This window comes from Mustela putorius, unplaced genomic scaffold, assembly GCF_011764305.1.
Source record: "Mustela putorius furo isolate JIRA1106 unplaced genomic scaffold, ASM1176430v1.1 tig00000580_pilon_pilon_pilon, whole genome shotgun sequence".
In the NCBI taxonomy this organism is placed as follows: domain Eukaryota; kingdom Metazoa; phylum Chordata; class Mammalia; order Carnivora; family Mustelidae; genus Mustela; species Mustela putorius.
In genome coordinates this window covers 2,006,040-2,066,987 of record NW_025421423.1, presented here as the reverse complement: position 1 = coordinate 2,066,987, position 60,948 = coordinate 2,006,040, and the positions used below count along the sequence as shown (strand labels likewise).

General features: G+C 48.5%; 2 protein-coding genes across 5 annotated transcripts; one reads left to right on the top strand and one right to left on the bottom strand.

Moving 5' to 3' along the window:
* Nucleotides 1-5,984: 5,984 nt before the first annotated feature.
* ZBTB5 (zinc finger and BTB domain containing 5) lies at nucleotides 5,985-19,510 on the top strand. Of its 4 annotated transcripts, none has more exons than XM_004747615.3 (2): nucleotides 5,985-6,113; nucleotides 15,048-19,510. In XM_004747615.3, exon 2 carries the CDS (start codon nucleotides 15,052-15,054, stop codon nucleotides 17,083-17,085), a length of 2,034 nt encoding a protein of 677 aa, XP_004747672.2. In that variant the 5' UTR covers nucleotides 5,985-6,113; nucleotides 15,048-15,051; the 3' UTR covers nucleotides 17,086-19,510. The 4 variants fall into 4 exon arrangements, with proteins under 4 accessions (XP_004747672.2, XP_012909237.2, XP_004747674.2 ...); XM_013053783.2 differs by lacking the exon at nucleotides 5,985-6,113 and adding an exon at nucleotides 6,130-6,180; XM_004747617.3 differs by lacking the exon at nucleotides 5,985-6,113 and adding an exon at nucleotides 6,215-6,288.
* Nucleotides 19,511-20,378: 868 nt separating this feature from the next.
* Nucleotides 20,379-29,908, bottom strand: GRHPR (glyoxylate and hydroxypyruvate reductase). The gene is made up of 9 exons (XM_013053784.2): nucleotides 29,749-29,908; nucleotides 28,039-28,169; nucleotides 26,997-27,069; nucleotides 26,328-26,444; nucleotides 24,982-25,070; nucleotides 23,718-23,822; nucleotides 22,902-23,037; nucleotides 21,492-21,622; nucleotides 20,379-20,713 (listed from the first exon to the last, which is right to left on the bottom strand). The coding sequence occupies exons 1-9, from the start codon at nucleotides 29,829-29,831 to the stop codon at nucleotides 20,592-20,594; spliced, it is 987 nt and encodes a 328-aa protein (XP_012909238.1). The 5' UTR covers nucleotides 29,832-29,908; the 3' UTR covers nucleotides 20,379-20,591.
* Nucleotides 29,909-60,948: the final 31,040 nt, after the last annotated feature.

The window sequence follows — 60,948 nt, the reverse complement described above, 5'->3', positions numbered from 1 at the left end:
AGTGGGAGAAACAGATTTCCTGCTGAGCAGGGAGTCCGATGCGGGGCTTGATCCCAGGACTCTGGGATCATGACCTGAGCCAAAGGCAGATGCTTAACGACTGAGCCACGCAGGCACCCCAAATTAACCCTTTTATCATTTGAATTGTCCTGCTTTATCTCTTATATCTTGTCCTAGAGTCCACTATAGCTGCATTAATATAATCATTCCAGCTTTAATATATTTAAAATCATTTATATAATCACTCAAAAATCATTAATATAATCCCTATAAATATATAAATATTTATAAATATATTCATAATATAAATCACATTTAAATTATATTTAAATATCATTAGTATAATTTAAAATCATTAATATAATCACTCCAAAAAGATTTAAAATCTATTTTATTTTTTATTTTATTTATTTATTTTTTAAAGATTTTATTTATTTATTTGACAGAGAGAGAGAGGTCACAAGTAGGCAGAGAGGCAGGCAGAGAGAGAGGAGGAAGCAGGCTCCCCGCCGAGCAGAGAGCCCGATGTGGGGCTCGATCTCAGGACACTGGGATCATGACCCGAGCCGAAGGCAGAGGCCCAACCCACTGAGCCACCCAGGTGCCCCTAAAATCTTTTTTAAAAAAGATTTTATTTATTTGAGAGAGAGAGAGCATGAGCTGGGGGAAGGGCAAAGAGAGGGAGAAACAGGACTCCCCACTGAGCATGGAGACCCATGTGGGGCCTGATATCAGGACCTGAGCTGAAGTCAGACACTTAACAGACTGAGCCACCCAGGCGCTGCCATTATAAACATTTCTAAGTGCACAGTTCAGTGGTATTAAACAGTCATTACGGTGTGCAACCATCACCACCATCCACCTCCATAGCTCTTTTCATCTTGAAAAACTTAAACTCTATACCCATTGAACAGTAATTCTCCAACTGACTTTCCTCCCAAATCCTGGCAAACACCATTCTAACTTTCCATTTCTATGATTTTGACCATTCTAATTACCCCATATAAGTGGAATCAATCATACAGTATTTGTCTTTATTTTTTTTAAGATGTTTATTTATTTGACACAGAGAGAGAGATCACAAGTAGGCAAAGAGGCAGGCAGAGAGAGAGGGGGAAGCAGGCTCCCAGCTGAGCAGAGAGCCTGATGTGGGGCTCGATCTCAGTACCCTGAGATCAGGACCCAAGCCGAAGGCAGAGGCTCAACCCACTGAGCAACCCAGGTGCCCCAGTATTTGTCTTCTTGTAACTGTTTTATTTTGCTTAGCATAATGTTCTCCAGGCTCATCCATGTTGTAGCACAAGTCAGAATTTCCTTCCTTTTCAAAGCCAGATAATATTCTATTGCATGTATATACCACATTTTGCTTATCTATTCATCCACTGGGCTCCTCTCATGATTTAGCTATTATGAATAATGCTGCTATGAATATGGGTGTACAAATATCTCTGTAAGACAGTTTTCAGTTCTTTGGGGGTATATATCCAGAAGCAGAATTTCTGGAACATATGGTAATTCTATTTTTAATTTTCCAAGAACTGCACTACTGTTTTCCATATTGGCTGCAGCAATTTACCTTCTTACCAGTAGGGTGCAAGGATTCCAGTTTTCCACATCCTCACATGTTATTTTTTATTTTTTGGACGGTAGCCAATGGGTATGGGTATGAAGTGGTATCTCATAGCATTGTTTTTGCATTTCTCTAATAAGCAGAGATATTGAGCATCTTTTCATGTGCTTATTGGCCATTTGTGTATCTTCTTTGGAGAAATGTATATTGAAGTCTTTTGCCCACTTTTGAATTGTGTTTTTTGTTTTATTTTGTTTTGGGGTTGTTGAGTTTTACTTCTCTGTATTCCAGACATTAGTCCTTTATCAGATATATGATTTGCAAATATTTTCTCCCATTCTGTGGGTTGCCTGTATATTGTTGATAGAGTGTTCAGTGCACCACATTTTTAAAATTTTCATTAAGATCAATTGTCTAATATTTTGTTTTGTGGTCTGGGCCCCCGGTGTTATATCCAAAATATTGTTGACAAAATCCAAGGTCATGAAGCTTTTGTCCTATTCCTACGTTTTTCTATTGGTAGTTTTATAGTTTTAGGTCTTATATTTAAGTCTTAGATCAATTTTGAGTTAATTTTTTTAAAGGCTTTATTTATTTATTTGACAGAGAGAAAGAGCACAAGCAGGGGGAGCGGCAGGCAGAGGGAGAGGGAGAAGAAGGCTCCCTGCAGGAACCCCAAAGCGGGTCTCTCCCCAGAACCCTGGGGTCATGACCTGAACAGATAGAGCCACAAAGGCATCCCACTAGTTATAGGTCTACTCAGACTTTTCTATTTCTTTTTCTTTTTTAAAAGATTTTACTTATTTATCTGCCACAGAGAGAGAGATCACAAGTAGGCAGAAAGGCAGGCAGAGAGGGGGGAAACAGGCTCCCCGCTGAGCAGGAAGCCCAATGAAGGGCTCAATCCCAGGACCCTGAGATCATGACCGAGCTGAAGGCAGAGGCTTAATCCTCTGAGCCACCCAGGTGCCCCTGGACTTTTCTATTTCTTTGTGATTTAGTCTTGGCAGGTTTTGTATTTCTAGGAATTTGTCCATTTCATCTAGGTTATCTCTCTCTGTTGCTCTCGCTCTATCTTGGATAAATAAAATCTTTAAAAATAATAATAAAATCTACTGAGACTTAACTTGTAGCCTAACAAATGTTCTATCCTGGAAAATGTCCCAGGTGCACTTGAGAAGAATGTGTGTGTGTGTTTGTTGGGTAGAGTGTTCTCTATTAGAGAACATGTCTATTAGACATGGTTGGTTAATTGTGTTAAGTCTTCTATTTCCTTACTTCTGTCTCACTGTCCTATCCATTATTGAGAAAGGGATACTGTAATCTTTAACTATTATTGTAGAACTGTTTCTCCCTCCAATTTTGTCAGTTTTTGCTTCAAATCCCCTGGAAGTTGCTCCAGCTGGAGGGCTTGCAACAATGGAGAAGGGGGGTTATGGTACAACAACGGGTGCCCGTCTCTTCTTCTGCTCCTCTGTATCAAAAGCAGCAATTAGTGATGCCAAAGATTTGGAGGACAGAGTCCTCTTTTGCCCATCTTGGTTCCCACAAGCTGATGCAAGGGTCTCCAGGAACCAATGCACAGTGCCTGACATGTGACTGAGGGGAGAGGGATGGGTAGCTTCTACTGTGCTAAGAGCCAAAACTGACCAAAATTGACTGCAATTTATCATCCAAGCCTTACCCTAGAGGTTGCCTTCAATAGATTCCAGAGTTCCAAAATAGTTACATCAGACAGATTCTGCAGTGCAATTACTGTCTGGGTGAGGAAACAGATTCTTGGTGCTTCCTTCCCTGTCATCTTCTCAGAATCCATTCTTCAAGTTCCTTTTTTTTTTCTTATAAAATAATGCATTATGAAATATATTTGTAATTGTTAGGGCTATACCTGTCTTATAAATTTTTTTCCAGAATTTTCATAGCTAATCTTCCTTATGAGTCTTCCCTTATGATCTCAGAATCAAGTGTCTACTTTCAAAAAGAATCTTGATACTTCCATTGAAAAAATTGTATCTTAATTTAAAAAATATATTGTCAATGATTTAAAAACCAGAACAACCTGAAATTCCTGGATTTCATAAATACTATTAAAATAATAAAGATTATTATAAAAAGTAAATTAATACAGGGTGCCTGGGTCACTCAGTCAGTTAAGCATCTGACTCTTGATTTCAGCTCAGGTCTTGATCTCAGGCTTGTGAGTTCAAGCCCACCACAGACCCCACTTAAAAAAAAAATTAAATCAGGGCCCATGGGTAGTGTCAGCCTGGGGCTCAGGTCTTGATCTAGGGGTCCTGGGATCAAGTCCTGCTCCCTGCTCAGCAGGGAGCCTGCTTCTCCCTCTCCCTCTGCAGCTCTCCCTGCCTGTGCTCTCTCATTTTCTCTGTGTGTGTCTAAAAAAATAAATAAATAAATCTTTAAAAAAATAAATTAATACAGAAGTACATAAGGACTAAGAATTAAACACAAACATTTCCTTATCACTTCCTCCTTCGCTGAGGTAACTACTGTGAACAGTTTGATTGAATCCTTGATACTTAGCCGTATCTTTACAAACTTTTATGTGTACCTCCACAGGCAGGTTTTTATTAATTTTGTTTTATATGTATTGGGATCATTAGAGATGAAGGAGCAATATTATGTATAGATCAATTTTCTGTAATCCTCTGTAGATGCATACTCAGATTGTTTTCTTTTTCCTTCTACCAGCAGCTGTGATCAAAAACCTCTTGTATATATTTCCACATTTGTATATTTCAGAATACATTTCTAGGAGGAATTGCTAGCTAAAAGGGAATGAACGCGTATTTTAAATTTTGAGAGATACTACCAATTTTCAATTAGAACATCAATGATACTCCCACCAACAACATAGCAGGGGCCTTTTCACGCTTTCCTAAATTATAAATACATAGATCTTTTTAATTTTTTCCAGTTTGTAAATCCGAGGTACCTAGCTCACAGCATTTTTATAAGAATCCTGTATATGAAAAGACCTCTCACATGGCCTAGGTTATTGTCAGAATTCCATACATATAATTTTACTGCTCAATCTGCAGTAAAATACGTGTGGAGGCTCTAAAACGTCAAGCAATTTATCATCAGACTTCATTGAGGCCTTAAAGAAATAAATCCAAAGGGCAACTTTTCCAACCCATAAGGCCCGAATGGATGGATCGGCCATAATGGTACTTAGGTATTAAGTTCTTAAGAAATGGGGTGCTCCATTTTTAAAAGTCTCCCCCTACCCCCGCCCCACCCCACCCCAAAAAGAACCCAGCGGCGATCGCCAGCCTGCCTTTGTCTCCCGAGCCACGCACAGCTCCCGCCGGAAGGCCCCTCACGGGCTTGCTTCTCTCTTCACAGAGGAAGGAGGGCTTCCTCCCCGCCCAGGGCCCGGCGACCCCGGGACGCTGCTCGGGCTCTGCATCCGAGCTTGCCGGGGAGCTCGGGAGCCGCCCCGGAGCTGGCTCTCTTCTGACAGCGTCCCGCGTAAGTCCGCGCGAGCCTTGCACATCGGTTCTGGAGCCGGCAGGCGGATCCCACCTGCAGCACGGACTGCGGAGTGAAGGGACCCCCGCCGGACTCCTCGGGCACCCGCGGTGGGAGACGCCGCCGCCGGGACCGGACGTGGGGCGGGATCGCACCCAAGTGCTGTCAGACGGACCGTATTTTTGGGTCAGCGATTTTAGCCTGGATTTTGGCCTAATTCCACCACACAGCGTCTCGGGATTTTGTTTTTCCCAAAGCCTGCGAGATGGGAGGGTATCGAGCCCCGGCCCGCTGCGGCTGCGGGCTTCGGGGAGCGAGCGGGTGGTCACGGAGCGGCCAGCCGCCGAGAGGGTGGGGAAATCCTTCAGGTCCAGCCAATGGTGGGACACACTACACTCCCCGGCGGCCTGGCCTCCCGGCTCGCGCAGACCGCTGGCAGCCGCGACTGCGATTGGCACAATGAGGCGGAAAACCCGCTTACCTCAACCATAACGGCTCTCGATTGGCTGCAGCCCACGGTCTCTTTTCCACAGTCCAAACCTAGAGCCGCTTAGTGATAAATCCCGCCTTAAAAGGCGTTTGATAACAGTTTTACGTGTTGTAAGGCAAATGGTGATTGGTCACAGCGCTCACGGATTCGGTCGGTAGTAAACACAGCGAGCTCCTGGGGCCGTCGATTGGTCGGCGTTCCGGGGGGCCGAGTAAATTCCTCCGGATTCCGCGCGCCGGCTGGCTGCCCTTCTGCCCCGGCCCCGCCCCCGCCCCTTCTCATTGGCTGCAGCTCGGCCGGGGGCTGGAGGAATGGAGCGGAGTAGGCTCTTTCGCGGGCGTCACTTCCGTTTACTGTCGGCCGCCGCCGCGGTGTTCTCAGAGTGCGGCGGCGAACGGGCTGAAGGAGCTGAGGGACGAGAGGCGGGGTGGGCGGAAGGGGGAGGAAATCCCATCGCGGAGACGCCGGCCTGGACGTTCCCGCCTCCTCCGACTCTGTCAGGCCGGATCGGAGAAGGGTCACCGCCTCCTCCAGCGAGCAGGGGGGCGGAGCCCGGCTCAGGTGAGGCGACCCTGTCAGCACCGGCGGCGGTGGAGCGCGCGGGCGCGCTCACGTGGAGACCGTTGAGGTCCGGGAGAGCTAGGCGGGCGGCGCGAGCCGGCTCGCTCCTAGGCGTCGGGGCGCGCGCAGACGCGGACCGGTGACCCCCGCCTACCCTGCCGGTCTTTCTGAAGGGGTATTGTTACCCCTCGGAGCCGAGGGGCCAGGCGGGTGGGAGGCGGGTTCTTCTGCGCAGGCGTCCCCCAGGTCCCGACGCCAGGCTGTCTGCCGGGTGGGGCGGGGGCTCTTGCCCCCACGGAGACGCGGGCTGGCGGCGTTGGTTGCCGGGATGGGGTGGACAAGGCCCAGGACCTACAGGCCGGCGGGTTAACAGAGGATCTGCCGCCCAGCGGGATGGGGTCGGGTGGCTTCGTTGCCCTCTTCTGGGTCTGTGAGCGTCGAGGTTTTCTTTCACCCGAGCGAGACCAAGGCGGTCTGGAATCGGGACCGGCGGTTGACCCTGCAGGGGTGGAGCCAGCCTTTTGGAATGCCCCAGCTTGTTATCTGAGAACTGAACTGTTTCTGGGCATTTATTGAATGTCCACTTTTTCCAGGCTTCGTGCTAGGAGCTGTGGGGGTTGGAGCGGTAAAAACAGCCGTTCCCCCTCTTCCCCTTGTTTGAAGGACGGATTTGGACGTAAATGTTAACATCGGGCAGTGAATTAAAGGGGAGGGGGGAGGGGGGAAGGTCAGTCTTTTGCCTTACAAAAACAAAAAAACGGGGAAAAAAAGGTTGTTATAAAGTCAGTCTGCATTCTGCCCTGGTGGAGAGTATTGTAAGGAACTAAGTTCTCTATAGGAGACAAATCCTAAGTGTTTATTCGGAGAAAAATGTTTACGGAAAAGAACAGTAAAGTCTTGATCAGTAAGGAATGTGCTTCGGTTCTGGTTAATTTGAATGAATAGAAGGAACCCTTCGCCTTCAAAATTGAAGACAAAACTTTTCCCCTAATACATTCATATACTTTTTGGTTGTAGTACGTAGAAGATACTGGGATCTTTAGAGGTTGAAGAGACTGCTATGCGTTAGTCATTGATGATTTGTTATTCTTGTGCAGACTCTTGAGCCCTAGATCGCTAAAATAGGTGTGCTGGCCGCCTTGTTTGTCCTCCAGGGCTTGCTTTCATTTGCTAATCCTGCGATTTCCGAGAGGAGGGTGGTTGGCAGCAAGCTAAAAGAGCCGAGGTGGGGGAAGAGACCAGTTGCGCAGAAAAAAAAAAGTTTTTAGAGAATGGCTCCTAAACCAAGGGAAGGCCTGCTGCTATTGCTTTAACTCTAGCTGGAAATTCCAGCAAACTTGGGAAGACTGGCCTGGGCACCACTGCCAGCTTGGTGACCTGCCAGGTGAGACTAACTCGTTGGGGACCTGTTCTGGGCCTTTGTGTTTTGCTGAATAAATGAACCCAGACTTTTTAGAGTTCTGAAGTCTTGTTTTTGATGTGCTCCTTTTTGTTCTAAAAATTGTCAAAACGTAGTTAGCTGGGGATGCTGGCAAACTGTATTCTGGTTAATTGAGGTAGGTCTAGCAAAATTCTTAATGTGATAAGATTTGGAAGAAAAGCATCTAAAAATAGGTGTTTTCCTAAATTTAGAGATCAGTGCTCTCAAAAGAGACTTTGTTGAAATATTGTTACAAGAAGGTGAAGTCATTTTAAAAAATCACTTTGATAAAAAGATGCATCCGAATATTTTAATACTTAAAGTACTGAGCACTGAGGTACCTGGGTGGCTCGGATAAGTGCCCAACTTGATTTAGGCTCAGGTCATGATCTCAGACTAGGTGCAGTGAGATTGAGCCTGGGTGGGGTGGAGCCTGCTTAAGATTCTCTCTCTCCCTCTGCCTTTCCCTCCCCTAAAATAATAATAATAAAATTAAAAATACTAAAAAAATAAAGTAGTTAACATAAATTATATTGAATTGGAATTCTTCGGTGGGGGTGCAACTTAAAACTGTATTACGTAGAGTGAGATAAAGCTTGCTGTAGTGCCCACACAGTATCTTGAATTTTCCTGTTTCTCCTTGGAAAGGGAAAAAGAAAATTTAAGATATTGGGTCAGTGTTAGCTTTCAACTTGTATTTTTTAAATGTATATTTGTTGTGAACAAATACTTCTCTCCTCTGTCAGTTTTAAACATATTTCTCTTTTACTGTACTGAACATTTCTCAAATATGGACATTGAACAGTAGGAGCCAAATTTTGTTAGTGTAGCAGGTGGGCTGCAATGTAACACTACACTGCACCTTTTGTCTGAGTATGAAGTGAACTTCTCATATGCTAACAGACCAGCTGTTTCTGAGTGAACTGTGGTTCTTACAGTTGTTTTCATCATTTTCATCACTGAATAGTGGCTTTTCATCTCAAGGTCCAATTTGGGGGGGAGCCTTTCATTTGATTATTTATACATATATATGCTAAAAGCTTTGATTTATCTTTCTGACAGCTCCAACAGATTAGGAATTGTGTTGGAGTACTGATTTTTTTGTACTGTAATAGGCATATTGTGCTGTACCCTGGAAGGAAGGCTCTATGCACGGCTCATATCAAGGAGCTGGGACTTGGGCTCCATCCATCTCTTTGAGGGTAGAGTATTTATGTAATTTACTTGGGATTTTTCTGCACAGGAGATTTGACACTTCTCTCCCATTTATTTTTGTAAGCAGTCTATATCAGTATGGATCTATGGATATTTATATATTGGGGTATAATCCAATGCTATTTTATTTATCTTTTTGCTCATGTTGTTCCAGTTTTGGCCTTTGGGAGCGCTTCTTTTGGGTCCCATGTCCCTTTCAAATACTTCCATTTTCATGTTTGTTTGAAGCATCTCCTGAGTTTTTGACACTGTAAGATACTGCAGGCTTATCTTGTATATTTTCAGCCCCAGTACTAGAATCAGCCATTTCTCCAAAGAGCACTAACTCCTTTTGTTAGAAAATTGTCCAAGATCTGGACACCAGGATTTTCAGTGGTATTGATTTACATTTCTTTGAAAATCTCTTCCATGTCTAGGTTAAAAGAAGACAGGTGGATTCTCTTACCTGCTTTTGTATTCAATTTGTTGTGATACAGTCTTGATTAAAGTATACCAAAAAACACCCAGAGTCACACAGATATGTACTTGGAAAAGGGAAGAGTATTTTCGTAGCTTTTTCAAATAACTCTGGATGTTTTGGTACTGTAACAGAGCGTAGCAAATGGTATTTTCTTAAGTGCTTGGTTAGTAGCAGTGTGTAATCTGAAACCATGTCAACAAACTTTTCATATTCTGTTACATTGAAATACATTCGTTTGTATCTTGCACTTTGAATTTTTTTAATCCATAACTTATTTTTTAACATCACACTTTATAACATTGGTCATTTGGAACATACTCATTCATTGGCTTATGCAGATCTTCCAAATGTTGATGCATTTATAATATTAAAAAAAAATCACCTTCTATTAATATCACCAGTGATCTCACTGGGTTTGAGCACTGGGAAACTGGGAAACTCTCAGTAACATAAATTTCCCAAATTTCCAATTTTTACCTGAAAGCTGAAATTTTATCATAGGCAACAAATACTATAATGTATTATTATATCTATAATAAAATGTAAGTTGTTTTCCTTGAAATGACAAGCTCATTTCATTCCTCCTTAAAGAATGTCTGGCAAATACCCAAGTCTAAATGTCTAAATAACCATAATTTATCGTTCTTCTTCCAAGTTATAATGGTGCTCCATTAAAAAGGCAATTAGTTTAGCTTACAACTCAGAAACTGCACAAGGACTTTTCCCTGCATTGCATTTTAGTGTGCAGCGCAGTTACTTCGCGTGTACTTTCCATTTCATCTCACATAATGTTAAAAAAGACACGTATTCGAGAACTGAAACAATACGAAGGGAAGGGGAGATTTGGTCCCCTGTAGCGTAAGCATTCTTGTAGAAGTGGCTGTGGCCACACGCAAAGACAGCATTCTGGCCAGATTGTTCCTGCTGCGCAGTTCAAGCTCAGGTGTCCAGTCTTGCCATCAGTTCTTTCAGCAGCTTACTGTTATGCTTACTGTTATGCTTAGGTTAGCTAGAAACTGTTGTTGCAACCAAGAACCCTGATTCTTATTGTGCTCAAGCCATCAAAAATGGAATTTAAACAATTTTTTTTTTACAAAAGTTACCTGAAAAGTGATGATAGTCTTCAGTTGAAAGTTATATGCCTCTTTGTTAACTTTTCCGACAACATGTGGTGATCGTTAATATCAGTTATGAGCATTCGCTATCCAATACCTGCCTTTCTAGCCTTACCTGCTCTCCAGCCAGAACAGATGCGCTGCCTCCCCCACCTCAAACCTCTACCCACTTTTGCCTCCGTTTGGAATGTATTTTATAGCTCCTTTTATCCAAGTGCAAACTTGTACCCAGTTCTGTTGTCAGGGCCACCAAGAAGCTGGAAATAACGTCTGCCTTCTCTGAGCCACTGAGCACACTTCAACTTAGGTGGCACTTAGTGCTCTCCACTTGGTAATAGTTATTTGTAGGTGTCGTGTTTCCAGTAAGCACCCGTGACAGGACTATGCTATATCAGTCTCTGTTCCATAGCACTTAACTTTGAGCAAAGCAAGCACTTCCAAACATGGAATGAATGAATTTGTATACCAGTTACACAAGCATCTTCATGGGCTGCTGTGATCTCTAGAGTTGTGTAGCGCCTCCAGTACAGGGCTCCCAAGTTGCTGGGCTTTTCTCCTTTAGTGGGTCAGCTGTCGCCCTTTTTTTGCAGCTGTCAACGCGGAGCCGCCTCTTGCCCTCATTCTGGAATTGCTGTTGCTCATCTTTAATCAGTTAGGAAACTAGAAAAACTTGAATTTTTTTTGTTTCTAAGACAAAAGACTATGTAAACGCTTGAGGGGCTTTCCTATGAGGAACTCTTTATACGTAGACTTTGATCTTTATTTTGGATATTCAGAGACTTTCTGAGTTTTGGCTGATTTTAGAGTAGTTGGGACTCTCAGGAAAATGACTGTTGGGCAATATGGTGGTGTCGTTCATCATTATACAGTCCGTGCTCGTTCAGTAAATAATTTAATGCGCTGTGTATCAGACACTTTGCAGGGGGAGAGAGAAAATGCAATCCCTGCCCTCAAAAAGCTGTTTTAGTAGAAACAGCATTTGAGTTTGCACTAGGAATGTAAGTAGGGCACTAAAACATTTCCTTATTCAAACAGAATCATGAAGTTCTAGGTCAGCTAATCGTCAGGAATTTTGAACTGGAAAACAAGGTGGCAGAGCAGGGAGAGTTGGAGGGTAGGGGAGATGGTAAGGGATCGGGCTCTGGCTTGAGTTCATGCTTTTTAGTCCTTGATACAGTCCCTTTTCCCTAGACCTGATCTGTCCAGTTTCTGAGCCAGCCCTGACAGAGCGGCAACAGAGATGATAAAATGAGCCAATGCTGACAGATCGAGTTCTGGGGTTGACGCTGGCACCTATGTGCCCACCTAGTCCTGGCCATTCCCTACTTACACTTAGTCAAATCAGAACAATGGGCAAACGTGCCAGGACTCCAGGACTTGGAGCTCTGTCAAAAATCCTAGACTGCTTGTCTGGGACCTTGCCTAGTTTTGCTCGCTTACACTTATTTTTGTTTATATCATCTCTAAAAGTGGAGGAAAAGTTCTTTTTGGTTATTCTTTTCTGCTAGGGTCTTATCTAGATTAGGGATATTGAATGTTAAGAATCCCTTAGACTGTTAAGACACTTCCTGCAGGTGGCAACTTTGCAGGGCCTGCCTGGCATACAGGCAGCAAATCACTCGATACGGTATTATATAGATGGTATTTGAGTGTAGGTGTGCTTTTCCTTACCAAGTCAGTATATTATTGAAAAGCATGTGGATAAATCAATATATAAGTCAAATAGTTTAAAATGTGCTATTAATTGGTTTATTCTCCTCAAACACAAATGAACTTTTTTATTAGTCTAAGTAAAGCATTATTAGGAAAGTAAATCTATTGAGAAAACAGTCACCTCTTGATTATTCATGTTAATAAAATGAGAGTGGTATAAGTGTATTTTCTTAATTATATTTAGTTTGGAAATTACTAAAAATCTGTTCCTGCAGATAACAAATATTGTACTGTATATTTGCTATGAGTCAGACATATACAAATTGGCAGATTACTTGCTGTATCTCTTCCAACTCTATAGACTCAGATTGTCACATTTTGAAATCTTTTAGAGAGACCTGAAGCTTTTTTCCTTGGCATGAAGGCTTCAGACAATAGCTCTTGGTAAAGCACATATTTTTCCAGCTCGAGCTCTTTTTTTTATGGCTTTTACACTGGAACTCTGAGTTGGCTACATATGCTTGGGAGTTTTGAATAACCATGATCTTGATTCACGATTCTCTTCCATCAGAGCTGAAAGTAACACATTTTATATCTCCCAAACTAACAGAATTTTTTTTAAAATACCCCTTCTAGATCCACAAAGGTTTTAAGATAGCCATGTTACTTAGGTTTTTCTGAAATTGTGTTAAACCTTATGTTTATCTTGACCAGGTTAAGATAAAAGGGGAATTCACTGGCTCATGAAATAGGAAATCCTAGGGTGATGGCACTTATAGTCATGGCTGGATCCCAGGGTCTTGCTGTCATCAGGACATTGTTTTGGGGGTATTGCTTTCTTTTGTATTGGCTTCCTTTTTAGACAGGCAACAGTGGCCACCATCAGTACTAGACTCACATCTATCTTGTAACTTGCAAGCTGGGTGAAGAGAGTCCCAGGGCAGATGCTAGTTGGCATGGCTGGGGTCACATACCCATCTCTAAAATAATCACCGGAGTCATGGGGCCAGATCTCCCTGGATTATTTGTTCACTCCTGAAACTCAAAGGTTCAGGGCAGTCTGGTCTGCACCACAAGCACTAAAAATGGGTGAGAAGTGATTTCCCCCAAAGACGTAGTAGGCTGACCGTCCCCCACCCACAAGAAAAAGTGTCCTTTGGAGGTAGTATTTAAAGTGTTTGCCTCTTTATCTGTGAGGAAGCATTAACAAGCTTCATGTTACTGTAGTCACTTGGTGCTGTGTAACAGCTCACTTCCATTCAGCGTTCCATGGCTTGAGACAAAAATCATTTTATTACTACCTTGAACAGTTCTAGGGGTTGCCTGGGCTCAGCTAGATGACTCTCTCTTAAGGTCTGTCATGGGGTTGAAGTCAGACCGTGACTGGGGCTGAAGTCACCTTGAAGGCACACTCCTGCCTGGGAGTGAGTGCCAGCTGTCACCTAGGCTTCAGCTAGGCTTCCTCGCGGCATGGGCGGCTGAGTTCCAAGAGCAAGCCAGAAAGAGCAGACAAAAGCTCTGTTGCCTTTTACGACCCAGCTCCCAAGTCAGTGGGAATGGAAGAAAAACACTGTAATTTCTGCCGTGGTCCTAGATTTGTCTGGCTTCAAGGCAAATGAACACGGACCCCACCTCTGGATGAGAGGAGTGCCAGTGTCACACTGCAAGAAAGCATGCTGATGCGTGATCTTAGTATGGCCAGGCCTCTTGGAAAGTACAGTCTGCCTTACACATTGCCTTATTTCAAGCGACTAGTTTTTATAAAGAACATGAAACATGAATTAGGTGTGGGTTGTCCTTTATACTGACCAGATCACTTTGTTGCCTAGTGTCTCATGTAGGCTCTCTGTCTTTTCTCCTTTTCTGATAGCATCTCATTTCCCGTTTGTGAATTATCTCAACCCACTTTATGCATAATCATGTTAGGTGGATAAATCAGCATCTAGCCTGTCAATAGAGAAGAATAGAAAAACAGAAAAAACAAAACAAAATCCTCCTTCTTTGCTTCCCTAAAACAGTCGTGGGGATGCAGGTAGGTCCCTAAGCCCAGCACATAAGAGCTCTCCTAGAGCTTCCAATAGGTTGTTTATTAGATTTCCAGCCAGTCCTTCTGTCTTGGCCCTACCTTTAGTCTGCTTCCCTGGCACCCCTGCAGCCAATTCCTGAGCCTTTGGGTGGGTAGGGGGCTTCTATGTAAGTCAGGTGGTTTTTCTCCACTGCCAGGTTTGCATTTAGCTCTCTGGGTATGCTGAGTCAGTTCGGACTCATTCCTTTACCTGGTCACCTGCTACCAAAATGCTACTGTTGCTCTTCCTTGTGGGATTGTATCTTTGAAAAAACAGCAAATCCAAAAACTTTAGTCCTTTTAATGAGGGCAAATGCATGTGTGCAATCTACCGTCCTCTGTAACTGGAAACCTTACCCACTAATACTGATCTGCCTCTCTCACTCTTAAGGTTGCTAGAAGACTGGAATTTCATGGAGGTTATTCACTGTCCTTAGGGAGTGCAGAATTGTAATTCACGTCCATAGGATAGCCATTCCACCACTTACACTTTGGTCTTTTCTAACATGGGTCCCTAAGTGTTAAAAGTGGGTCCTGCGAAGAGTGAAGGGGAGCCTGTAAATAGCCAGTAGCTGATACCATGTGTCTTCTTGCTTCTGGGCTTGTTAGCTGAATTGGCATTTGTTCCTTATTTGACAGGTTTTTAGTCTGTGTGCCATCATGAGAAATATCAAAAGCTTTAAAAGGCCCAAGCTTGGGCGCCTGGGTGGCTCAGTGGGTTAAGCCTCTGCCTTCGGCTCAGGTCATGATTTCAGGGTCCTGGGATCGAATCCCGCATCGGGCTCTCTGCTTGGCAGGGAGCCTGCTTCCTCCTCTCTCTCTCTGCCTGCCTCTCTGCCTGCTTGTGATCTCGCTCTGTCAAATAAATAAAATCTTTAAAAAAAAAAAAAAAAAAAAAGGTCCAAGCTTGGCTGTCCACGTCTCTTTTCATCACATCCTCTGTGCTCTGACTTTGGCTTCAGCATTTCTAAGGTCTTAATGCTTTCTTTCTTTGTTCTTTCTATAGGATCATGGATTTTCCTGGACACTTTGAACAGATCTTCCAGCAGCTGAACTACCAGAGACTTCACGGGCAGCTCTGTGATTGTGTCATTGTCGTGGGGAACAGACATTTTAAAGCCCACCGCTCGGTACTGGCGGCATGCAGCACGCATTTCCGAGCCCTCTTCTCAGTGGCAGAGGGAGATCAGACCATGAACATGATCCAGCTGGACAGCGAGGTAGTGACAGCGGAGGCCTTTGCCGCACTGATTGACATGATGTACACCTCCACGCTCATGCTGGGGGAGAGCAATGTTATGGATGTCTTATTGGCAGCCTCTCACCTGCATTTGAACTCTGTTGTTAAGGCATGTAAACATTACTTAACGACAAGGACGCTGCCCATGTCTCCCCCCAGCGAGCGCGTCCAGGAGCAGAGTGCCCGCATGCAGCGCTCCTTTATGCTGCAGCAGCTGGGGCTAAGCATCGTGAGCTCAGCCCTCAATTCCAGCCAGAGTGGCGAGGAGCAGCCGGCCCCCATGAGCTCCTCACTGCGCAGTAACCTGGACCAACGGACGCCCTTCCCCATGAGACGCCTTCATAAGCGCAAGCAGTCCGCAGAGGAGCGGGCCAGGCAGCGCCTCCGGCCTGCCATGGATGAGTCTTCCATTGCTGACGTCACGCCAGAGAATGGGCCATCGGGGGTTCACTCTCGGGAGGAGTTCTTTTCACCCGATTCCCTGAAAATCGTGGACAACCCTAAGGCTGACGGAATGGCCGACAACCAGGAAGACAGTGCCATCATGTTTGACCAGTCTTTTGGTGCTCAAGAAGACGCCCAGGTGCCCAGCCAGTCCGACAATACTGCTGGCAACATGGCCCAGTTGTCCATGGCCTCTCGTGCAACTCAGGTTGAGACTAGTTTTGAGCAGGAAGCTGCCGCCGAGAAAAGTGGTTTTCAATGTGAAAATCCCGAGGTTGGCCTTGGAGAGAAGGAGCACATGAGAGTGGTGGTTAAGTCTGAGCCCCTGAGCTCTCCTGAGCCTCAGGATGAAGTGAGCGATGTGACCTCCCAAGCAGAAGGCAGTGAATCCGTGGAAGTGGAAGGGGTTGTGGTCAGTGCTGAGAAGATAGACCTCAGCCCTGAAAGTAGTGATCGGAGTTTTTCAGATCCCCAGTCTAGCACGGACAGGGTAGGTGACATCCATATTTTGGAAGTCACGAATAACCTGGAGCATAAATCCACTTTCAGCATTTCAAATTTTCTTAACAAGAGCAGAGGGAGTAACTTTAGTGCAAGTCAGAACAATGATGATAATATCCCAAACACTACTAGTGACTGTAGGCTGGAGGGGGAGGCCCCTTACCTGTTGAGTCCAGAGGCTGGGCCTGCGGGCGGGCCCTCTTCGGCCCCTGGCTCTCACGTGGAGAACCCGTTCAGCGAGCCTGCAGACTCCCATTTCGTCAGGCCTATGCAAGAAGTGATGGGCCTGCCCTGCGTGCAGACCTCAGGCTACCAAGGAGGAGAACAGTTTGGGATGGACTTTTCCAGGTCTGGTTTGGGTCTTCACTCCTCCTTCTCCAGGGTCATGATGGGCTCCCCGAGAGGAGGAGCCAGTAACTTTCCATACTACCGACGCATAGCTCCCAAAATGCCAGTCGTAACGTCTGTCAGGAGCTCACAGATCCCAGAAAACTCAGCCAGTTCCCAGCTAATGATGAACGCAGCCACGTCCTCCTTTGAAAATGGCCATCCTTCGCAGCCTGGCCCTCCACAGTTGACCAGGGCATCCGCCGATGTCCTGTCTAAGTGCAAGAAGGCCTTGTCAGAGCACAACGTCTTGGTTGTAGAGGGCGCTCGCAAGTACGCCTGCAAAATCTGCTGCAAGACTTTTCTGACCCTGACGGATTGCAAGAAGCACATCCGAGTTCACACAGGGGAAAAGCCCTACGCCTGCCTCAAGTGCGGCAAGAGGTTCAGTCAGTCCAGCCACCTGTATAAACACTCAAAGACCACGTGTCTGCGCTGGCAGAGCAGCAACCTCCCCAGCACTTTGCTCTAACCCCCACCCCTCGATGTCGGGCTGGTGCCTGTTGTCCGACTGAAGCGGACGGCTCTTCTGGTTGGTGGTGAACGCCATTGGGTTTGAGGCTTCCGGCCCCCCCCCCCCCCCCCGACGGCTCGTGCAAATTCCGGTGACTAGTAAGTGGAGAATTCACATGCGGAGCACTTGTGCCGCTGCTGCTTCTCGGAACGAGATGCAGGCTTTTGGAGGGACGTGATCCCTGAAACCGAGTTCTTCCTTAGGGCTGAGTAAAGCAGTCAGAAAGTAGTTTGTAATTCATGGCGTTAAAAGTGGCACATTTAAAAAATTAAAAATGGAAGTGCAAAAAAATTTTTTTAGCAATTTTTGTAAAACTCTGAAGCATTAAGTAACTTTCCTATATCCTCTGAAGGGAATATTATATACCTGTACAGCGATGCAGAACACACTTACGTGTAACCAGTGGCGAGCTTGTGCCTGTCTGAAAGGAAGGCCCTTAAGGACATGCCTGTCCGCCACGAATGCTTTAAAGTGTATCATGAGCTAGGCCTAGGCCTCAGTACTGTATTTTTAATTTTCGTCTCCACTGCAGTCACAGGCACTGCACTTTGATGGTGCTGACACTGGGTCCAGAGCGAGCATTCTCTGGACTGTTAGGTGTACATACTTTTGAAAACACTACTGCTGGCTAGATGTTTTAATAGTTTTTCCTGGTTTTAAAAACACAGTTGTAAATTGAGTATGGACTGTAGGGAGTGGCAAGTAAGGTGTTGTTTCTGTATGTGCTGTTTTAGCGGTATTTTACCCAACTTGTATTACATATGTTACAGTTCCATGTTTGGAAGTCAGAGAAGAGCTAGTGTTTGTCTTTGTTCTAATAATGTGGAGTCCTGTTTTGTGGGATCTTTTCATGGTGCATTCACCCTTCACTGCGTCCAGGCTTTGGGGTCCCATCCAGCCTGACACATCTCACCTGCGACAGGCCCGCTCTCTGCTTTGCTTCTCCGCGCTCCCTGCCCCACGTGGCATTCTTGTCCAGGCCTGCATTAACTGTTTCTATTGCAAACTAACCAAAAATGATGCTAATCTCTTTCCACCGTGGGTTTATCACTTTTATATACTGTAGTCTTAAAGTCTAGACCCTGAGCTTTTATCATTGTTGCCCCAACCTAAGACCGAGAATGTTTCAAATTGTTTAAAATCCAAACATAGTAGTGTTATTCCCAGATAAATATTTTCCAGACTTTATAAGAAAGTTTGGGAGCCCAGAACATGGAAGTCACCGAGTAGCACCCGAGATGGAGGACACAGTTGGGCCGCTGCCCGGGGCCTCCGTGGGTTCCGCTGCCTCGCTTCTCAGGGCTGCCAGTGGCACCTGTGCAAAGCCCAGCCTGGGCTTGTGTGCATCCGGGGGTCTCTGGAGAGCTCACGGATTCCGCCTAATTCATGCGAACTTGAGTTCATGTTTTACACAGCTCTTTCAGAGACACCAAACCACTGTGCGTAATCAAAAGAAGTCCTTCGGTTCTTACTTAGAACTGTTTAGAAAGCAAAATACGTGTAGCCCAAAACAATCAGCATGCGTTTTCTTCCCTTAATCTAGTGTGTGCATTTACACATCTGTCTGTGGATAAATTCACATTGTTCATAGTCAGGCTTAGCATCTCCTGTGAACGGATTCCCAGGGAGGAAAGCCAAAAAGGAAACTTCTGTGATTCCTCTCCTTTCCAGCAGACGTGGGAAAGAGACTGCTGGAGGCTAATGGGATCACGTGTGAAATGCAGTTGTGCGTGTGGCTGTTGTTAGAGTCGTGTTCTGATTGGATGTGGGGGGGTTCCTTATCCACACCTATACTAGATGTGGGGACCAGCGTCTTATGGGAAGATTAACCTTGGGAGGCAGGTGGGTCAACGTGGAACACAAGAGAGTCCCTGCCTGGGCCTGGGGAGAGGAGCCAGTGGCAGCGGGAAGAGCAGGGGTACTCTCCTTCCTTCCCTTCCATCTTGGCGGGGAGAGGCCAGGCGGCTGCGCCTCACCTCAGTTCAGCCTCAGTGGTCCTGGCTTTCGGGACTGTCTCTGATACAGCGCCTGGAGCCCCGTCTCTCCACTGCTAGATGGATTCTGGAATCTCTCATCTACCTCTTAGTTGATCGGTCTACATGTGAGAAGCAAGCTTTTGGACCAGTGTCCTCATACATGCTATAAAACTTAAAAATAATTCAGAGGTTCCCTGCAAAACCAGTCTCAGGGTTCCTGTGATCCATAGTTTCTACCTGAATTAGAACTGGTTTTGGGTACCTGAATTTTGATTGGTTAGCCTTAATTATAGCCTGGCATGGTCATTTCTGGTGGGCAAGTCACAAGGTTCTATCAGGGCACCCAAGTCAGTGGTGCTATGCTGGTCAAAATTCGAGATTTTGAAATAAAAAATTTGTCACATTCATGCCTCTAACTAACTACGTGTTTTTTCTTTGCTTAGGTTATTAAGGTTGAAAGAAAAAAGGGAAGTATGGCTTTCTCCCCTAACTCTGCTTTGACCAGTACTTTTTTAAAAAAACCAAACCTCCTCCAAAACAGTCTTAATGGTGTCCATCACAATTATTGTCACTGCCCTCAATTCAGTCCCTCTGCTCTCCCTGCACTGTCTTTGGGCCTAAGCCACGGGTGTTCTCAGCACACCCAGTCCTCCTCTTGGACAGCCTGCTTCACCCTGCGCTTTCTGCTGCTCCCATACCTGCCTGCCCGGGGTGAAAGCTCCATCTGCTGGCGGGGCTTGGCCATGGGGAGGAGCCGGAACCTGAATCCCTCGGCAGGAGCAGGGCTCTGGCCATGCAGGAGGCCTGGCCTCAGGAGGAGTAAAGCAGTAAGCCAGGTGGTGATCTGAACAAGGGCATCCACCTGGGGGCAGGGGCGGAAGGGATGGACAAAGAGAGCAAAGTGTGAAGGTGCTAAAACGGGTTTTAAATAAAAATTAAACTCCCCTACTGCCAATTATTCTTGGCCAAAACAGTAAGAGTACTGTGACCTTACCTGGTTCTCTTGGCCATGTATATTAATTGGATGGTCTAGATAGCAAGTGCCATGGTCACCACTGGGCCACGGTTGTCCCATCGCCGGTGAGGGACAAGTGAAGGAGTCGAGGAGGACATGAGGGGTAAGGTGGTTTGGACGGGTTCTGATAGCTCACATGCTGGCAGGGGTTGCGGGGGAGGGTTGGGGGCAGAGCAGAGCCCACACATCACCAGATGCCCTGATTTTAGAAAGGTAAGCAGATGCCCTTGTTAGCTTCTCCCAGTTACGGGCCCACACTGTCTCAGAGAATTATTTAATAGGATCACATACTTTTGGCTCAGATGTTTCCAACCACAAAAGCAGCAAGCCTGTGTATCAGCACCAGTCTTCCTTCTGCAGGATCAGAACAGATCAGACTTTTCCCTTGGCTCCCATCCTGTGGGTCCAGATCAAGCTTCCGCTGACAGACTCCAGGGACACAGTGGGCCTCCTGACCCTCAGCGGCTCCTGTCCTATAGCTTGAGCTCCCTGGGCATCGGCTCCCCTCGCAGGCCAGCCAGCAAGTTGTTAGCTGCCAACAAGGACATGGTATTTCGGGTTCCATAGGTGGCGCTACCAATGTGGGGCAGGATCACTGGAAAGGGGAGGAACAGAGGGAGGTAAGGGTGTTTCCAGAGTCTTAAAGTGGGCCCTGTTTTCCTGACCAGGGGTTGTCAGTGAGAATAAAGAGAACCTGCTTAGTGCTCTTTGATTTGGCCACTGTCCTTATGCGCTCCACTCCTATGGGGCTGAGGGTCAGGGGAATTATACAGGGACTTGGGGCTACTGAAACCCAGATACGAGTGAGGTCACTTGTCCCCAAAGAGCACCTTTCAAAAGCAGTATCCAGGGCACTGAGCTGAAGTGCTGGGCCTGCGGGGATGGGATGGTTTTCCCAGCTGTGGGCAACAGCCCAGACGTGAGCGCCAATGTTCCTCCTTTCAGCCTGGTGAGGACGGTGGGGACAGTGGAATTTCCAAGGGCTACAATAATGGGGGCATTCCCCATGGACAGGCAGCTAAGGACCTCCATCCCAGAGTGTACACAAAAGACAGGGTCTGGCTCAGCCCCTATATGAGTCTGGAGACGGCACACTAGCTCCCTGGGGAGACAAAACTTAATATAAAGAGCTGTTAACCAGGTAGAGTAGCTGGGGAGGCTAAGAAGCATCCAGGTGTGATCCTCAGCCCCACAGCATCAGTGCTTAGGATGCCCCGCCCCGTGTCCGGTGTCACTAACAGCCTCAGTATCTCCCGTCCGCCTGTGTCCCCGTGCTTGGTGCCGCTCACGGCAGCTCTGCACCCAGCACCTCCAGACCACCTCTAACTCCCTCGGGCCCGGGTGACTCCGCATCGGGAAATCACAGTTCTCACCGCAGTTCTTCAGGGTCAGGAGCGGGTGGTCTGTGGGCAGCGGTTCCGGGGTCGTCACATCCAGCCCAGCAGCCGCAATCTGCCCGCTAGTCAAGGCCTCGTACAGGTCGTCCTGGTTCACCACTTCTCCCCTGGGAAGGACAGTGGTGCCTTGGCTGCCCCCAAGCTCCCTCCCCGCAGGCTGCCTCTACGGCAGAACCACCCACGGAATGGATTTCCCCACGGGACCAGGCACTGACTCTTAAAGCAGAAAGTCTGATAAGCTACTTCTTTACAGTAAGTCTGTACAGAAACACTGAGAAGCCCAGCCCTACCACTCGGTAGCTATGTGACCTTGGGCCAGGGTGTAACCTGCCTCTGTAAGACGGGGAGAATACATCCCACTCCTAGGCGTGCTGGGAGGATGAGAGCTTACCGACCCACTAGTGCTGGAACAGGGCCTCCGATCTGCATCAGTGTGGGGCCCTGTCCAGGGGTGTCTGCCTGAGAACGTGCAGGAACCATGGCATCGAGTTGTCCTACATCCGAGTCAGCAGCCCTCCCTCCTGTGACTGAGCCACTGAATTGTCACTAACGATTGGCTCAAGACTTCATGCTGCACCCAAAGTAATATTTGTGCAGTCAGCAACAATGCACAGGACCCCGCCCAGTCCTGGGTTCATGCAGGTGCTCTGCACACGGAGACTGAGACATGCTCAGTCAGCACGAGCCCTGCACCCCTGCATGTTTCACGCCCCCTCCAGGTCACCTCCTTTGTGGCTAGGCATTCATAAATACAGGGGCCTCTGGAGTGACATAAGGGGGACCCCAAGAAATCCCTTCATTTGCCTTTACTTGCCTCCAAACTGACTTAAGCAGGTTCAAAGGGCACTAACCAGGCTGTGTCTGGAGCGGCAGAAAGGGGAGGTCTGCCTCCGTAACATGCCCAGTGGCCTGAAGGCACCCTGGGGACACTGTGGTAAACCGAATTAAGTTGGGTTTGAGTCTATCTTTCCAGAAGCACCAAGGTTCAAGCTGTCACTAACTCAGGCCCAGACTTAGTGTATGGGTGGTTGGCCTCCAAAGGGCTGCTAAGATCGTTACACCCAACTCTTCGCAGTAGAGAACACAGACTGCCCGAGGTTGGCTGGTAACTCGTTGCTATCATGCCTCCACTCCCTGAACCATGTCTGCCACGTGCTACTGCTGGACTGACAAGCCACACCTGCTCTGTGGCCACTCCTCCCAGCCCAGGGCACTCTCTGGTGGCCTTTACTGGACTTCTGAGCTGGGTCTGGCTGATGGGTCGGTTTAGAGAGGGGGAGGCTCCACCCAAGGGGTCACGGACAACCCACGCCGATCACGGCAGCAGGGACAGCCCCCCTCTATGCTTTCTCGGGGCCCCAGGGAGCTTGGGCGGCCGCAGTGAACCTGCTGATGTTGACAAACACGGCTGTGCTCTTCATCTGCTGGAAGAAGTCCTTGTTGCAGAGCCCCTTGGTTGCAGGGGTTAAGGAGCAGGCCACGATGATGAAATCAGACTCAGCAGCCAGCCTGGGGGTGGACACTGGGGAAGGGCAGGGCTCCATGAGACGCCAAGTCCCAGGATGGAGACAGCAAAAGGATGGGAGACCAGACCCTCGCCTCCCCCTGCCAAACTCCCAAGATGCTTCCTGAAGGCCTTGCGTCCCCGCAAAACCTCTGATAACTATCCCTCCTGGTGGGCTCCTGGTATACTGCATCATTTATCCAGCCTTCTGGTCTTACAGATGGGGAAACTAAGGCCAGAGAGGGGCGGGAAGGCCCCAGTGTGCCAAGGGGGTGAGGAATGGCTAAAATCCAGCTGCCCTCTGCTCACAACACTATGCCCCCTGACAGGGGGCTAGATCCATGGGACACAAGGCTGGGGACAGTGCTCACCGGTTTATTAGAGAAACTGGGTGTCAAAGCTCCCAGCAAACCCTTATATCTGTCACCATCCCTGGTGCTCTGCCCAGGCAGGGACAGTGGTGACAAGGAACTCTGAGAGACAGGAAGCCTGGAGAGCCCTCAGGCACAGTGAGAACTCCCTGTGTGGCCTGGGTGTATCCCTGCACTCTCTGACCAGGCCCCAGTTAGCTAGGTTAGCTAGTACCTGAGCGAACCATGGGCCCCAGCTACACTTGCCCAAGATGCTGCCGCTACGGAAACAGACACCCCCCTACTGGGCTCAGATGGGGCTCCTGCGGAAATAAAGGTTTTACTTACCAAACTCGGCCTGGAATTCTGCAGCTTCCTGAGGCCTGGGCTGGCGCCCCGTGTACAGGAATCTTTGGACGCCAAATGGCTTCAGGCGCCGAGCAATGGCCTGGCCTGGAGGCAAAGAGAGTCCTGGCTTGTCCCTAACCCCTCAGAGGGCAGGAGCAGAACTCAGCAGCTCCAGGGACAGAGAGTCCCTGGGGTGGTGGTGGTGGGGGGTGTTCTTCCATCAGCACACTTCTGACTTTAACTGGTCCTGTCCCAGTGTAGCCAGCCCCCCGGAGACCCATGCTGCCCTTGGGGGGCCATGTGACAGCCCTTCAGAGACCTGGAGACAGCACCAGAGCTCCTCTGTGGCTATGACTTGGCCCTGGGTACCATGGGAGCCATTTGCTAACCATCCCTGAGAACTGGACCTGGCACCCCAAGAGTAGTCTGACAAAGCAGTCCCCTCCCTCCTTCTGGACTGTTTGCTTTTATTAACGCAGCCCAGGACTTCTTAGGACTTCTTCTTAGGACTTAGGACTTTCCAGTGGCATGCCAACTCACCCCAAAGCTTTTAAGACATTGTCACATGTCCTGCTCGAAAGACAGGCTTGGGTTGCTGGGTTTCCAGAATCAGAATGTGCCCCAAAGCTGGTGGGTTCCTCCAAGCAACTCTCCAGCGGGAGAGGCACTGCTAGCTGGCCGGACTGTCCATCCTCTCCACCCTCACCCTCGCCTCTGGACCAGGAAGATGCCGGAGAACCACAGACAGCTGCCTGGCTGAGCTCAAGCCTTCAGGCCAGACTTCTCCAAGCAGGGACCCCTGAGAGAAAACTAGCTTTGGCCCGTCTGCAGAATCACAGGTAAGCTCTGCCCCCAGATCCTCTGGTTCCCAAGTTAAAGCTTTACAAGCAAAATGCCTTCCAAAGCAGGCTTGGGGGAGCTCAAGCCTTGAGGAAGCCCTCCTCAAGGCCCCAACCCAGCCATTACTGCTTTCCTCCATTCTGTATGGAGCTGTGACCATAAAGAATCCCGACTCAACATGCTTCCATCACCTAGCAAGTTCTTAAGGAACTCTTGCTTTCATTTCTTTTATTTTTTGCTTTTGCCTGTGTTTTAGGAAGCGGGGTCTGTCCATTAGATGTCCCTACTGCATGCAAAGTGCACTGGGAACAGCCCAGGGTGGCCACTCTTTCCAAAGGATGGTCAACACCCAGACCCCGGGCACCAGAGACACAGGCGACACCAAGGTTGCTGGGGTGGGCCAGCGGGAAGTTGGGGGCCTCACCGATGCGCCCCAGCCCGATGATGCCCACGGTGCTCTGCGTGAGTCCATAGCCACACATCCACAGGGGTTTCCACGAGCTCCAGCCACCGCTGTGGGGAGGGGAGGGGGGAGGTCAGAGCCCGGCCTCGGGCAAAGATGAAGGCTCTCTGTGAACACACAGACCCAGGACCCCCAGGCAGGGGCTGGGGCCCAAGAGGTAGAAGACTCTGTTCTCCACCCCACAGGACAGCCCATAGCACGAGTTACACCACAGCCACTGAGCGCTGTGGATGAGCAGCTCTCGAATGACTCTTCCCTTAATGGCACTGGACGGCACAGCCTCTGAGGGCTGGGAGCGGCCTTTGAAGTTCTCATCCCATTTTGCAGATGGGGAAACTGAGACCAGCAAGGGTGGCCTCCCTGAGGTCACACCCAGCCAGGGCAGAGGTGGGAGCAGCAGGCTGTGAACTCAGGATCTGGGATTCCAAAACCAATATTCCCAGGGCCCCCGGGAAGCAACACAAAGTAAAGCCCCAGGCCCACCCCACGGCCCTGCGTGCACACCAGGGGGACAGAGCTGCCTTAAGCCACCTCTGAGAAGGGTGCCGACTCCTGGGGCAGCAGGGTGAGCAGGATATGATGCTCTCAGTGTCTGCCTCAGCCCCGGCCCCGGCCCGGGGCCTCAAACCCTGGTCCACAAGCCCCGAGGGCCTGCACTGGCCCATCTGCCCACCTCCCAGCAGCTGTAGTGCCTTTCTAAGCCTGGATGCACAGACCCAAACCCCTGATCCGAAACCCTCAGGCCAGGCATTGCAATTTTCCGATTTCAGAAAGGTTTCCTGGTGCATATTATCTGTTCTATCCCATACCCTCGGCAGCATCTAGGGTGCTGCCTGTTATCAAACACATGGGTTTACCGGCGGCAAAGCATGAACATTCACACAGAGGGAGAGAAATAAAGGCCTTCGATGGCCTCCTGTCATTTCTGGCCAGGTCTCACTACCAAAGGATTTGTGAAACCACTGTCAGCTTTCCGAGCTACTGGCATTGAGCGATGATGCCCACCGGCTACTTCTCAGGGGAAGCCTACACTCCATGCTCCTGCCCCTGCCCCTACTTCCTCCCCAACCGGACAAGACTGATCTGTCTCTCCCTATCCTTCTCCCTCACGATTTCCCCTCAAAGCCACCATTCACACACACGTGTCTTTAGCTCAGCTCTGCCCCTCATCAGTCTGGCTGGGTCTGTCCCTGCTCACTAGAAGAGGCCCCCCTGGGGACAGGGATCACATCCAGGCCAGGGGGACGCCAGGGCCTCAGGCACACAGCTGCCAAGCACAGCCAACTTTCCCATTGGGGTTCACTCACTTCTTCACCTCCTCCATGGCTTCTGGCAAGCGGCGACAGGTGGTGAGCAGCAGGGACATGGCAAGTTCTGCCGTGGTGTCTGTCAAGACATCTGGGGTGTAGCCCACACGGATGCCGCTACGAAGCAAAGATCTGGTGGCAACACAGGCCTCAGGCACCTTCACCAGTTTCTACCTCTGGGACCTCTCCATGCCGCCACTCTCCTCCCTCTTTGCACTGCCCACCGGGAAGCTCCAAGCTGTAAAGGAGCACTCAGGAACCGACTGCCCTCCTTCCGGTTCGCTTATCTCCCGCCTGGCGCAGGACACAAAGATGAAAGATCAGGGCCCCAAGTCTGGGGCAAATTACTACTCGCCCTTTCTGAATATCCTCACTTAATGGGAGAATTAATAATAATACGAACCTTTCCTACTTCAAGGGGTTGTGGTCAAGATCAGCCACCAGGCTGAACGGGCAAGGGGGCTACCTGACAGATGTTACCCACAGCGTCCGACTGTTCGCGGCCTGTCGTAACTGCCCTGTGCTCACGCGGACAGAGCGAACGGGCAGGCCCCTCACAGTCTCACTGAGGGGCGGAGGAGGGTACGAGCAAATGAATACTCAGTGCCCTTTCCCACTCTGGGGGCTGGCCCTCTCCCCTGACCCTTCCAGAGCGTAAGCTGCTTTTACCGCTTCTTGATTTCCTCCAAAGCCAAGTGGTCAACGCCGACAGACATGGTGCTGATGACTCTGAGATTGGATCCTGTGGTGCAGAGAGAGCATTGTTTGTATCTCTCCTCCTGGAGTCCAGCCCATACCCCAGGGATATCACAGGGCCATCTGCTTATTTTTATTTTTTGAGAACAAGAGGAAAGGCTGACATCTCTGTTCCTGGGCTAGAATCCTAAGCAACCCTACCTGACAGACTCAACCCTCTGTGGGCAGACTCTGCGGCTCAGGGAGCGGAGGTGGCCGGCCCCCAGTCACAGGCTGCCGAGTGACAGAGCTGCGGTTCGCCTTGAGGCCTCAGACACTCAGACCTCCACGCTCACCCACGGGACTGTCCCTCAGTGAGCCTCCAGCCTCCTATGACCGCCCCCTGGGGCCTTGCTGTGGACACACTGAAGTGTCCACTGAGATTTGGCTGGGGGTGCGACCCTTACACACACTCTCCACAGGGCCGGGCGTGGAAAGCTCCAGGGCCAAGGCTGGGGCATGGACTGGCTCGGCACAGACTCACGCAGGCCCTCCCCATCCAGCAGCCTCGATGTCTGAGCCTTTCCTCCCAAGAGCTTTCTAGGGTGACATTTGCCCTGGCCCAGGGCTGGGCCCCATGGCTGGAGCTAACATTCTGGGTGCCTGCTGGTGCCTGGCCCTAAGCTGGGCCCTCCTGCACGATACAAATGAGCCCAGAAGGGACGGGGACTTTCTCCAGGTCATAAAGCAAGGCTGGGGCAGGGCTGGATGAGGGCCTAGGGACTCACGCGCTCCCTCCACACCACAGTCTTTGCCCTCCTAGCTCCCTCCAGGGCTTTGTGGCCAGGAGGGGAGTAATGCCTGTGCCACACGGAGCTGCACACACTTGCTTCCTCAGGACTAGTTTGGCAGTGAATGCCTTCGGAACTCAGACAGGTCCCTGCAGGGGTGTGTGAGGAGCCAGCTGTAGCGGACTGATATGCCCTATGGGGCCAAGACGCCCTCGGAACCCTCCCCAGCCCTGCCCAGCACATACCTGCAGCATCCAGAAGCCTCTTGTCCACTCGATCAGTGAGGAGGCAAAGCAGGCCATGGGCCCCCGCTACACCTCGCTCCAGCTCCTTGGCGGGGATTGGCTCATCCGAATCCCAGTGCTCTACCTCACAGCTGAAGACACAAGAAAGATCACTCAAAAGCAGGGCAGCGCCACAGATGCCCCCAGACTTCCAGAGACCCCTGGGACTACACTCCCTCTCAGAGTGAGAACCACTGCCTTCTGCTTGCTCCCGCCTCAGGACCCCTGGGTCAAGGTCAGGCACGGGCGGCCTCAGAACTGCCTCAAGAGGGTGGCTATAAAGGGCTGTCACAGAGTGGAGGTCACCAAGGCCTGACAAGAGCCTGGACTAAAAGGAGAAAGTCATGGGGACAGCTCTCAGCTCAAAGCAAGGAAGAACCTGATCTCCCTCACAGGAGGCCTCATGGCCAGAGGGGAGCCCCGGTTTGAGGTGGGCCATTCCTGCACCAGCTGAGGCTTGAATGTCCTGTCCTTGGGAGTCCATGCAACGGGAAAGTCTCCGACTTGCACCCTGCCAGGAAGGCCACTTCTGCCACAGTTCATGAGCCGTGGAGGTGCTTCCAGAGGAGCTGCCCAGCCTCCCAGTCCTTGCCATGTAAATCAGTGCAGCATCACATGTGGCAACACACGGGACGGCGGCTGGTGCCTCCCAGAGGCCCTTGCTGCAGCACCTGGCAGACCAAGCCTGGGCACAGGCCTCCATGTAGCCTCCTTCCCATGGGCACAGCACTCAATGCTACAGCTGCCTTCTGCCCTCTCCCTTCCTCCTCAGTGCCTGCAACTTGGCAGGCCGGCAGCAAAGGTTTCGTTACATTGAACAAAACAAACAAATCTCTTTGCATGGCCCTGGTTTCTGAGCCTGGGTTCTGCCTTCTCGCTGCCGGACACTGGCAGTGCAGACCTGGAGGACACAGTGCTTCCGCCGCGGTCAGACAGAGCTGAGTTTAAATCCCAGCTCGGCCACACTGCAGCTGTGACTCTGGGCAAGGCACTTAACCTCTCCCAGTTTGCTCATCTGTAAAATGGGAATTATAGGACCAACTTCAGAGTGTTGCAAGGATTAAGCATTTATGTCTAAGAAGCACTTGAAAACCTAGCATATGATCTTCAGTTTAAGGGTCACAAGAAGCCCCTGCCAACTGTCCAAAGGGACCAGGCCAGTGACTGCGAAGGTCCCTGACCCTGCCAAAAGTGAGCTCTAGGGTAAAGGATTAACAGTCTGGATCTTGCATCACCCTCCGCCTCCCCTCTCCCCAGGCCTTTCCATTCACCCGCACTGCACTGCACGTGCCCTGCAAAAAGTGCCCGCAAAAAGTTGTGTCACTGCAACAGGATTGGACAAGGCTAGGCCACAGAGAACTTTCTTTAAGCCTTCCCAAACTCCATAACCGTCCAGGCCAGGCACGACTTGGCAAGGCCGGCTAAGACGCAAGCGCAGGATCCGGCTCCCTCCGGTCCTTGCGCCGCCGGGCCCTCCCCACCAAAAATAAGTGGGGTGTAAGGATGCCGCCCCCAGCCCGCCCCGGGCCGCCTGAAGACGCTGAGTCACCCTGTGTGCGGGGTGCGGGCAGCCAGGGAGGGCTCGGGATCCGCAGTCCCTTCCCCGACACCACCCCCGACCCCGGGCCGGGCCCGGGGACTCGGCGTGCCGCGGGGGCGCGGGGCTCTTACTCTGCTGCCCGGGCGAGTGCCGCCCAGCCTTCGGGGGGGATCCTGCGGGTGACGAACACCTTCATGAGTCTCACTGGCCTCATCCACCTGGCAGCCGCGGGACACTGACCCGGAACGCCAGACGCAGGCGGGACGCCACGGAAGACGGGGCGGGGCCTCGGAAGGGGCGGGGCTTGAGCTGGGCGAGCTGGGGAGGGAGAGGCAGCAGGGGCGGGGAGGGGTGAGGAGGGAGGTGAGTGGGGGCGACAGAGAGGGGGAAAGGTTGAGGGGGCGTTGGAGGGCAGGCAGAGGGAGCCTGTTGGCCTCGAGGAGCGGAGGCTGTGTGTGTGCAGGGAGTGGCAGTGGCAGTGTGACTCTATAGGGTGAACTGTGGAGCCCTAAGTGTGTGCCTCGTGATACTGTGTGTGCGTGATCAAGCCCTCATGGAACTGGGACTTGTTCTGGGGGGCCTTGGCCTCTGAGCACTCACTGCCACAGAAGCTCAGGGATTGGCAGGCGTGTCTGGAGTTGGAGTTGGGGTGGGTAAAGGGGCGTCCAGGAGAGTCCTGTGTGAATATGTGTGGACGTCTGTAGGGATGCCTGTAGCTGTGGGAGTGTGTCTGTGTCCCGATTGGGGAGATGCAGTTAGGGACCATCCTAATTCCCAGGACCTAAGCGCCCCCGTGGTCCTTGCTAGGTCTGTTCCCTTATAGTCACACTGTTCCACACAGTGGTCTTTGGTCACAGACTGGGCTCTGAGCCAGGCCTCTGCCTTATATACTCAGGAGGCCGGACCAGGGCAGTCTGAACCCAGGAATGGCCCCTTTAGTAGCTGCCACAATTCTCCCATATGAAACCCACAGTTGTGGGGGGAGTTTAATTGGTTAATTGGTTGCGGGCCGCCCGGTATGAAGACTGCTGCAGGCCGGCCGGAGGGCTGCAGGCTGCAGGGCTGGAGGGCCAGGGCCAGGGTGCTGGAGAGGGCCATGTGGAGTCACAGGCAGACCTGGGCTTTATAGCCCAATAATGTCCCTGGGTCTGATCCCAGCTCTGCCACTTACAAGCTGTGTCCTTCACATCATCTTTCTCAGCCTCAGTTCCTTGGTTACAGAATGGGGTAAGGAGCACGTACCTGTCAGGGTCATTGTGATGATTAAACCAGTAACGTTGGCGGGGCCCTGAGCCATGGCAGGTCCTCACAAGCGCTGAGGCTGTGGAGGGGAGAGGTGAGGAGATCAGGCTCTGGAGCCCTCACTGACCACAGGTCATTAAACTTCTGTGTGCCTCAGTTTCCTCATCTATGAAATGGTGTCATGGTTTGTTGAAAGGATGAACTATGTATGGTCCGGTGTGCTCCCACAGCGTGTAACACATGGAGTCTGTGCCTGACAAATGGTGGACCCACGCCCTGGTGCCCTGAGGTGGCAGTTGGTCAGAAATGGAGAGGCAGAAGTCCAGCTGAAGATAAGTGAGAGGGGCCCAGGCAGAGGAGCACCCAGGGGACAGAAGCCCAGCCTAGCGGTCTCTTCCCTGCCTGTTTTATCTGAATCCATTTCTTCCCCCTCAGGGCCCGCACAGAAACCAGAGACAGGCATGGAGAGGCGACAGGCCCAGCTTGGGTTCACACAGTAAGTCACTGGAGAGGCCAGATCTGGCCCTCTGCGCCATGTGCAGGCCCAGTCAGAGCTGCACCCTGCCATCCCCCTAAGTTAAACATTAATAAATGTCTAACCCACAGATGGTTATCTGCACTGCAGGGCCATCTCAGGGACAATTTCTGAAATAGTTCAAACATTGACACAACGAGGTGTTTTTCTGTCTCCCGCAAGGCCCTTGGGAGAATGACACAGCCAGGTGGCTCCAAACTCTGTTACTCAATGATGATGCCTGCACGCAGCTCCTCCCACACCCCAGGGCACGGGAGGACACTGGGTAAGCCTATCCCTGGGGAGCAGGAGGGGGCATGACCCATTAATGGGCTCGCCCCTAAGGCAGAGCACCCTCTGGTGCTCCAGAAGTCCTACTGGGCCGTAGGTGTGAGCCAGAAAAGAGAGCCGGCTGAAGGTTGGTGAGGAGGGAACCTGTGAAATGGTAGGGAAGGAAAGGATCTGAGCTGGAGAGGGCTTCACTGGGTACAACTCATCAATGGAATGAGTCGCTGATACTGATGAGCTCTTACTAAGTTCCAGGCATTGGACAGGGCAACTCACAAATTTAAACGTCTCAACAACCCTTGAGTAGTGCTGTTTCTGCCCACATCACAGATGAGGAAACTGAGGGCAAGCATGATGAAGTTCAGGGAGTCTGGCTAGCTCGATCAGTGGAGCGTGCGACTCTTGGTCTCAGTGTTGTGGGTTCGAGCCCTACATTGGGTGTAGAGATTACCTAAAAATAATATCTAAAAAAAAAGAGTGCTGAAACTATTTGCTTAAGATCATACAGCTACTAGGGGGCAGGGCTTACATTCAAGCTCCAGCACCCGGACTCCAGACCCAGCACCGGCTCCAGACCTAGGCTCTTAACCACTGTGCAAGCCTGTGCGAGTGGACAGGGAGTCTTAATCTGTTAGGGCTGCTATAACAAAATGTCATATATTGGGTGGCTTTTTTTTTAAGTATTTTTTTTTAAGATTTTATTTATTTATTTGACAGAGAGAGACCACAAGTAGGCAGAGAGGCAGGCAGAGAGAGAGAGGAGGAAGCAGGCTCCCTGCTGAGCAGAGAGCCCAATGCGGGACTCGATCCCAGGACCCTGAGATCATGACCTGAGCCTAAGGCAGCGGCGTAACCCACTGAGCCACCCAGGCGCCCCTAAGTTTTTTTTTTTAATTTGACAGAAAGAGAGAGCAGGGAAAGCAGCAGACAGAGGGAGAGGGAGAAGCAGGCTGCCTGCTGAGCAGGGAGCCTGGTGCAGGACTTGATCCCAGGACGCTGGGATCATGACCCAAGCCAAAGGCAAATGCCCAACCAACTGAGCCACCCTAGTGCCCCATTGGGTGGCTTAAACAAAAATATTTATTTAACATAGTTCTAGAGGCGGAAACTCAAGGTCAGGGCACAGGCAGATTTGGTGTCTGGTGAGGGCTTCCTAATTCATAGACGGTTGTCTTCTTGCTGGTCCTCACAGCATGGAAGAGGCAAAGGAGCTCTCTGGGGTCTTTCTTAAAAGGACACTAATCCCACTCATGAGGGTGCCACTCATGTTCGCGCCTCATAATACCATCACATTGGGCATGAGGATTGCGAAATATGAATGGGCTGGGGGGGACACAAACATTTCAGTCTATAACAGAAGGTAAAGAGAACAAGTGAGGAGCTACAGTTAAGGTATTGGCTTAGAGGGACTCTTGGAGATGGCTGTCACATTGACTGTCACTATCCATCCAGGAAGAGGTACAGTGGTTGGGGCAGGGAAGGGAGAGGTGCCTGAGTTCACCTTGGCAAGGAATGAGTTCAGGATGCCTAGGAGAGTTCTGAGTTTCCAGTGGAAGAGCCCAGGAGGGAGGTGGCGTCCGAAGGTCAGGGGCAGGTGGAGCCATAGTTCCAGAGTCAGCAGCAGGCAATTGGCAGCCCAGGAGACACCTGGGTAACTGAGAGCCAGGGCCCTCGTTCTGGCAGGGAGATCGAGACTCAGAGCACACGGAAGTTCAGAATGACAGTATGAAAAGGAGATTTTGTAGGACTTTTCTAATTTCACTTTTCCATTGAATCCATTTGGAACATTTTGTGTATATGGTTTGAGGAGGTGCTCACCTGGATGTCCCAGATGGTTAACCAGTTATTTAAGTACTATTTTTAAATGAATGTTTTAATTTTGGAGTAATTCATGAACGCACAAGATGCAAACTTCCAAAGGCACACGAGGGTATAAGCTGGAATCTTTTCTCTTCTCCCTGGTCCCCCGACTCAGATCCTCTCCCCAGAAACAGTGACATCTTTCCAGATGGTTTTAACATCTACAAGAATATGCGTATCCTTTCACAGAAATGGCAGTCTGTACCCACAATTGGCATCGCCTGGTTTTTGCCGAATGGTGTATCTTGGTGGCCATTCCACATCAGGACACGTCATTGTTTTTACTGATGCAGAGCACTGCGCTGTATGAGCAAACCATAAGCAATGAACAATTCCCTATCAAAGGACACTTAGCTTGTTTTTCCACCTTTTACTATGATGATGCCCCAGAGAAGAACCTTTGGTAGATGTCATTGTGTGCAGGTGTAACTGCAGATGTAGGAGAAATTCCTAGAAGCAAAATTGCTGGGTCAGAAAATATATGCACTAGAAAATTTGACAGATTCTGGTAAAATGCTTTTCAGGGTTGTTCAGTATATACTCTTACCAGTAACGTATGAAAGCACTTGTTTTTCTATAAACCATCTCCTGGAATGCTTTGCCTATGCTAGGCATCTTCGTCTTAGTGATTTGCAGGCAGTATCTGTGCAATAAGGAAATTAGTCCTCTGTCTGTAATACGAGTGCATACATGGTCTTTTCCACAGTTGGTGTTAATCTTATGATTTTGTTAATTATTTTTAATGCAGACATTTTTTATTCTTTATGGCTTCTACATTTTGTCACATGGAGTGTATCAGGTGTCTATTGCTGTGTAATGAATTATTTCAAAACAGTGGCTTAAAACAACAACCATCATTTTAGTATCATCTCTTATGGTTCTGGACAGAGCTGCTTTTTAGGCTCTCTCATGGAGACCAGTGGTGGCTGGGCTGCACTCACTCCTATGTCTGCTCATCGATGCTGGCTGTCAGCTGGGCCCTCGGCTAGGCTGCTGGTCTGGACATCTACACAGGACCGCTGCCTGTGGCTGGGACTCTCCCCAACCCCCACCCCGGAGCCTGGGCTCCAAGCCTGGGCTATTCCAAGAAACAGAAGGAGAAAGCTCTCAGCCTCTTAAAGTCTGAGCCTGGGAACTGTGCTACGTCCCTTCTGCCATATTCCATTGGTCATGCAGTCACGGGGTCTTTTTCTTTTTCCTTTTTTTAAAGATCTTGTTTATTTGCTTGAGAGACAGAGAGCACAAGCAGGAGAAAGGGACAGAGGAAGAAGAGAAGCAGGGTCCCTGCTGAGCAGGGAGCCCAGTGCGGGGCTTGATCCCAGGACCCTGAGATCAGGACCTGAGCTGAAGTCAGAGGCTAACAGACTGGGTCAGTCAGGCACCCTGCAGGAGTCTTTTTCATATTGGGTTTAGTTTAGTTTATTTATTTATTTTTTAAATATATCTTGTGCTTTCTAGGCCTGATACCTTTATGGTTTAATTTTTTTACTGAAATTTTGATCCGTATTTATTTTCCAATAACTAGCACGTTGTTCAATACTTCTAATGAAGCAAGCCAGGCCCTCCCACTACCCTAGACTAAATTTGCATCTATTCGGGGCTATTTCTGCACTTGATATTCTGCTCTGTTCAGCTCTCTAGCCAGTCTTACGTGACTGGTCATATGTGAGGTAGTAAAGGGCTGTTGCTTTGTGGTTATTTGTTATGCAGGCGTACACTAACAGAGGTGAGGACGCTTCTCAGGGCCCCTTAGGGCCCCTTCAGAAGCAGAGTTCAGTGCCTGCGGCCTGTTTCATTTTCGAGGCTTTGTGAGAATCGGGCTGGCTCAGAATATCTACTTCGCCTTCGAACTAGCCAGGCAAATCACCTCTGATGGATCCTTGGTTTCCAAACCACAAGAATGGGGACCGACCACTGGATGTCATGGTGGTCGGTGCTCACTGAGCCCAGGGCCAGAGCCTGGGAAGTGCATGGGAAATGTTGGCCAAATGGGATTGACTTTGATCCTCACCTCTTTGGTCAGAGGAAGACAATAGGCCCAAATCATGCCCATGTCCATGTCAGGTACTGCCTGCCTCCCCAACTTCACCCCCCCACAGCACTTGCCCCCTACAACCCCCTCCCCTGCTCTAGGCCCTGGACCCCTCCTGCCCTTGGTCAGAGGGGTGTAGAGGACTCAGGGGTCTTGGATTAGGTCAGCCTAGCTGGGGGTCTCCTTGGTCCTCAGGATCTTTTCTAGCTAACTGGGTACCCCATCTCTAAGACTTGTCCCCACTCCAGCCTCTGGAATCTTGAACCCTGAACCTTGAACCTGAGCCAACCCAATAACCCTCCTGAGCCCTGACCAGCTGTCCTGGGGGCCTGCCTGACTCTCTGCTCCTCTGTTACTCCCAGCCCTGGCTAGAGTCCAGCCTTGGTCCCCTGGGTTGGGGGCCCTCTGCAGCAACCCCCTGCCGACCTTGCAACCTAGTCCCCTCCCCCCACCCACTCAGGCATAGAGTGACTCAACCTGGGCAGGCATCCCAGAGACACCTGGAGCTAGAACCGCTGGGGAGCAGCCGCAGGCTGGGAGGCAGGGAGTATGGCTGCCTCCTCAGTGATGGGGAAGGATGGCAAGAGGGAGCAGAAAGAAAAGTGCCCGCAAGTTGGGGGCACAATGCAGGTGCCCATAAATGCTAGTCAGAGCTCTGATTCAGGGTTACGTGCTGCCCAGCTGTTCATGCAACAAATGATTGGTAATATTATTCCAACATGTCATTAGAGCTAACGCTTACTGTGTGCCAGCGGTGTGGCTGTGGCTGTCCTTCATGTCACCGCATGCAGGCCTCACAGCAGTCTCTGCAGAGGGGTGCTCTTAGTATTCCCATTTTGCAGATGAGGAAACTGAGGCCCAGAAAGGTTAAGAAACTTGCCCAAGGTCTCACAGCTAGTAAGTGGCTGAGGTGATACTTAAACCTAAGTACTGAAATTACTCTAGAGCCTGAGGACCATGGCCACCATAGAACGGGCACGAGCAGGCGGAGCCGCTCTGAGGGGCATCCCCAGCCACAGCCCAGGCCTTGACTTCTGTGCTCTCTGGTGGCCCCTCTAGTGCCTGCTCACCTGCCAGTACCAAGACCACCAAACTCATAATGGAGATGACAAGGAAAGACTTGGGGACTTGAGATCGGTGCTCAACTGCCAGCCCAGCTCAAAGCCTCATAGCACCCCCATTGGGTCCAGGAACCCCTCAATTTGTGCATGGGATAGGGGCAGGAAAAACTTCCTGTTTCCTGCACTGACCCCCTCAAAACCCTCTCCTCCCTTCAGGAGCCCTGGGGGCCCCACTTTCTCAGAAAAAGTCCTACTATCAGTCAGGTACACTCTAGAAAAAGGAACCCGGTTCTCCTATGGGTACCCACATCTCATTCTAGACTTCAAACTGGCTTCATTTGAAATGAAAATCTCATTGAAATGTCTTGAGTACATCATAAATCTTAGACAAGAAAGTTTTCAACAAGGCTATCACTGCAAACGCAGAAAAGGTTCAAGGGTCCAAACCAGAGGCTCTGCAAACAGGGCCTTGAGCGGTGAATGGAAGTATGAACAGGGCTCCTAGGAGGCCTCGACAAGCTCCTCTTCTCTCTGAGCCCTGATTTCTCATCTGAAGAGGATGCACTTGACCAGGGATCGGGAAGCTTTTTCTACAAAGGGCCCAGTAGTATATATATGAGGCTTTGTGGGCCCTGTGGTCTCTGTGGCACCACTTGGCTTTGCCGTCATAGCCTGAGAGCAGCCACAGACAGTCTAAACGAATGGGTGAGGCTGTGTTCCAATATAACTTTATCTACAGGTATTGAAATTTGAAGTACATGTAATTTTCCTGTGTCATAAAGTGTATTATTCTTCGGAATAAAAAAAAATTACTTATTTTAGGGGCGCCTAGGTGACTCAGTCAGTTAAGCGTCTGCCTTTGGCTCAGGTCATGATCCCGGGGTCCTGGGATGGAGCCCCACATCGAGCTCCCTGCTCAGCAGGGTAGTCTGCTTCTCCCTCTGCCTACCTCTCCTCCTTGTGCTCTCTCTCTCTCTCTGACAAATAACTAAATAAAACCTTTAAAAAAATTATTTAAGTAATCTCTACACAAAAACATGGGGCTTGAACTCAGGACCCCGAGATCAAGGGTCGCACGCTCCTCTGAGTGAGCCAGCCAGGTGTCCCTGGCTGTCCCTTTTTAAACAAGACCCTTGTTGTATGGGAGTGGGTAGCCGGATTTGGCCCACGGCTGTGGGTCACCCCTACAGCTCTGGACCGGAGCAGAGCTTCTCACTTTCACGTGCGCACGCATTATCTGAGGATCTGGTTAAAATGCAGATTCTAATTCAGGAGACTGGGGCGAGACCTGGGACTCTGCATTTCCTATAAGCTCCCACCTGCCGCTGCTGATCCACAGAGCACACTTTGAGGAGCAAGAGGCTAGGGAAACTTCCAGCTCGGCCCGGCCGTTCTCTGAGCTTCTAAGTGACACTCTGATGACAGATCCTGCTGTTCCCTGAAGAAATGCTCACTTGGTCACTTTCTGTGCAGACTTCGCCTCTGTCCCGTGGTTTTCTTGCTTGCCTTCCTTATTTGCTGTGTCTTTTCTCTACCTCCTGATGTTAGAGCATAAGCTTCTTGAGAGCAGGGCCTTTGTTGCTTTGTTTGCCACTGTCGTCCTGGTCCTGCCGGCTTCCTCAGGCCTCGGGAAACATTTGGTGAGGGAATGCAGAAATGATGCTGGCGGCGGCGCCTCAATAGCCTCCCTGGTTGCTCATCCCCGCGGGGACATCGTCATTGTATCACCACCTAGTGGGCACTTTTGTGTACTGCGGGGTGGGGGAGAGAAAGGCTCCGTGTGTTGGATTCTGACCCAGGCAGAAGGTAGAGGCCACGGTGGGCAGAGAGTTGCCCCTTCGGCTGCCCATATTATCTGTTCTTGTCTGCTGGCACAGAAGGGGAGCCTTCCTGGAGGAGGTGGCATTTGAGCTGAACAATGAAGGCAATAAGCTGCGGGAATGAGAGAGGGAGCAACCGTGTTCCTGGCAGAACGGATGCAGAGACTGGAGGCGGGGAGGCTGGCAAGCATGGGCATCGGTGAAAGGGAAGAGAAGCAGAAGCAGCTGGGATGGGCAGTGTAAGATGAGACAGGGATGATCCAGGAGGAGGTGAAGAGGCCCCAAGGAAAGGGAGCTTCCAGTTAGTGAGTGTTTGACACGTGCCAGGGGCTTCCCGCACACAGGTTTACTTAATCCCTGCAAAGGCCAATGAGGCAGATCTTAGGACCCCCATTTTACAGATGAGGAAACTAAGACATAGATCAGCAAAGTGACTTGCCCAAGGTTGCACAGCTCGTAAGGGGCAGAACCAGGTTCGAATTTAGGTCATCCACTTGTCTTCTCCCAGATGGAGTGCCTTCCTGTGGCTTGTGCTCAGAGGAGGGTACATATTGGTGGGTGCATGCAGGAAGCCAGGGGCTGGGTTCGAAACACCCAAGATGTTTGTTCTTCTTCACGGTCTCAGGACCTGACTGCCCATTACACAGAAGTCTCCCTCTGCTTACCTGCCTGGTCCTAGACCCCCTGGCCTGGGAGGCAGGACACCTGGATTCTGGTCTGTGCTTCCCTCACCTCTCTGGCCCAGAGGACAATAGTTATAATGACTTGGAAGAGGCAGAGATCTCTTGCTCACCCATTATACGGATACGGAAAATAAGGCCCAGAGAAGAAAAAGAACTTCCCTGACAATGTGCACCAAGCTAGGCTCAATGCAGCTTTCATCCTGGCCCTTGCCTGAGATCCTACCTGATGGCCTGAAACCGAGGCTGCCATACAGAGGGCCCGAGCCCTGGCCACAGAGGGTAGCAGAGTCTAGCTGGGCCCCCTTGGCCAGCCCAGGCCTTCGGGAAATGTGTTTGAATTTCATTTCCCAGTGAGGCATATCTCCAGGGAGAGGGTGAGTGTGTGGTCCTGCAGGCTGGAGTGGGGGCTGTGGCCTCTTTGAGGAAGGAAGGGAGGCTTAGCAGGACTTGTCCCACAGGCTTTCAGGAGACCCACCAGGGCCAAGGGAAAAATGAGGGGTCAGCCAGTTCTCAAAGCAGACCTGGCTCACCCTGGACTTTCAACTCTGCTGTAGCTCTCCATCTGGCTCAGGAAGTGACCTGCCCCTTTCTCAGCCCCTGGGCCAGCTCTTCTGGAAAGCAGAGGACCTTGGCCTGGACACCTGTGCACAGGGGAGCCATGTTCACCTAGGAGCCCTACTGAGCCCAGCTCTGTCAGGCTTCAGGCAATGGGATCTTCACCACCAAACAGGCCTGATAGTGGGCATTGTTACTATTCCTCAAAAAAACAGACACAGAGAGACAGAAAGAGTTTCCCAAGTTTACCAGATTTGAGCCAGGCCTCAAATCCAGGAAAGAGTGACACCTAAGCATTTGAGCACAACACCCATGACTGCCTTCACCCAAGCCCCTGGCCAGCCCCAGTGGCTCCTTCCACCACCTCCCCAGGGACCGATTTATCCACAGCCTCAGGGCATCTCTTGGAGCTTCTGCTTCTGCCCAGAGCCCCTCTCTACAGCCTGGGATGCTGGCTGTAAGCCTCTGGTGTGTGTGAGTGACCCGTACCATACACAGCCCTCTCCTCCGGCCCTCACACCTTACCTCATCCACTTGCTCACGAACCAGGAGCTCCATCAGCACCAGCACACACGGGGCGGGGGATGGTGTCCAGTTGGGGTGGATAGTCCATAAACATGTTCTCTGTGAGGGGGCCTCCTGCAATGGTGGACACCCCATTCTTCAAATGGGGAAACAGAGTGTTAGCAGGAAACAGTAACCTGCCTGGGTCACCAGCAGGCTCCAGGCAGAGCAGTGACCTGCCCAGGCCTCTTGGTGTCCAGACTCAGGTTCCCTCCCAGGACGATTTGGCTTAACAAAGCCCTCCCCCTGCACCAGCTGCTGTGCTGCCCCAAGGCTCCATGTGGACCCACAAGCTGGCAACTGGGCCACCATTCTGCCTTCCAGGCAGAGACCTGTCACCCAGCTGCCGGCCACCCCAGCTGGTGCACAGATGCCAGGAATGTGCTTTGGTGGGAACGGAAAAGGAAAAGGTCACTGAACATTAATGTAATCGATTTCTAGGACTCCCTATGGTGGGAACGTGTTATTTCTGCTGGGGATTTTTTTTTTTTTTTTTAAACCAGAGCCATTTCCTTAAACCTTCTCAGGGCATGGCTGGGACTTAGTAAAATAGCTGTAACTGTTGGAGTGTTTGGTTCTGGGAGCAGGGAAGGGAGGTTCATTCTTGAATGCGCTCTCTTGATGGCTGAGCTCAGCTATGGCAAGGACGAGAGGCCAGCACCCCCATTAAACAGATGGAGCCATGGAGGCCTGGGAAGGGTGTGGGGTTGGGGATGGCACAGGTCCATGTGCCATCTGGACTGCGGGTTCAATGGGGTGGAGCCAAGGAGAGGGGGCCATCTCCCCAGAGCCTGGGCTGGCCATCGGGCTCCTCAGGACCTCGGGACAGGGCCAGCCCACTGGAAGGTTCCCTGCAGGAGGAGAGGCGATGTGGGACCTGGCACGCGGCAGTCTACTTTGTAAGGAAGCTGCTGCGGCTGATGGTCTAAGAAAAGGAAACAGCAGGAGTAAAAGCATGGAAGCTTTTTCAATCAGTTTCCCGGGAGCAGGCTCTTAGCTGAGAATCAGATCCCATGCAAGTGGTTTATCCAATAAGTGTTCCCAGAATGAGCCTAGGAAGGAGACAGTCACTGGAGGGGAATGAGAGGAAGGTCAGTGGTGCTATTTCTGGCCTAGTCCCACAGAGGACTTGGGTGGGGTGATTGGTTTCTGGGGTGTAAGTTATATCTCAGGGTTGTTGAAACCCCAGGCCAGGGAGCTGGGTTTCCTTACTCCCTGCATACCATCAGTCAGCCCATCCAAGGAGATCTGGGCTGAATATAGCTTCCTAGAGGAGGAGGTGACATGGCCTCACCATGTGATATAGAATGGGACATGCAGGTTCTGCTGAGGGAAAGGGTTTGAGCAGGACCTGGGAGAGGAGCTCAGGTCCACTGCTGGAAGGCCAAGGTCACCGTGTTCTCTGTGGATGAGCACCAGGGCCCCATCCCTGATTGAAGACAGGCCAAGGGGGAGCATGGAGCTCGGAGGGATGAGTCGGCTCCCTACACGATGCGCATGAAGGTTGCTCAACTGTTTCAGCAAAAGTCCCACAAACTGCTTCTGGAAGTCTCTCGCTCACCTGCTGCTGTTTGGGCTGAAAACCCTGATCTGGGACAAGGAGGGACAAAGAGCTCAGGAGAAGTGGAACTATGATATTTAGCTCAAACTGTTCAGAAATGAGTTATTGGCCTGACTTGGGTCCCAAGAGACTGCGGTCTACACACAGAGAGGAGCCCAGGGCCTGGACGAACTGGGCATCAGGTCCAGACCCAAAGGGCAGAGCCACAGTTGACTAGGAGTAGTTCAGGGAGGTGGGCTCAACTCACCCTCTTGAGTTGACTCCTCTTCCCTCCCTCCCCCCTTCAAGGCCCCACCTGGACCTCCTGACCTCCAGCCTCACCTCCTCCAATCGAATTTCCTAAAGCTGCTAGAGGGTCTCCTCTGGAAAGCAAATCAGGCCCTGCCCCTTCCATGCCTGCCACCTTCCATGGCTCCCCATTGCCCTGAGGAGAAAGACCAAAGCCCCAGTGTTCTCTCATGTTCTCCCTGGTGATGAAGATACTTAACCCGCAGGGGCAGAGAGCACAACCTTCAGCCAGAAATCAGGAGTCCCAGGGGCTCCCAAGCCGCAGGCAGCAGCCCGTGGTCCTGGAAGAGAAAAGAGCTGTCCCAAGGCCTCCCTCCCAGCTTTCCTCTGTAATTAATTTATGGAAAGCATCTAAACTGGAAGTCAACCTGGTCCTACAAATCTCATCTAATCCTGCCTCCGTCCCGGGGGTGGAGCTTTTCATCTGGGGATTACATTTAGTTTAGTTTTATTTGGGGGTAGGAGGGAAAGGGAAGGTTTTAAAGTCTTATTTCTGCAATCACCTGAGGAATGAAGGGACTCCCAGGTACCACTTGGTGAGGTTACAGGAAAGGCTACTGTCCTGTGGCCCCAAGGGAGTTGTGGAGGGCAGAGTCCAGCTCAGCAAAGACTTCTCTTGGCTCTACCTTAATGTGCACCTAGAACCTGACTTCTCCCCTCCGCTGCCTCTACCCTGGTCCAAGCGCCATCTGCAGTGGCCTCTGGACCTGTCCTTGTTTTGCCTGGCCCTGTGGGGGGCCTCTTCCAGGTGGCTTGTCTCCCTGGGGGTCATCCCAGAGCCACACCCCAACCCATACAGCCCGCACTCCCCTCTTCTCCCACTTCCCTGGGGTCCTGGTTGTCTTAGACTCTGTCAGGTCGTGGGCTCCTGCTCGCCCGGGACCTTGGCCTGGAACTCTCTTCTCTGCAGATCTCACTCTCCAGCCAGCCCTTCGGCAGATTTTCCTGATGGCACCCCACCATACACGCCCCACGCCCCTCAGCCTGCTTAATTAGCGCTCCCCTTAGCGCTCACCACGAATCGGATATATCCTGTTTTTTGTTTATTGTCCTGTTTCAGTCTGTTCTCCGCCAGAACATAAACTCTGAGGGCAAAGGATCTGCTTGTTCACTGACACATCTCCAGCTGGGAGAGCGATGCCAGATGCTCAATGCGTATTTATCAAATGAATGAGTGCCAGGCCTCTGTCACTGGGCAGAAAGCATGTGCAGAAAGCACAGGCAGAGCTCCCCAAGATGTGCTGGGCGCCTGGAGCCTGCCGGCTGCTCCCTCCGCCGCTCGTCTCCTGCCCAGCTTCTAAATGGAAGTTCCAGCTGCAGACAGCAGTTCGGATCACTCCGGAAAGCTAGTGCCAACTCTGGCTCTGCTGGTTCCCTCCCAGCACCCTCCGCTTGCAGCCTGATACCCTCTTCCTGCTGGTGTGTTTGGCTGTGGGTGTGAGGCCCAGCTCCCCAGCACGCAGGAGTCACAGCTGGGAGCTCCCGCAGCTCCTCTCTTGCGTGGGGCCTCAGTCCCAGCCTCTCCTAATGGAAGCCTCACAACAACGCGCTCAGCTAGTCACCATCATCCCCACTTTACAGAGGAGGGAACTGCGGTCAGAGGTCAGAGGTCAGAGGCCACAGAGGTGACTTAGCCCAGCCCCAGGCCTGTGTCCCAAGGCAGAGAGCAGCGGGCTCCTGGGCTCCTGGGGATCCAGGGCCAGCAGGGCCCAAGTTCAGTTTATGCTCAAAACGTGTTTGGAGAATGAAGAAAAGGGCAAATCTGAATCCTGGAGCTCCCGAGTGAGTGATGAAACACCGCGTGTACCAACCCACCGCTAGGTGGTCGGGGTGGCCCCCCCATGCTCCGCTGAGCCCCGAGAACGTGACTATCCCAGTGTTCTGTGCCGAGATAGAAAAGCTGGTATCGGTCCTCCCCAGGGGGCCAGGGAGGAACCAAGATGACGGCGCCCATCCTTAGCGCTTGGCTTCTCTTGGACAGAGATGAGGTCCAGAAGGACCAAATGATAACCTAGAGGCGGGGACAGAGCTGGGGGCAGGGCTCCTGCTTCTGGATACCAGTTCTTTGAGCACAACAGCTATGTCCATAGTGACTCAATCCCCATGACTTGCATCTCTGTTTCCTTATAGGTAAAGTGAGGCCATTGTACTAATCTAATAGAATCAACGATTAAACAAAATAACACAAGAAAGTACCTGGCAGAAAGCAAATTCCTAGCAAATGAAGCATTTGGCTATGAGCTGGTTCCTTCCTGTGTTACAGAGGGACCTCACAGGCCTGGAGCTGCAGGCGTGAGAGTTAGAACAACACTTACTTGTTTGGGGGGAGGGGGATAAACAATTAAAAGTGCCTGAATGGTAGAGATGATGGGGCCAAACTAGCCCAGTGTGGGAGCATTTTGTAAGTACTTTAAATGTGCACAGTAAATATGTTATGAAATGTTAAATATTAATAAAGGCTCATTTTGTCTGAATTCTCCCATCTTTAGAAATGTATGTCAGGAAACAAACAATTTCAAGGCTGTCCAGTTACGTGAGCTATAAACTGGATTTACAATATTGCCAAGTAGGGTATTTTTCAAGCAAATGTGTCTTTTTTCATCTTTTGTCAGGATCAGCCTTGAGTTTGGTGCATTCTGAATTACGCGTGGCAGGAGGGACACTTCTTGGCATCAGACGCAGGAGGTCCTGTATACACCTCCAGGTCCGCAGGGCCCCCCACTTGGGAAAGGGCACTTTGACAAACCATCAAGAACCCTAAGGACCCTTTATACATTTCCACTAGTTATTTCCTCTGGGATTTATCCTAACGAACTAATTCCAAAAAAAGCAAAGCAAAACTTAAAGAGCATAAGGATGTTAATTACAGGGTTGTTTATAGTTCAGGGAAATGGTCCCCGCACTCAACTTAGAACAACAGAGGGTGAGTTAGTAAATACACTTGAGTCCTTAATGATTCTTCAGCCAATAAAAATGATCATTTGGGGGACACCTGGGTGGCTCAGTGGGTTAAAGCCTCTGCCTTCGGCTTGGGTCATGATCCCAGGGTCCTGGGATCGAACCCCACATCAGGCTCTCTGCTCAGCAGGGAGCCTGCTTCCCCGTCTCTCTCTGCCTGCCCCTCTCTGCCTATTTGTGATCTCTGTCTGTCGAATAAATAAATAAAATCTTTAAAAAAAAAAAAGGAGAAAATGTGAAATTGCGTTGAGACTCTGGTCTCTGGCTCGGGGAAGTTTTCTTTGCTTAATATTGATCCTCATAGCAGCCCCGAAGGAGACAAAACAGGGTGGTTACTTACTGTCTCGTTATCCTGGGGAGGAGAGGAGACTGAGCAGGGAGAAGTCACAGGGACCCAGATTCAGAGCTGGGACAACTGCCGGGTTTCCTAACACAGAACCCAGGGCTGCCCCAGAGGAGCGTCCCTGACAGGGGCACCCCGCAGCAAGCCTCTGGTCTCTGGGGAGAGGAAGCCAGGCCCCCTTTGCTGTGGCAATCCCCAACTCCCAGGTGAGGACAGGGCAAGACAATGCCCGCTTCTCACGCAGTCTGCCCCCCCCCCCCCCATCCAGGAGCTGTGACCCCTGGGCTGCCCTTTCCTCTGTCTCTGGCTGGGGTTTCCCCCTTGGCAGATCTGGAAGAACCCTCAGTCCCAGGCCCCACCCTGCTCTGAGCTGGCCTAAGGAAACCCCTTCTGTATTCTCAACCCATGAGATCATGTGGGAAAACCCTTAGAAACTCTAAGAACCACTGCAGGTGCTTGTTGTTCCTATTTACTTAAAAAAAAGTTGTAAGGTGAATTTGTTTCCATCATGCAAAAATTGTTAATCATTGTGTAATAAATACTTCCGTCTCCACTGCCCAGCTTAGAAGATAAAGCCATACAGCGACGCTTGAAGTATCCTGGCATCCCTTCCTGATCCAATGCCCTACCTCTGTCCCGGGGGAGGGGAACCAAACCAGAACTGTTTATCTGCAAATATTAAGTAGTATTGTTCTGCATGTTTTTCAACTTTCAGTATGTGGTTTCCTACCATCTAGTATTCACTCAACAAACATTTACTGAGTGCCTGCTGTATGTTAGGTATCGTTTGAAACCCTGGAAATATCAGTGGACAAAATAGACAAACAAAGATCATTGTTCTCATGGCAGGTACAGTCCATGGGATAAACTAAACAGTAAACAAAAATTTATGAATTATAGTTGAAATTTGGTTTTCGATAAATTATGGTATGTTAGAATGCGAGAGGAGCAAAGGAGACAAATAAAGTCAGAGAGGTGGGGGTGGGGTGTTGGAATTTCGAGTAGAATGCTATCCTTCTCTAGCTTCCTTATTTACTCAGTGTTCTGTTTCTCTTTTTTCCGAATGCACCAATTTTACTCATTCTCTTATGAATCAACACTTAAGATTTCTTTGTTATTATAAACAATTTTGCCGTAAGTACTTTTACAAATGTTTCTTTGTACACACTCAGATTTTCTGGAACATGTACATTGGTATAAAACCTCTGGATTCAAGGCATCTTAGACTGAACTTGGCGAGATGGTACCAATGGCTTCCCACGGTGGTTGTAACAGTGACTCTTCCCAGAACCCTATGAGCTTTCTGCTTAATTCAGCTCTTCTCCAGTATTGGCTGTTGTCAGATTTTTAAAAAATATTTGCTAAGCTGGTAAGCATAAAAGGTTATGTTTTTATTTAAAACCGAATTTCCCAGATGACTACAAAGGTGGAACATATTTTCCCAAGTTTATTTACCATTTGTGTTTCTCCTTTATTTTATTTTAAAGATTTTATTTATTTACTTGACAGAAAGAGAGACAGAGAGAGAGGGAGTACAAGCAGGGGGAGTGGGAGAGGGAGAGGCAGGGCTGGATCCCAGGACTCTAGGATCATGACCTGAGCTGAAGGCAGGCGCCTCAAGATTGGGCCACCCAGGCACCCCTGTGTTTCTACTTTAATGACTACGAATTTCATTGACTTTTGCCTATTGATTTTATATCCAGTGATGTTGTTAAGCAATAATTGGTCTGCAGATTCCCTTGGGTTTTCTAGAGAGACAGTCATACCATTTTCAAATAATGAGAGTTTATCTCTTTCTTTCTTTCTTTTTAAAGATTTCATTTATTTACTTGACAGACAGAGATCACAAGGGGGCAGAGAGGTAGGTGGAGAGAGAAGTAGGGAAGCAGGCTCCCTGCCAAGCAGAGAGCCCAATGTGGGGCTCAATCCCAGGACCCCGAGATCATGACCCAAGCCGAAGGCAGAGGCCCAACCCACTGAACCACCCAGGTGCCCCTATCTCTTTCTTTTCAAAGGTATACCATTTACTGGGATGCCTGGGTGACTTAGTCAGTTAAGGGTCTGCCTTTGGCTCAGGCCATGATCCCAGGATCCCGGGATCAAGCCCTACGTGGGGCTCCCTGCTCAGCTAGGAGTCTGCTTCTCCCTCTGCCTGCTGCTCCCCTGCTTTGTGCTCTCTCTCTCTCTCTCTGAAAAATAAATAAATAAAATCTTTTTTTAAAAGTTCATACCATTTTTTTAACTTCTATTAATTTATTTTAAAACTTTTAAAAAAAGAAAATGTATTATATTTTCCCTCCAGCTGCTTTTTTTTTTTTTAAGATTTTATTTATTTATTTGACAGAAAGAGAGATCTCAAGTAGGCAGAGAGGCAGGCAGAGAGAGAGGAGGAAGCAGGCTCCCCACCGAGCAGAGAGCCCAATGCAGGGCTTGATCCCAGGACCCTGAGATCATGAAGGCAGAGTCTTAACCCACTGAGCCACCTGGGCGCCCCTGCTTTTTTTTTTTTTTAAAGATTTTATTTATTTATTTGAACAAGAGAGAACAGAGCTAGAGAGAGAGAGAGAGAGCAAGAGAGAGAGCGCATGAGCAGGGCTAAGGGGGCAGAGGGAGGGGGACAAGAACACTTCCTGCTGAGCCGGGAGCCAATGCAGGGTTAGATTCCAAGACCCGAAGATCACGACCTTAGCCAAAGGCAGATGCTTAACTGACTGAGCCACCCAGGCACCTCTATTTAAAAACGTCTGCCATTAAATGTTTTAATTTATTTGAGAAAAATAAATTCAGAAATACAATGCTGAATAAAAAAGGCAACCAGGAACATCCTTATTTTTTCCTGATTTTTTTTTTCTTTTAAGTAGGCCCCATGCCCAGTGTGGGGCTTGAGCTCATGACCCTGAGATCAAGTTAGATACTTAACAAACTGAGCCACCCAGGAGCCCCTGTCTTTTCTTTATTTTAAAGGAAACATTTTGGGGTGCCTGACTGACTCAGTCGGTGGAGCAGGTGAGCCTTGATCTCAGGGTTATACGTTCCAACCCCTGTTGAGTGTCTAGATAACTTTAAAAATAAAATCTTTAAAAAAAAAAAAAAAAAGGAAGAGGTGCTTGGGTGGTTCCATGGGTTGGGTGGCCAACTCTATTTTTTTTTTTAAAGACTTTATTTATTTATTTGACAGAGATCACAAGTAGGCAGAGAGGCAGGCAGAGAGAGAGGGGGAAGCAGGCTCCCCACTGAGCAGAGAGCCCAATGCAGGGCTCGATCCCAGGACCCTGAGATCATGATCCGAGCTGAAGGCAGAGGTTCAACCCACTGAGCCACCCAAGTGCTCCAGCAATAAAGTATTTTTATTTTTTATTTTTTATTTTTTTTAAAGATTGTATTTATTTGAGAGGGAGCACACTAGAGAGGGAGAGCAAGCATGAGTGGGGGGCAGAGGGAGAGAGAGAAGCAGGCTCCCTGCTGAGCAAGGAGCGCCATGCAGGATTTGACCCCAGGACCCTGGGGTCATGACCTGAGCCAATGGCAAACACTTAACCAACTGAGCCACCCAGGTACCTTGATAAAGTATTTTTAAATTACGTACATTTTTTTTTAGATATAATACTATTGCACACTTAATAGACTGCAGTATAGTATAAACACAACTTTTATACGCACTGGGAAACAAAAGAATTAATATGACTCATTTTATTGTGATATTCACTTCTATTATGGTGGTCTGGAACCAAACCCACAGTATCTCCCAAGTATATCTGTATATACTTTTGTCAAATGCCTTTCTGCATCTACTTAGGTTATCATATGTTTTTTCCTCTTTTATTTATCAATATGGTAATTTGCCATTATAGATGTTCTAATTTTTTAAAAAGAATTTATTTATTTGTGTGAGAGAGAGCACAAGCAGGGGGAGGAACAGGCAGAGTGAGAAGCAGCCTCCCCACTGAGCAAAGAGCCTGATGTGGGACTCAATCTCAGGACCTGGACCCAGGATCCCAGGGTCATAACCTAAGCTGAAGGCAGACACTTAACCAACTGAGCCACCCAGGAATCCCTAGATGTTCTAATATTAACCCATCTTTGTATTCCTAGTATAAATTCAACTTGGTTATGGTAGGTTATCTTTTTCATACACCACTGGATTATTTTAATAATGTTATTTAGGATTATTATCCCTATACTCATGAGTTAAATGGGTCTATAATTTTCCTTTCTCGTGTTTTAAGTTGTCTAATTTTGGTATTTAGATGATACTGACCTCAAAGAATGAATTTGGAGTATTTTTTATTTTTCTGTTTCCTGAAAGAATTCATATATAATTGGGATTATCTATTCCTTGAAATATTGGTAGAATTCACCTCTAAAACCATCTGAGCTTTGAGTTTTCTTTGTGGAAAGTTTTCAATTATTGCTTCAATTTCTTTTGTAGTTTTAGGACTATTGAGAACATTTTCCCCCAGTTTTGGTAGGACTTTATCTATTTCTAAGACTTCAAATTTGTTGGCTTGAAGTGGTTGAGAGCATTCTCTTACTTTTTAAATTTTAATAATAATCTTATTTGCAAATACAGTGACATGCAAAAGCAAAACCTTCAGATATTTGGCTGTCTTAATCTTATCTTTTAAACCTCCATTTTAACTGTAGTTGTGTTTTTCTTTTCATTTATGATGTTACTTACTGTAGCTTTCTTTTCCTTGATCAGTCTTCCCCAAGATGTGGCTGCTTTGTCTATTCATAGAATCAGCTCTTGGCTTTGTTGGTTGCCATTGCATTTCTGTGTTTTATTTTGTTGATTTTGTTTTGTATCATCTCCTTTATATTGTTTTGGGATTTATTGTATTTTTAAAAATTTTCTTAGTTTGGACACTTTAGTCATTATTTTGCTCTGAGAGTATATATGCCTCCCAGCTGAACTCCAGCTGGTTTTGAGAGAATTGTGAGATGGGGACCCCCGACCTGCCCCAAAGCAAGACTCCAAAGACCTAACCTTGGTTCAATTTTACTTTCTCCCCAAACCATAGTAGCATGATTTAAAAAGAAACAAAGAAACACACACAAAGAGGAGGAGAACAATAGAGGAATCATTAGCCACAGTAATTTGGAAGTTGGAAAGTTGATGGACTTAAAAAGCCCAAGAAAGACAAATCTCAAACTTAGAAAAGAAGCTGATGTATAGCACAGAACCATGAAGAGGCCCCAAAAGGCCGGGCTGCCGATTATCTCAAAGCTGGGAACAGGCCTTAATAGAGGGTGGGGGGGCGCCTGGGTTGCTCAGTGGGTTAAGCCGCTGCCTTCCGCTCAGGTCATGATCCCAGGGTCCTGGGATCGAGCCCCACATCGGGTTGTATGCTCTGCAGGGAGCCTGCTTCCTCCTCTCTCTGCCTGCCTCTCTGCCTACTTGTGATCTCTGTCTGTCAAATAAATAAATAAAATCTTAAAAAAAAAATAGAGGGTAGGGGGACAGAGGAAAGATCTTACAGGTTTGCAGAGAAAAAGTAGATTTGACACAAAGGATTATGGCTCAAAATGGCAACAGATATTTCAGATTGCATCAGTGGAAGCCAGAACATGATGGAATAGTAACATGTTCAATATTTTCATTGGAAGAAATTGTGGTTAAATTGGTGATCAATATTAGCAAAATAAGTCAATGAAAAGAATAAGTTAACTGTTAACTTAAACAAAATATTATTGGGAGGGGGAGGCAATATTCTATATGGCTCTTTTGACAACAGATTTATAGTCATAAGAAGGCGAATAATGAATATTGATCTAATCAGAATTACAAACAACTGTACCGAGGCTGATGAAGGAGGCAGGGAGAGGTATGTGCATGTTCTGTGGGGGATGTGTCTAAGGGCAGGGGGTTGGAGAGAGACCAAATCCTCCCTTTCCATGATGGGAAATCATTATATAATGACAAAACTGAGAAATCAAGTAGTAGCAAGTAAACATGTTATTTAGAGAAAACACAGTAAATACCAAAAGGACTGAAAGCAGCAAGTCTGGGACTGAGAAAGAGGGGGTACAGGGTGAGACGGAGGGGGTGGGGTAGGTAGGGTATGGGAGGGGCTTCAAGGAATTGCTAATTTTCCTAATAAACCATGTAGAATTTTTGTACTCTGAAAATTATGTGCATGTATAACTTTAGTAAAAACTAAATTTTAAAAACCTCTGTGATTAACAGCCTCGTATATATATCTTTAAGATATCTTCATTTCTTCCCTTGGGAGAGATTCCAGAAGTGGGGCTGCTGGGTTAACTGGCATGCATGGACTTAAGATCTTATCCACAGCCCTAAACAGCACATCAATCTCATCCTTTTCTGAAGGGTAATGGTCTCTATTTTCCAGGCTTTGCAAACACCATTATCAATTTTCAGATCTCTGTCCACTTAGTGGTTAAAAAAAAAAAAAGGGTAGCATACTGGAATTTCAATTTGCATTTCTTTGACTACCAAATAGTTTTATATTTAACATATTTAACCATTTTTAGTTCTTCTTTAATTTCCTGTTACAGTTCTTTGTCCATTTTTATCTTGGAGTGTTCATCTTTTTCACTATTGATTTGTAAGGGCTCTTAAAATAGTGAGCCTACTAATTCTTTATCACACATATTACAAATATCCGCTCCCCCTTCTGTAGGTTCTTCTGCTTTTAATTTTCTTTTTTGATGTGAGGGAGTTTTCATTTTTATGTAATTAAGTCTCTCTTTTATGCTTTTTGCCTTTGGGATCACGGCTGGACAGTCCTCGCTCATCCTTGGGCTATGACAAATACAGCATTTCGTATAAGTTCATCCAGTATTCATATATAATATTTCATTGTCTTTAAGTTTTTCACATTTTAAATCTCTGACATTGGGACATCTTTATAATCACTGGTGCTCAGGCGGCAGTCGCTGCCTGCCAGCCAAATGTGCAGAGAGGATCAGTGACTTGTAAAACAGTCCTGGAGATGAGAGGGAGCAGTCTTAGCTGTATTATCACACGTGTCCTTTTCCTGTTGGGTGCAGAACTACACTGTACCTCCCAGGCCTCCTCACAGGTAGGTATGGCCTGTGACCGGGTGCTGGCCATTGGATTTTGGGTGAAAGTGATGTATTGGGCTTCCCTGCCGGACCCATAAGACTTCCCATGGGATTCCTCATCTCTTTCTTTTGTCTTCGGATAGACGATGTAGCAGGGGTTCTAGGCAATGGGAGAGCCAGAGGCAGAGAGAGTTTCAATCACCAAAAGGCAACATAGGAGGTGCCCACTGACGAGGAATGCTCATCCTCCTTTTTGTGAATAAGTAATAAACTGTTATTGTGGGAAGCTTTTAAGATTTGGGTGTTTGTTTGTTATAGCAACTAGCATTGCTGACACCTAACTGACAACACTTGTCTTAATTCTGACTTGATTCTGAATCCCTCCAGACTAGAGCTTTGTGTCTTATCATGAGTACAAGTGTGATATTGGCTCTTGATTTTTTTTTAAGATTTTATTAATTTATTTGACAGAGAGAGAGATCACAAGTAGGCAGAGAGGCAGGCAGAGAGAGAGGGGGAAGCAGGCTCCCCACCAAACAGAGAGCCCGATGCAGGGCTTGATCCCAGGACCCTGAGATCATGACCTGAGACAAAGGCAGAGGCTTAACCCACTGAGCCACCCAGGCGCCCCTTCTTTTTTTTTTTAAATCAAGGCTTGGCACTGAAATTATTCTAAGTGTGTAAAATTAATTTAAAAAACTTTAATTTAATTTTTTTAAAACATTTTATTTATTTATTTGACAGAGAGAGATCACAAGTAGGCAGAGAGGCAGGCAGAGAGAGAGAGGGGAGAAAGCAGGCTCCCTGCTGAGCAGAGAGCCCGATGCGGGACTCGATCCCAGGACCCTGAGATCATGACCTGAGCCGAAGGCAGCGGCTTCGGCTGCCACCCAGGCGCCCTAAAAAACTTCAATTTTTTTTCCTGAGCTCTGGAAAAACATGGACATGAACTGTTACAAGAAACTCTGACAAGATTCGTCCTGAGAACCACCTGCAAGAGAAGTGCTCCAATAAGCTTTCCTTTCATTTCTTTTTCAAATTAATTTTTTTAAGACTTTTTTTTTTTTTTAACAGTTTTAGGTTTACAACAAAATGGAGAGGAAGGTAGAGTTCCCATATATCTTTTGCCTCCACATGTACAACCCTTCCCAACATCACTCACACCATGGTTCGCTCTCCACTGAGGACAGACCGGCGCTGCCACGTCATCGTCACCCAGAGTCCCTACTGCCCACTAGGCTCCTCTCTTGCTGTTGCACATTCTCTGGGTACGGACAAATGTATCTACCATTATAGCGCCTACAGAGTAGCTTCATGGCCTGAAAAGTCCTCCGTGCTCTGCCTATTCACCACTTCCTGCCCCCCACCCCCACCACCACTCCTCTTCCTACTGTCTCCATAGTTGTGCCTTGACCAGAACGTCATAGTGTTGGAATCGTGCGGGATGTAGCCTCTCAGACTGGCTTCTTTCACTTTCTGACCTGCACTCAAGTTTCCCCCACGTCTGTCCGTGGCTTGATAGCTCACTTCTTTTTAGTGCTGAACAACACTCCCTTGTCTGCATGGGCCATGGTTGACTCATCCAGTCACCTCCTCCAGGACCTCTGGGTGGCTTTCAGATTTGGAGCAGTTGTGAATAAAGCTGCTACAAACATCCGTGTGCAGCTTTTTGTGTGGACGTCTGTTTCCACCTCCTCCGGGTCAAGGGCAAGGAGCTCGAATGCAGGACTGCACAGTAAGACCGTGTTTGGTTTTGTAAGAAACCGCCGAACTGCCTTCCAAAGCAGCTGCCGCATTCTGTGCTCCCACCAGCAGTGTGAGGGTTCCCACCGCCCCACGTCCTCACCAGCATTTGCTGTGGTCAGTGCTTCAGACTGGGGCCATGTTAATAGGTGTGTAAGGGTATCTTATTGTCTGAATTTGCATTTCCCTCATGACATATGGTGTGGAGTGTCTTTTCACAGGCTTATTTGCCATCTGTGTATCTCCTTTGGTGAGGTGTCTGTTAAGGTCTTTGGGCCATTTTTTTCATTGGATTGTTTGTTTTCTTATTGCTGCATTTCAAGAGTGCTTTGGGTATTTTGGATACAACTCCTTTATCAGAGAGGCTTTTCGCAAATATTTTCTCCCAGTCAGTGGCTGGTTTTGTCATTTTAAAGGGCTCCTTGGGGACACCTGGGTGGTGTAGTCAGTTAAGCATCTGTCTCAGCTCAGGTCATGATCCTAGGGTCGTGGGATGAAGACCTGCATTGGGCTCCCTGCTCAGCGGGGAGCCTGCTTCTCCCTCTGCCCCTCCCCCCCTCATGTGCACACACTCTCTCTTTCTAATAATGAAATAAAATCTTAAATAAATAAATAAAAACAAAGTGTTCCATGGATCAAATAAGAGGACTCCAAGCACTCACGGGGCTCTAACAGCCCAGAGAAGGTGGGGAAAGGAATGCCTGCTTTCTCTTCCTACTCTGTGTTCAGAGGGCACCAATCCTCCTGAGCTGGAATGGGCAGGGCTGTCCGGGGTACATCTCAAGGGCCACTGCTGGTGATTTTCTAATGCATTGTAGAGGCCTTAGGGATAGACCTGGCAATGTCCCGGTTACAGACTTTTCCTGTCTGGTCTTTTGGAAGAGGTCTTTCTGACTTTCTGTGCTGGATGTGTGGTTTTGTTTGCAAGTTTCCTTGAGAGAACCACTTGTCTCCAACTCAGCGAGGCTGTCCATGGTGATGGCTCTGTCTTCTGACTCTGGCCCTCTGAGGTAGATGATCTCAAGGATGGCTCTGCCCTGCCTCCTCAGCACCGTGATTGGTTTAGGAGTGGACATGTGACCTCAAGTAGCCAATCAGTATCTTTTTCTGGGATTATTCTATAGTCCCTGGGACAAAGTGGGGTTCCTCCAAGAGATTGGGAGAGACAGGGCCCTACAGCACCACCTGATCCCCCACATCAAGTCTTGCCTTGTTGCACGCAGACTCCTACTTTTCAGGAGGCACTGGATTCCTTGATAGGCCTGAGTGAGTTAACGATCTCTCACTTTCAATTAAGAGTCCTTCAAGACTGACTCAGGTTTATGGTGCACAACTGTAGGGGGTGCCCTTGATTTCTATAACACACAGTCTGTCCAGCTGAATGCAGTAATGATGTTCACTCATCACTTCCTCTCAGAAGCCCTCCTTGATTTCGCCAGGCGGAGTTAGTCACTCCTTCCTTTAAGCTTCCAGGTATCTTGTAAAAAATATACACTGTGGAGCTCTATACTGCACTTTACATACATACACATCTGCATGTTCAGGGTAGGAACTAGATCTGATTTATCTCTGTTTACTTAGTGACCCAACCAAGAAAGTGCTTAGGTGTTTATTAAGTGAGTTACACTTATATCTCTCTAGAACAGAAAAATGGGAAATCCCATCTAGTCTGTTAAAAGAAAATTCCTCTTTGGGACACTTGAGTGACTCAGTTGGTTAAGCATCTGCCTTCAGCTCACATCATGATCCCAGGGTCCTGGGATGGAGTCCCATGGGCTCCCTGCTCAGCGGGGGGGCTGCCTCCTCCTCTCCCCCTGCCCATGCTCTCTCTCTCTCTCTCTCACTCTCTCTCTTTCAAATAAATAAAATCTTTAAAAAGAAGAAGAAGAAAATTTTGCTTGTAACTCCCACAGAAAAGTATTATAGATCAAGGAGGGGCTGACAAACTTTTTCTATAAAGAGCCAGAGAGTAAATATTTTAGCCTTTAAGGCCACATTTTCTCCATCACAACTACTCTGCCATTGTAGCACAGAAGTGCCACAGGCATTGTGTAAATGAATGAATTTGAATGTGTTCCAATAAAACCTTATTTATAGACACTGTAATCTTATATAATATTCCTGTGTCACAAAATATTATTCTTTTTTTATTGTCTCCAGCCATTTCAAAATGTAAAACTCACTCTTAGCCCTTAAGCCATACAAAAACAGGTACCTGGCAGGATTTGGCCCACAGGCCTGAGTTTGCTGATTCCTGGTGTAGACAGTTACTGGACATCTCCATCTGCAGGGAACACTGGGAGGGAGTTGGCACCTCTCCCCTGTATGTCCTGGGGCCAGAATGGCTGTCACCTCCCCTTGCTATGTGGATTAGAGATTTGGGGCAGCCTCTGTGTGATTCACAGGCTGACAGCGAGGGCCAAGGTAGGGCAGGAAGGTCCTTGGGTGACCAAAGCACCACCTCCTTACTGTAAACCCAGGGAACAGAGGTGACTTAAGCCTGCCACTGGCCCAAGGACAAATATATGGGGGAGTCTGGGTCCCATGGGGCTAGGTTTACTGTCCTCTGGGAGGCTTCACCAAACCACCCAGATGTGGCAAGAGGTTTCCTTCCTTCCTTCCTTCCTTTCTCTCTCTCTCTCTCTTTTTAAGAAGGCTTCATGCCTAGTATGGAGCATAACATGGGGCTTGCACTTATGATCCTGAGATCAAGAGTTGGATGCTTAACCCACTGAGCCACCCAGCTGACCCCATGAGGTTTATTTCTTAAAGCCATACCCCTCCAGGTGCTGGTTTCACACTCATGTACCCTCACCCATGTGACTCTCAGCTGCACCCGCCTCCCCTCATCCCACATTCTACCAAGCTGCAACAGTGTGATGGTGGCCCTCCCCAGTCACCAGTGAGGCCCCGTTCTCTGCGACATGCTGTGCGCCTCACATTCCAGGTCTTTCCCAGCCCCCTGCAAATGCTGCTCTTGGAGCCAAGAAGGCACCTTTGTATAGAAGGCTCCAAATATGTCTTCTGCATCTGCAGAAGAAAACGGACGTGCGTTAAAAAAAAAAAAAAAGGAATAAATACATATTTAAAGATTTAGCTTAGGGCACCTGGGTGGCTCAGTTGGTTAAGCAACTGCCTTTGGCTTGGGTCATGATCCCAGAGTCCTAGGATGGAGTCCCGCATCAGGCTCCCAGGTCCGTGGGGAGTCTGCTTCTCCCTCTGACCTTCTCTGACCATGCTCTCTCTTACTGTCCCTCTCTCAAATAAATAAATAACATTCTTTAAAGAAAAAAAAAAGATTTAGCTTAAGTTGCTGGGCAAATATTCATTTTCTTAAAATGTTAATACATAATTCACTGATAACAATATTGGTAGAACATTCTAAAAATATGCAGTACCTTATTACATGAGGTAATATAGCTATGTCAAAAGAGGTTTCACTGTTCGCAAAACTGACAAGTCTGCCAAAACAGAAAAGGGCAGGGACTTTGTCAAGCCACTGGGTAGGGATCTGGGGTTGGGCTCCCTGACCCACCCCACTGTGGCAGGGTGTGAAAGTGAAGCCTGCCTCCTACAACTTAGCAACTTGACAGTGGGTTTAGAGAGCCTCCTAGTGTCCACCCCAGCCTGGCCAGCACACCCCTTCGCCACCACCAATTCCAAAGGAAGAAAGAAAGAAAAGAAAAAAACCCCATCATATACATCCTTTCGTTAGATTATAAAAGAGAAAACTTGCAGAGACTTCATGAACTCATCCCTTCTACTGGTAATGGCCAGACTCTGGGTTAGAAAGGAGGGGAAGCTGCCTAGCTCTGTCCTCCAGGAAGCCTGGGGTGTTTAGGGAAAGAAGATCTGGACACAACATTCCCCTAACAACTGCAGAAAGAAGTGAGCATTTCGAAGTAGGGAGTGGTCTCAGAGGACAGGGAGGTAGTCTGACACTGGCTGGGAGATGGGCCTTCACAGTGCAGATAAGGGAGGAACAGGGCAGAGAACTGACTGGCCATCCACAGGAAAGAGCTAGGGTTTGTTCTGGCTGAAACAGGATCCAAGAAGGGTGCGGTGACCAGGGAGGCTGGAGGGGCTGGCTGGGAGAGGGGATCTTGGGAGCAGAGGAAAGCAGCTTGGCTCTGGCCACCATGCCCAGATAGCCAGCCGCAGGCTCTGGGTCCCACTGTAGGCCCTCCCTTTTATTATTCATCTCTCTTGTGAATTCAGGTGGGGAAAGGTCTGCTGAGAGTCATGCCAGAATTCACAGGAGAAAGATTCTGTAATTTCTTTTAGCTCTGTGACTCTGGACAAAGTAGTCAGTATTAATGCAGTTGACCATGACGTCTTCTGTGTGCGGGACTGACAGACCAAATTACCTTTCCTTATCTCCTGGGGAGAAAAAAGGACCATTTATTTGACATATTTCATAATCATTTCACCTGCTTGCCCCCTACAGAGAGCACCGGTGACCTGGCTTCCTCCCTCCCGTGCGATGCAGGAAGCATGTCGGCTAATAAAACCCAGGTTCTAAAGAATATTTTTAATCTTGGAATAGTGAGCGTGATTTTCAATTGTAATTTTAATTCTCTATCTACTTTTTAAAAGCCCACGTTTCCATTCTCTCTAGTTCTCATCTTAGTTTATCAGAGCTGGGAGGAAGCTGGGACACAGGCTCCTATCTCCTTGGCATTTGCCGTGTGGAGAAGGGAGTGGGGAGCAGGCTCTGTGCCCTTGGTGCCCACTGGACATGGTTCTCTAGGTGGTGGTGTGGAAATCCCCAGCTTGGGCAACTAGAAGCCCCCCAAAACATTTTCTAAATTATGGCAAAATACACACAACAGAAAATTTACCATTTTAACTATTTTTTAGGGGTAGAGTTCAGTGGCGTTAAGTACTTTCACATTATTGTGAAACCATCACCAGCATCCATCTCCAGAGCTCTTAACATCTTGCAAAATTGAAATTCTATACCCATTAAGCAGTAATTCTCTAGTAATCCTCCTCTTGAGCTGTGGCAACCGCCCTCCTGCTTTCTGTCTTTATGAATTTAACTACTCTAGGTAACTTCATATAAGTGGAATCATACAGTATTTGTCTTTGGGTGACTGGCTTATCTTACTTAGCATAATGTTCTCAAGGTTTATCCAAGTTATAATATGTGTAAGAATTCCCTTCCTTTTTGAGACTGAATAGTATTCCATTGTGTGTATCTGTACTACATTTCATTTATCCATTCATCCATGGGGGACGCTTGGGTTAATTCCATATTCTGGCTATTGTGGATAATACTGCCATGAATAGAAATAACCCTTTGAGTCGACGATTTCAACTTTTTTGGGTCTTCTGCCACTCCTCAGGCGGGAGGCCAAGCCAGGCAACCCATGAGAGTTTAAGAAAATAACACTCCCCCAGTATCCTGGGCCCTCCTGGCACTTTAGGGCTTGTCCAACAGAAGGGAAAACCAGCTGTGTGGTGGTGTACATCCACCTGCCAGGTTCTGTACGTGGCCTCTCAGGGCTTCCATTGTGGAATTCAAGCCCGTGTTTCCTGGGGCCCTTTAGACCCTGGCTCTGGATTCTGCCCTTGGGAGCTGGCAAGGGCTACATTTGCACATCACATAGAATAATGAGCTCTGGGGACCTTCCCTGCAGTGGGTCATTTAATTCTTACTTTAACCCCAGAGGTAGGTGTGATCATTTTCCCATTTTACAGAGGAGAACCCTGGAGCTCAAGCGAAAAGAGAGCCCAAGGTCCCCAGCGACAAAGTGGCAAGACTCAGATTCAAGCCCTGCTCTGGCTGCATTCTTCCCATTCCTTTCTGCTGCCTGTGTTGTTGAGCGGCATTCATGAGAGAAGCGAACTTCACTCCGTAGGAAGGAGTGTGTCGGGGCAGAGATGGGGGAGACTTAGTTTGTCCAAAGAACTTGGAGGCCACATTTTAGCAGGACCTTTTGAAGAAAAGGTTGATGTTGGAAGGTGGAGAAGGTGGAGAGAACTATGTGAGGAATTCCTCGGACAGATGCAAAGAATGGTGATAGATTTTACGTACGGTAGGGATCTGTGTTTAAGACTAAGTTAATCGATTTTGAGGTTAAGTTAATAGATTTGAAAGGTTTACAAAATGGATAATTTTCTACGGAAATAAATATTTATAATATTGACTCAAAAAGATGTGGAAAGCATAAAGATGCCATTAAAGACGTTGGAAAGCTTTTACTTTCTGCATTGTGCATTTCTGTAATTAAACTGTATAATGAACATATTTACTTTTGGAACCTGAAAAACAAATATATAAAAGTTAAATTTTAAAAATAAATGAATAAATATATTATTATGGAAAATATGTATGACATATTTTTAAGTATAAAAAACAGATTGCAAACTGATAAAATGGGGACAATGGGACCATTTATGTAAGTAAATGTGTGAACCCAAGTGCATATTTGAAAGGATATTACACCAAAATTCTATCAATATTCATCCCTAAGAAGTAGAATTATGTATGACTTTCTTTTCCTATTATTTACATTTTACCACTAAGGGAAAGAGAATAATTGGAAGAGAAAACCTAGATGAACTTGGATATTGTGATGCCTTTTTATAATCCATGAAAGAAAGAATTGATAAGCAGGTCTTTATTAAAATTAGAAACTTCTGCTTTAGGGAAGACAATATTAAGAGAATTCGAGGACAAGCCACTGACTGGGAGAAAATATTTGCAAAAAACCTCTCTGATAAAGGAGTTGTATCCAAAATACCCAAAGCACTCTTGAAATGCAGCAATAAGAAAACAAACAAT

Coding starts and splice junctions, on each gene's coding strand:
- GRHPR (XM_013053784.2), bottom strand. CDS start 29,831: ATGAGGCCAGTGAGACTCATGAAGGTGTTCGTCACCCGCAGGATCCCC. Junction 27,070..28,038: donor GAGGCTTCTGGATGCTGCAG/GTATGTGCTGGG, acceptor TCTGCACCACAG/GATCCAATCTCAGAGTCATC. Junction 21,623..22,901: donor GTGTTTGTCAACATCAGCAG/GTTCACTGCGGC, acceptor TGTCCTTCCCAG/GGGAGAAGTGGTGAACCAGG.
- ZBTB5 (XM_004747615.3), top strand. CDS start 15,052: ATGGATTTTCCTGGACACTTTGAACAGATCTTCCAGCAGCTGAACTAC.